This window comes from Patiria miniata, unplaced genomic scaffold, assembly GCF_015706575.1.
Source record: "Patiria miniata isolate m_02_andy unplaced genomic scaffold, ASM1570657v1 HiC_scaffold_16, whole genome shotgun sequence".
NCBI classification, from domain to species: Eukaryota; Metazoa; Echinodermata; class Asteroidea; order Valvatida; family Asterinidae; genus Patiria; species Patiria miniata.
In genome coordinates this window covers 10576905-10648993 of record NW_024037054.1, presented here as the reverse complement: position 1 = coordinate 10648993, position 72089 = coordinate 10576905, and the positions used below count along the sequence as shown (strand labels likewise).

Genomic DNA, 72089 nt, shown 5'->3' with positions numbered 1-72089 from the left:
CCAATTTTTGAAATTTGAGTTCCGTTTAAACGTTTGGAAAAGTTTCTAAACGGATTTGATTTTTTTTTTCGTTTACACTTTTAAACGTGTAAATGAAATATCCTAAGTGTGTAGTGCTGCTGATATCAGCAACGTAAACCTCGTGATGTTGTGACTAGTTTTCGTATGTAAAGTCTGCATGAACAGCACTTTAATAGCTACCAGTGCATTTCAAATTTCAGAGATGAAACTGGCCTATGGGAACAAAAATACAAGTCCGAAATCTGGGCCGTGTATACTTGGTACTTGGTTGGTCCTTCTCCTAAGGACTCCACAGGGCAGTTTTAACAGGAGGCCAGAAACACCGGGGCAAACCCCTTCTCTTAGCGATAAGTGTTACTGGGTTCTTTTACGTGCATTACATTCCACAACACACGGGACCTACGGCTTTACGTCCCATCCGAAGGACGAAGCAATCATGGTTAAGTGCCTTGCTTAAGGGCACAAGTGTCCAGACCCGGGCTGGAACCCACATTCTGCTGCCTCTGAAACACCTGAGCATGAGTCCGATGCAGTGCTCTTAACTGCTAGGCCATGACACTCCACATATACATACAATAATACGTAGAGTATCATGGCCTAGCGGTTAAGAGCACTGCGCCGGACTCATGCCCTGGTGTTCTAGAGGCAGCAGAATGTGGGTTCGACACAATTCTTCATTCAAATAAGTCCAAAGATTGGGCACATTTTCTAATCGTAACGTTTTAAGTCACCAGAAACGAAATGTAATGACAACAATATTAAAACGAATGACAAAAAAACGAATTTGCTTTTTCAATTCAATGCCGATTGCTACATGAGACGAATTTCACAAATGTAGGACGAATCGGTATGCTAAAAATTTGAATTATACTGAACCATAAATGAAATCTAGTGGTGGATTTTTAAAATTCAAATTGAATGTATTGCAATGTATAGCAGGGGTGTGAGTGACCACTGATAAAAATAGCTGAAAACAGCTGAAAAAGGTGTAAAAAAGCTGAATTTTGGAAATCTCCAATACTTTTGTACACAGCAAGTGAGGGAAAAAGCTGAAATCCAAAACAATAAAAAGCTGAAATCAGCTATAAAGCTCAGATTTCACACCCCTGGTATAGGGTAGGGCAGATTGAGGGTGGGGGGGGGGGGGGGGGGGGTGAGTAGGGAAAGAGAGTGGTAGCATGGAAAGAGAGGGTAGGATAAGGGAAACATTGGAACAGGGTAGGGTAGTGTAGGGAGGGGCAGGGCTGAGTAGAGTTGGGTTTGGAATAACTGAGTTATCAAAACCGATAGCTAAAAGCCACCTATCTAGGGCATTTGAATAAAATAAAAACACAAGAAGCGTAAAGATAAAACTATCTGGTGAATGTTGAGTTAAAAATCTGAATAGCCCATGGTAAATATGAAGATTTGAACATGTTTGTTTTGAGACTAAGTTGACGTACTCTGCCAGATAGATTACAAATAATACTTGTATCCGAGAGAATGCTGTTAAATTTGGTGATAAGATGTTTCTTTTCTTTATGTTGGATCCTCAACGTTAGCGCCATTTATCTTCATAGCTTGCTTGTCAACCCGTTCAAGTTTTTTCCGATTGCCCAAAGTAAGTGAGTTGAAACCAAGATATACAACAAAAGATAAGTTGACTGGATGGTGCTCTGATACAACAGTTTTAAAATCTGACAGTTCACATTAAAAGATATTAGTTTCCTTAAAAAATAAAGCTGTTGATTCACTTGATTGGCTCCTTTTCTGAATCCTAATTGTGTTTGCATTCTAATTTAACTTACCATCCACAACAGTTCCCAAGTATTTTGAACTCGTGAACAATTTCAACATCTGTGTTGTAAATTTCAACCTGTTTCTTCATGTTTTTCATTTTCCGGAAATCAAATATCATCTCTTTGGTTTTCTGTACATTTAAAATCAGATGATTTCTGTCGCACCAGATAAGGCAGTGTCATCAGCATATTTTGTCATGACACATGATCTACTTTCAGGACAAAAATCACACGTGTACAAAGAAAACAATAAAGGTGACAAGACACAGCCTTGCGGCACCCCTGTGCTGATGTGGGCAACATCTGATATGACATTCTGAAACCTGACTTTTTGTGATCTCTGCAATAAAAAATTGTTAATCCAGAGTGCAAGATGAGGGTTAACATTCTGCACTTTGCTGAGAAGAGCATATATTGTTCAAAGCAGATGAAAAATCAAAAAACAAAGTACAAACATAATTTCCTGATTTGTCAAGATGATCATAAATATTATGTAAAAAAGTGATCGTGGCATCTACAACACCACGTTCTGCTCTGTAAGCAAACTGAAAGGGATCTGCAGAACTAAGTGTTTCTACAGTCAGAATGTCTCCAACAATTTTTTCAAAACACTTCATCACTATGGCCGGTCTATAGTGGTTGAGAACTGCCGGGTTGGTTTCTTGGGAACAGGAACGATTGTAGAAGATTTCTACAAGCTTGGTACAGTGCGACTGTCTAAGGACCACTGGAACAGGTGTCGGAACAATGCTTTGAGTTCTTTATAGCAAGATTTCAGGAGCATCCCCGAGATCCTGTCAGGACCAGCAGATTTGTTTGGTCTTAAGGCCTTGAGAGATTTCTCAACATCCACGATTGAGAGTTGAAGCCTGGTACTGTCATTTAAACTTGACACCAGATGCACACACAACTGTTCGTAGGCAGGGTTATAATGTTGACCATACAGATCAAAGCGCCTGTAGAACTGGTTCAAATCGTCCACGAATTTGTTGGGGTCACCAGATGCCAAGGTTAGTTTTTGCACTGATTGTACCCTGTGATGTTCTTCGAGGCATTCCATGCAGCTTTAAGATTGTTGCTTTTAAATTATTCTCAATTTTCTGTCCAAACTGTCTTTTGCAGCGGCAAATGTGAGTTTTTATTTCTTTCTGCAGTTAGCCATTGCATTTTTGTGAGCAATTTGTTGTGAAAAGTTTGATTTGAGCCTCAGCGATGATCGGATCCTCACAGAATTGTATGTAGTCGGTGATGACATCTGTGGATTTATCAATTGAAACAGGATACGTGAGAACATCCAAGTCTGTGGTTTCAAAACAGTTTTGCAAAGCTACGACTGAAGAGTTATTCCATTTCCTTACTGTCTTGGTAATGGGTTTGGATTGCTTGGGTTTTTGTTTATATTTTGGGAGCATATTTAGTTCAACTGCGTCTCGGGATTGCCTTTCCAGCTTCTGAGTGGTTCCCATGATTAAAGATGCTGCATTGTTAACATTTGCTCGTCGTGGGATATAGACAATGGTTACAAACAACTGTGGGAATTTTCTGGGAAGCTAGTATGGCCGCAGGTCGATGTCAAAAGTTCGATGTCAGGTGAGCAAAGGCGTTCCTTGACACAAGTGTTATTGCACCATTTTTGATTAATGTAGATGCAAACTCCGCCTCCCAAAGTTTTAAGCCAGTTCGTCTAGTTTATTGCACAATGATTGGGCACTACCTGTGATGATGGTAGGCGATGGTTGGTTGAATGTTCGTTGTTGGAGACGAACTCTCAATCCACCTTTCTCGCCCCGTCTCCGTGGTTTTAAATGTAGGTCTTCAGGAATGTCAATATTAGGTGGGGCAATGGCTGCTGGCGACACCTGCGCAGATTAAACAGCTCACTGCGTTCATACACAATACATGTGTTGTAGAAGCCACTCACATGCAAACGTTGTTGACTCAGTTGTCGGCAAGTCTTCACAAAATTGCAGGAAATGGACACAAGCACGACAAATAATGAAGCATAAGTTGTTCTATGTGCCATCTTACATCAGAAGAAATCACTTTTTGCAGTAACATGTAAAACAACAGGAAACACCAAAAAAATACACAAAATAAAAATTACATTCCGGAGCTTCGTACACTGGGTGGTCGCCGCGGTGCAGCGCCCTCTAGTATAAATAAAACAACAATGACCTTATTTGACCCCGAGACGACCTTTGAACTCAAATGTCTCAACTCATTTGAAGTCCCCCTACCCAAAGATTATTGTCACCCAGTTTGGTTGAGATGGAAGTCTGACTTTTCATATGACAGCAGTTAAAACAGGAAATACCATATACACACAGAAGGAATACACTATCGCAAGATCCCCCTTTCTTGGCTTAAGCCAGGGGGATAAAAAGCCTGAAATTATGCAATTGCAGGAGGAATTACATTCCTGATAAACAGTCCTATTTTTAAAATTTGAATTCTGCTTAAATGTTGGGATTTTTCTCATATAAAAGTGTAAATGTGTAAATATCACATTCTCTTAACCCTAACCGCCCTGAATCCTTCAAAATCCTCTTTGCCAAAGTGGAGGAAATTGGAGGATTCGGGTTACATGGCAAAAGTGGGTTACTGATTTCGTAGGATGAACTTTGTCAAGGTCTTGGGCCAGACCTTGTGTTGTTTTTGCTCAGCCATGCATAAATATAGGCCTGGATTATGCTTGAAATCCTCTGTACTGCTCCAGGGTGTCACTGGCCAAGCCACAACACACTGACTGTCACTGCCGCAGGATTTTACAGGATTTTACATGTACAGGCAGTGGTCACCCCTACACGGACCATTTTCAAGAATTAACCGTAACTCCCTAGGGGGTATGCAAAATCGTATTCAAATTGGAGGATTCAAGGACTGTTAGTGGTTAATGGAGGAATTTGCAGGATCGAGGCTATATTTTTCCACAAGGCCAATTGGAGGATTTTGCAGGACTGAGGCTTCATCCTAGCAAAAAGGCCTAGGGTTAAGCAAATATTTGTTGTCATTCTTAAACCAATCAGCCATAGGCTAGTGAAACACACAGGTCATGGAGACGAGGGTGATGCACTTGCAGCAGGAAAACACATGCAATGATGCAACTATGATAACTGCTAAATATTGACCACAGTGAACACGTTCTATATATCATAACTGTGCAGCCTTGTGGAATATGGGACACAACCCACATTGGTCAAAAAAAAACCAACTTCTGCTTCCGGTTACCTGACCGACCCTATTTTTAGGCCGTGACCCTACAAATTTTATCGGCATTTCCAAAAAAATTAAATAAAAATTAATGATTGAATAAACAAACAAAAAATCTTGTTGCCTTTTCTGTCTTCACTAAATACCTCTCAACAACCCTTTTGCATCAAAAATGCTTGTATTTACTTGTTTTCTAACTTACATTCACTATTTTTTTTTTCAAAAGAAACCTCCGTTGTTTTTACAAATTCGCTTTACAATAACTACTTCACAATTCGATGTCGCGGTGACGATAAATATGCGAGTAATGCCAGCTCAATGCAGCGATAACTGGTTCCCGCCGCACCGCGCAGGGGCCAATTCCCATGACATGATGAAAATGATGAGCGCTAGCATGGCTATGCATGGCAGGCCGCGCCGTGCTGTCAACTGGTCGGATTCGACATCGTAAAAATGCCAAGAAAACACCGATGGAAAAAGAACATTTTTGCAAGTTAATTCACAAAAATTGATGTCTCAAGAGTTCATTTTGAGATCGCACTACTCGTATTTGGAGTGATACGATGCAGCGTGTTTCCCCGAAATTTCCTACCGTAAAAACGAGGTCTGTTGCCCACCATACATAATAATAATAACAATAGTGGATATTTATAAAGCGCACGTATCCACCAGGACTGGTGCTCAAGGCGCTACATCATTATTACCCCTGCTCATTGGGCACATGAAACATTCCAAATACCATCTCAGCTCCCTGGGGAGTATACAGCTCGATGCAGCCTGTTAGGCTGCACATGAACACAGTGCATGCATCACGCACGGAGTTTTGGCCAGTTTCCCATCTTGGCTAGCGCGTTGTGCATATGGTGCGCACGACGTGAATTTTCCATTATTTTTAAAGAATTATCGAACGTAAATATATTGACAATAATTAAGGTAGGTTTTATTCACTTTTTGTGGCCATTTTTTTTGTATAGCTTTCGTAGTGCAATGGAAATAGTTTAGGCTAAAACTTTGTATAAAATTGAATACCCCATTCAATCAGCATAAAAAAATTGGGGAAAAAAACCCAAAAAAATCCGACCGACCGACCCTATTTTTGAAAGGCATGTACTCGGAAGCAGAACTTTTTTTTTTTTTTGGCCTTATTCAGCTTTTCACTTCTCCTCATGGGATAAACACATGTACAGTAATAAAACCAAGTCTTTTTCTTCTATGGATAATACATGTACATGTAAGTACATGTAAGTACATGTACTTCACTGAAGTTTCAATTCAAGATTGCACTTGAAACACGAAGTACCGTTTGAAGACCATTTGCTGACCTTTGATCTTGCAACAAATGTGTTTTACATACCTTTCATTCCCAAATACAATGAAGCAACTACTGCTGGTTTATGCGTAGTATGCTACTCGTTGATCTACTCATGATTTTTCTTCTTCTACTCATCCTGGCGCAACTAGAGGCAGGTACTCACAGTAGCAATTTAGAGTTTAGGGTTCACAGGTTAATACGTCCCCTGCAAACAGGCAATCACTCCCTCCACGCCTCCCTCCCTGGGATTCCATTCGTCCACAACAAATTTAAAATTAAAGTAAATGACCCAAAATGCCGAACAGAAAGGTGGAGTGACTTGTACGCCATTTGCATGTAAGTTATTTCACGTCATACTAACGTATAAATTCGTCCCATTTTTTACTTTTATGGGAATTCGGTTAACTACTCGAGAGTACTTGACAACTTGTGAGTAATTTCTTTGTGCACTCGAGTAGAAAAATCCACTACTCACCCCAGCCTAGTTGCAACTTAATTCAAGATGCTAACAGCAGCATGAGCCTACAGTATTTCATGCCATTGTAAAAATGCATACTGTTTTGATAGCATATTAGCATTGACCAAGATGAAGGAGCCCTAGTCATCAATTCCCTTATTGATGATTTGTACATAGCGCGGTCAAGTGCTAACATCCCCCTACCAGATCAGGCATGAAGCTGGTTACATGTAACAAATGTTATACTGTGCAACATTGCCAGATGAGTGCTTGAATTCACTGCTGTTCCCTAGGCAGCACCGCGAAGGCACCCCTAAACACCTCCCCCCCCCCCAAAAAAAAAAACAACACCCCAAAAACAACAAAACTTTTTAAAAAATTAATAAATAAAAAAATTAATAAAAATAAAAATATATAAAAACAAAACAAAACCCAAACACATTCAACATAGGAGTTGCAAACTTAACAAGGAGGTCTGTCAACCTGGCCTGCACTATGCACCTGAGGTACGGACAGCAGCAGTGCTTGGTCTATCAGCTTGGTGAAGGACATATGGACACCAATGCAATGTCTGCTCGGTGTCACCAGACATGGGAGCATAGGACAATCTGCAGATAGAAACTGAAAACATCTTGGGCAAAGCTAAATGTTTTTGTGCATACAATGTAATGTACCACATACTTCATGTTACACAGTGTGCAACTTAGTAAACAGAACAAGTCAACTTCAGTTCGTACACCGTAGTTGACTTGCAGCCACTATATTGGACAAGACAATCTACGTGTACGCATCACACGTGTTGCCTTTTTTGGCATCATGACCCCCTTCCCTCAAACCCAAGGATCACTCCATCCAAGTTACATCAAAATCCATCAAATTATGTGGACAAAGAAACATTAGAAGTATATTTGAATGTTCTCCAATGACCTCCTACATGTACATGACCTTTGACCTCAATGCTTAACATCATACCTCAAGACTTCCATAACATTAATTCCTAGCAACACTGGTATGAGTAACCATACGTTCTTATGAAACAACAGCATGTTTAAATCTTCCGTTATGACCTCAATAGACCCAAGAATGAACTTTGACACATCCTCATCACAAGACATCAGCACCCCTAATCCTTTAATGTCAGCAACATTAGTGAACACCCATTCATTTCTGACGAATAAAGTCAAATTTCAAATGACATTAAATGACCCCTAGATGACCTTTGACCTCTAATTTCTAGAGACATCATGACCCCACCATCCAATCCATCAAATACGAACAATTATTCTTATCTATTTATATACATGTATTTATGGGAATGAAACCAAGGATTCCTCAAAAGAGCCCTAGGCACTGTAGCTCGCAAGCCTGAAAAAACCTGCAGAGAGGAGACAATGAGTAGAAATTACAGTTTTAGAGGTGGGAGGAAAACCCCAGAAGAATATTATGAGGAAACCCACGGAATCAGGCAGGGACTGAATGGGACTGAAAACCCAATGCACGTTAGCCCTGGCGGAATTCGAACCCGAGTCACAGCGGTGGAAGGTGAGGAAAGTACCACTTAGCCAACCTGTCTCCCGCACAATGACCTCTAGTGACCCCTACATGACCTTTGACCTCATGACCTGTGGGCACGTGTGGTCTAGCAGTGGAGCACAGGATTCATGATCGTGAGGTTGTGGGTTCGAGGTGGAGGTGTCTGCGTGTAGTAAAGGGTAAAAGGTAGTAATTGATGGTTTTCGGGGTTTTTTTCATTTCTCCCCAACCCCCCAGGGGCTGTCAAAATAAGGTAATTAGGGTAACCCGAAGCAGAACTATTATTTACATTGTGCACAATGGGTGATACAAGACCATGTCGGAGCTGGGGATTGCTAGCATAAGGTTTGCCCCGAATCACGTGATATAGTAACAGTCTCTTGGTCGGGAGAATGCAAAGTTAAAACCTGCAAAGCATTGGATTAAGTCAGCGTTCCAGATTTTATTCAAATTTAACTCCCAAATGGCTTGTGTCTTCCCAAGAGTTGACAATGATCTAAGTTTCATCAGAATTCATCAAAGCATGTACTATGTTATAACCCCCGCAAAAAAAAAACGTATCACCTAAACTTCTGTGAATTACATGAAATTCATCTCACATTATCTTAGCCACTCAATGGCCCTTGTGTCAAAGTTTTATGAAATTCAGGGGAATATTGGGAAATGAGAGTAATTTGAAAAAAAAAAAACACTTTAAAAAAAAGAATGGAATACGGTCATAAAGTCATACCAGGACACAGTCATGCAGGGATACAAATATACAGAATTTAGGACTGGTATTAAAGTGTCCCATTAATTCTTTTAGACAACAAATGAAAGAGTGCTTTGATTTTTCCAGAAAATTCAAATTATATATTGGCAGAGCACACTGTAAAATGTGTTGCTGTACATGTCCTTTTGGTTGAGAGCCTGTAACGTGGGTGATTTTGAAACTGCCGATAAAACACTGGTCAATGGTTGAGCATCCATGCTCCTTGTCACATGCACGCACTATGCACTGCATACTCCACTGGCTTGACAGCCAATGATATATCTGACAGGTATCCGCACATGCCGTACGCACCATAGAAAGTCCCTAACACAGAGTAAAATGGTAGAACAAAAACTCATTGGAAGTTTAACTTTTCGCCTTTTTATGGGTTTTTTTACCAAAAAAAGGATTTATGAATGGGGATAATAGAATGATGGAGCAGTTAGGACCATGATGTTTAAATCCAGTTAGGAACCAGGTCGCTGATAAAAGCCCTCGCCTTCGGCCTGGGTAATCCGCAGCGGTCAGGCCCCTAACTGGTTTGAAACCACACATTTGTAACTGCTCCATAAGGTTTTGCCTCTCCCACTATGCAGGGGAGGCGGCTTTGCTGCCTCTTGCCCGCTTCCCGGCTTTATGGGTGATTTTGTTGGGGATGGGGGGGGGGGGTGTCGGGTCGGGGAAGGGTTGTCGGGGGGGGGGGGGTGGGTTGATATTCCCTTCGTTCTATCATTAAATGAATCCAGCACGCAACCATGTGCGTAAAGGCACTTACCGTTGGTAGCATCTTCAGTGATGTCAATATATTTCATGCACAAAAATTATTTATTTTGTGAAAACACTCTTTTAACATTTAAAAAATGTTCAGGGTTGGCATGTTTTTTTATATGTAATTTTTTTATTTAAATCAGATATTTAAAATTGAACTATTATTTTTAAAATTGAAATATTATTTTTAAAATTGAAATTGGATTTTATTAAAAACAAAATCTAACTTTCAAAATATTGATTTGTCTTTAAATTATATCTACATCTTCCCATGCACCCTTTTACCCATCAACAAGGAGTTTTCAGGTTCCTATAATGCCCACATAACTCAATTCAGTGGTCAGAAATTGCCAAGCAAAAATTCCCAATTAACACTGATAAATGTCTTTGAAAAAATTGTAATATTGAATCAGTGATTTAAAAACCAGTTGGCCAAGTACAACATTTCACCATTCACATAAAGGACCCATTTCATTTTTTTTCTTCATCCACAAAGCATTGCTCAGCGTGGACTTGACTTCAGTCGGATTTACTATAAGTTGGTATTAAAAAAACACCATCACAAAAACCACATAGTTTAAAATTTACATCTGAAAAATCTAGCATTTTGTATTCAGTGAATAAGGCAGGAAGTCCAACAAATACAAACATTTCGGGGCATTGGGGAAAACAATTTTGGCCCCCAAAAAATTGTATTTGTTTTTACCAACATTACCATAACATTACTTACAACGTAACAGTATGATTTTAATATATTACTCAAATCATATGAATGTTTAGAAAGGTATACAAAATAAAATGTAAGATACAATGTCGTCATTGCTCGAAAGAGTGCCCTCTAGCGGTACTTCAAAGAAAGGAGTTAGAATCTTATTACATTGAGTATAGACTATATACCGGTATGGGACATTCTATAAATTTTGGCATTTTCTCTTTCTATCCCTGTTATATCTTTTCATTTGAAAAAATTGCAAGTAGTTTCACTTTCAAAATTATAACATGGTTATCAGTGACGTTAAAAATTCCAATCGAAACAGCCCCACTACCATGACACGCTGTAAAACGCTTTGTTTACTCCTTTGTGTATACGTCACAACGACAACAACATTCACGCGAAAACGAAACAGGCTCCCTGACTCATCATTGTGTACGGTAAAACCATAGGTGATAATGTAGTGGATGATTTAGTAAGAACCATACCCATCCTGGCAAATTCCAACACCCAGAGTTCGACCTTAACTTACTTTTTCACTAGCCAGCATGGGTACTGAAACAAACTTTTAACTAGCCCGTGGGCATTTTTACTAGCCCGCATGTTTTTTTCTTTTATAGAGTGTCTCATAAACAACAATGTGCAAACATGTAAAACATGTATAGAGCCTGAAAGTTTACCCCTGGTGGCGCGTTTCAGGGCCCCTCGAAAAGGAAGACTAACGTGTAAAAGTCAGAGTTTTTGAAATTAGTTTTGGTACATTGATTTCTTAAGAAAATCAACCTCAACATTTTATGGAAACTGAAAAATCGCATGACGTGAAAGAGAAATATCGTGCCAAAAATTACCTCTCACTTCCGAAAACTTCCGTGTGGACTCGTGGAACTCGATCACTCGTTCAAGCATGAACACTTATGAAATAATTTTGTGGCGGTCATTGGGTAAAAACGTCAACTTAAATAGGAGACTAAAATGTCTTTTGGGACGGACCATTTAAAAAAAATAAATAACCTTGAAGGATTTAGTTTCACTTACAAACAAATTCTGAAATGACAGTTATAAGAACTGTATTAAAATTTGATCCAAACGAGCCTGAATAAATCTACAATCCATCAGATGTATGTAGGGAAATCTTCGCGTCGTTATTATTTTTGGTCTCATGTAAGTACGCGATGTGAAAACAGACGTGATCCAACAAGGCGACCTTGGAACAAAAATAGATCGTAAGTAAAATTCATTTTTACCCATTTCCAACAGATTTCTCATCTTTCTGAGGCAATTTTGTCAGTGTTTTAATAAACGGATCTAATAATTTAGTCCTTTAAAATTATACACAAATTGATACAGGTTTGCTTTCTGAATGTCAAGATTTATTCCTTCCTGTCCTTTCATCTTTGCCGTATCCCAATAATTTTTTGACTTGCCAGTCGGGCTACTTAAGGAATAGTTTGACTATCCCGCCGCTGTCTTGACTAGCATTTGGCTAGCGGGCTACTGCTAATTTCGAACCCTGAACACTATATGGGAAACTGCACACACATATTTCTGACTTTGTTTCTGGAGGTGTGTCAACCCAATGTAAAAGACTGTCAGTTTAGGGGTACTGTACCCATCCCAACAGATTCCAACAAAACATGCCGTTGGGGTTTGATGGTTGAGTTTTGTTAGGGTTGAGGTGTTTTTATCATTCTAAACTGACTCCTACAACCTGAGGTATTCTTCTAAAATGCGAATTTCTTACGCACTTTTCAGTTGATCAACTTGCATTGTTATGCAAATCAACACTTCGGGATTTCATGGTGCGTTGCAATGATCGCTTTCTTTATTTTCATGTTGCGTTTTGTGGTCTTCAATTGTCGTTCAACACAAACAATTTCCCTTCAAAAAATCAAAGCCGTGCCCTCGACACACTCTTCTTGGTTTTAATATTGTAACTATAATTGACTAGCCCAATAACCTGAAAGTGGATTTTCGTTCTTTTGTAGGAACGGGGCATGTAACTACACAATTGCCGTACAACGTACAAAACAATGAGAAATGTATTTTGTCTGTTTGCTTCTCGAAATAACTACAGGTTTGATCGATTTTGTGAGCACTTTTATTGGGTTAGATGTCAATGGTGAAGGCATACAGAGAATTTTCAGTCAGCACAAATGAGAAAAGGACGTAACAGTTTGCACCATCTCTGAAATTGCCGGTACAGAAAACGAAGTCATTTCTCCCACCTGCCACTAATCTAAGTTAATTCCACTTAAAGAGTAACTGCAAGTAAATGTACTATACTCACCGTTTCAAACACAAATTACATCATGGCTTGTTTCATGAGAAACTGCAACCCTGAAACCAGTGTTGTAGCTGAGTACTTTTATCAAAGTATCAAGTACTGCCAATGATCTAGGTGTCAGTACATGTGTACCATTCCAGTCCCAGCACTTTGACCATGGAGAACGAGTTCAGGTTGCTGAGTCCAAGTGAAAACCATCAAAATACTCTAGCAATGCAATGAGCGAAAAATGAAACTGCCAATACAGCAATATTGATGTTTGCTGTTCAGAGCCATATTGCACAAACTTCCTACTGGTATGCTCATGACCCTGAACCGAACTGACAAAATATTCCGATCGATCCCATTTTTCAATCAGCTCTAAAAATATGTTCATGATAAACATACACAGTTTCAGAGCACACATATGAATTCTCAAGCGTTGGCATGTATATTGGCTCAGGTCTGTACATCAAATATTTGTCAGCAACTACTAGTAGAGCTGGGAAGGATACCCAGGTAATGCTGGACTGAAAATGTCCCGGTTCCATTTTTTAGTGTATTACCCAAGATGGTCTTTCCATTACAAACACAACCACTGATAAATAGCAGACAAACATAAACAACAAAAAAAGGACGTGCGCAGTGAAAATGAGCCAATTTCACGAAATAGTGTGTAAATTATGACATGTTGAAACATATTTACGCAATATGTTTGTTGGGTAGCTGCACAATAAACTTAAGTTTTACTTCAAAAAACCTTACGTAGAGCTGCGCAACATTTTTGAAGAATTCAAACATCTTGGATAAGGATAGTAAGAGCATTTAAGGTGTGCTATTTATGTACGATTACTTATCAGCAAAATACAGTCGTTGAATATATTTGTCTAAAATTCTGACACACAGCTTAAATAGCCATTGGTTTACTTCTAAAACAAAGCTTGAATCAAACAGTTGCTCAATGACAGTATTAAGAATATTTCACAAACCCTGCATAATTCAAAATTCTTTTTATAATAGACAAGGCAGACAGATGTTCAAACTTGTGAGAAGTGTGTCTGACGTCATCATGATGTCAATCAAACATGACTTTAAAATATGACATCACCACATTTTCTACACAATTCTATTTTAGAATATCAAAAAATCATTAAAGCCTGATAATTATTTTGGTAAATTGTTTTTATATGCCATCAGAATGTTCAAAAAGTCATGAAAAGGTCAATCATTATATAATTTAGAAAGTGAGGGAACTGAACGCTCAGCTGTAAACCCCACCAAATTTGACCACATTCAACGTTACTGATGGCTGCAGATAGAAGCTAATGTACTGATAATAGAGGGGAGAAACGTGGGTATTTATTGCTATCCAGCGCAGCCCCTTTGGACTAAATCTGATATTGCTTACAGCTGCCAACATGTAAGAAGATGGCATAAGCTTCTATGCAGTTACTATTGACTACAATTGCACATGGCTATTTTCCAAATGGGCAGTGTTAAGATTTAACTGACAGCTGCTGATCATCAGCCATGGGATAAACATCTACATGTACATATTGTTGAGCTCAATGTCTCACAGACTGGGTTGATAGGTTGGTGTCCAACGTTGCTAGCAGCTGTTGATGAGTTCAGCCTGTTGATGAGTTCAGCCAACGTCTGTGTGTAACATCTGTGTGTTAACGGTGGACTGCGATCATGTGCTACAATGTCACAGAGAGCTGCTGATCAATTCAGCCAACCTAAGAAATCTGGCAAAAATATCTGGTTATAATGCAGAGATGAAACTGGCATACATGGCAAAAAAAATCGGAAAATAGGCCGAACAAAAATATGTGTCTGAAATCTGGGCCACGCTGCAGTACATGCATGTACATACAATGTACTATACACTTCGTGCCCAATTTCCGGACACCAACTCCTCATTGTTTTCATGGCATAAAACACCTGAATTACAGTTAGAGTAATGTAGTCATCAGCAAAGAAGTTCACTTCTTACTTTAGAAAGTCGAGGAAAAAGTCCGAAAGACAAGGGCACCGTTCATGGTGCTTCAATCATGTCCATGATTCAACCACACAATCGTACTTGCGTTCGTACGTGGGGGAAAATCAGGCATTATCGTCTTTCTCTTCCAACAAATGCCAGTGAAATGTTTCGCTAATGCTCTCTTCGCTATCCTCGAGATAACCATCATGATTTTTAAAGCATTGCATTTTGTACAACTAAATCTGAAACCTCAGAAAATCGCACAACATAATGATTTTATCCACTGGATCGTTCACAAGGCTACCGTTCCCGACCGGCCACCGTTCCCGACCGGCCATGTGCTAGCGGACGGTACGGTGCGGTACGTACGCTGGTACGGTACCATTCAATATCATCTTTGTACAGTACATATTGCACGCACGTGCGACACAGTGATTTTTCCATGCCGCCTCAATGTATAACCTTTTGTCCAGCCGGACAAGGCTCCGATCAATGTTATAGCCCGTGTTTCTACCGTTGAAACACTACAATGACGACTGGTGAAAGAGATTAAAACTATGTTCGTGATGATTTTAACGTGTCATTTCCATCAACTTTTCATCGACTTTACTTCACAATTATGATTAAAATAAAATGACATTTTGTGAAAAAAATCGTTACAAAATCAAATTTTGTGGGACACATTGTAAGAAAATCAGAAATTTCATTGGAAAATTCAAAAAGTCAGATTTCCGATTAAAATCGGAAAAGTTTCATATCTGTATATTGGTGCTAATGCCATCTCAAACTGCCGGTAGGGAATCTGACCATTCTGAGGTAGCTGACAGCTGCCTGGAAATTTGGCCAACGCATGAAGAACAGTAAACAAGATATGATTCAAACAAGATATGAACTTAAAGGGAATGTACATCATTTGCTTTTGCTGCAATTTTCAGAAATAAATGGATTTGGAGGATTAGTATGTTATAGCAAATATTGTCGAAATGACTTGTTTCACGTTTTGGGCTTGCAGATGCTGGAAAAACCATGAAAACCAATCATGTTCTTGTAGTCTGGTTCCCTGACCCCACTTTAGATGAAACGGAGCAATCATGACTTTAGGAAACTGTAAGGTCAGAACTTCAGTCTAGCAGGCTTGTACCCCTTCACAGGTGTGTAATCAAATTGCAAAGAAAATGCGGAATAACTAATTTTGAAAAATTAGCAGCAGTTTTTGAAAAAAGCCAGTTTTCTCCAACGCTGGTCGGCCGACCAGCGTTGGAAAAATACCATTTTTCTTGAAAATGACAGCACACCAGGAGCCACAATTTTACAGGATGCTTTAGACTGTCATTCCCTAACAATCTAGTGAGGTATTTCGTGATTATTTGATCATTTCGTTTTGTGATGTTTGCAAATGTTGTATCTTCCCTTTAAGCCTATTAACCCTAACTCCTGGGCTCTTTTACTAGTAAGTATCCTGAATCCGCCAAAATCCACCAATTTTGTCATGCAAAAAATGCTGGTATCCTGAATCCATCAGAATCCCCCTGTGTAGATTCTGGAGGTATCCTGAATCCGCCAGAATCCACCAGCAAAAGTCTTGATGGATTCTGGCGGATTCAGGATACCATGGTGGCATAAAAAAAAATACAGCATGTTTTTCCATAGAGTCTTCAAAATCCATCACCTAAATTTCTGGTGGATTTTGACGGATTCAGGATACCATGCTCGCATGAAAATTGTGATGTGTGTTGTTGCATAGGATCCATCAAAATACACCAATGCATGGCGACCCCAGCATGGATCAGTACCGAAGTGAATACATGTACATGTACGTCTCGCGCACAAAATTTGTGTGAAAGACATTAACGCGTGTTTCAGCCCGTAAACCATAGATATAGAATGAAAAGACTAGATCGGCAGCGCGTCCACACGCGCCCAGTCACGATAAATCTCTGCCATTTTGGTTATCTCTAATAGACGCGCAACAAATTAACCTAAAGTAATGGAGCTAAATGTATCTTTCCTCCAGCACGTGACCTAGCTCAACACGCGCGAAGCAAGAAATGCGCACCGAGTATTTACGCGATGCACACACATAATTATTAGCGATGCACATGGTGCTCTTTGCGTGTAAACGGCGTTGCGTTCGTCACGTTTTCGCGCATTATTTGTATCTTTCCTCCAGCACGTGACCCTCCATGCAAGTCCACCCAGTACATGTGTGTACATGTTTGTACAGTATGTGACAGACTTGGCGGGGCTAGTGCCAGCAGTATTTACTTGACCACAAACATTGCAAAAGAGTTAAACTGTTGAGATCCTGAATCCATCAAAGTCCCCCAATAGCTCAAAATGGAGGTATCCTGAATCCATCAAAATCCGCCAATTCCGCTAGGCTTCGAATCCTGAGTCCATCAAAATCCCCCAGTTTGTTCAATATGGAGGTATCCTGAATCCGCCGAAATCCCCCGAAACAGGGGGGTGGATTTTGATGGATTTAGGTACGTTAGGGTTAATTTCAAGGTTGAACTAAGAACTGACTGCGACCTGCGATTGCTGTTCCAGTGCTCTACCACCAGAACTACCCAGGCCTATGTTGGCGGTTCCCATTTTATCAATGTCTTTGTTCAAGATGTTCAAGGGGCACTAGTTAGAAGCCATAAACCCGTATATGCCATGCAGCCAGGGATTACGCCAAAAGTCACGAGGCTAGCTTTGTTGGTATAATTGTAAAGCGCTTTGAGACCGTTGGTATAAAGCGCTATATAAGCATATTATTATTATTATTGGTATAGCACCAGAATGGCAATCTGGAGTTCACAGCTTCAAACCCTCCGCCAGTCAAATTCTTTGTTAAATTTTAAAATTATTATACATGTATTGCACCTAGTCAGTTTTTCTTTGGGGTTTATGTGAAAAATTTGAAAGATACCAGTAGGTCATTTCAAAAACAGCTGTGTTCGTCCTTGTGACAAACAAATTCCTCATTAAGTTTGTTAATAATTAGGGTTCCGCTGGTACCCAATCATTAAGGAAACAGATACACAGTTCTTATATTACCCATAAAAGCATACCCATCACAACTAGAAGCTAAATCGCATGGAGATAAGGCAAAAATGGAACACTCCATCAACTTTTCCCTGTCTGGTCAATATTCTAGTCCCGTTCCCTCATGGACGTTGGTTATTCCTTGATCATAAAATGAAGCATAGATAAGTCACAAGGTTTTATATGTCTCGGCGCCCTCAGGTCGACCTTGCGACGACACAAATCAGTCGGCGACTGACTTTTCAGGATCAAGCTGTGCCTGAGCTACGACTGTCGGGAACATTTTTGTCGCCGATTTTTTGCGACCTGAGTATAGAGTCGACAAGAGTAGATAAACAGTTGCAAGAGTAGAACAATTTCAACTTCTACGACGACGTCGAGATCATGTGCGCGCATCAAGATAATCCTTTTAATTGTTTAGCCAATCAGCACACTACCCTGGCGCTCCGCGCGTTCTGCGCAACATCACACAGTACGCGTCACGCGCGCATCAATCACCATATAAGGAAGTACATTTAAGACCTTATCATGGGAATGCGCACTGACAATGGCTTGAGCCGAATCTGCCAAACACGTCCTTATTGGTAAAGAAGTCACCTGACTGTCTACGCTGTGGAATCGTCAGGTCGAGGTGACATGAACATGGTTGCGATTTGGACCTGAGCATTATTTTTCTGCTTGATGCCGACGGTTCCGTCGTGGCGCAAGTAAATCGCAGGTCGACCTGAGGCCGGCTTAATTTCTACTTTGCACAGTGCTGGGTTTTTGTGTATTTGCTGTATATTTATCATATCGTGCATTTGACTTGTCTAGAGACTTGACTTACATGATTTTGGACGGATATATTCATATACACAGGGTGTATAAAAAAAAGGAAACCCAGATGTAAATTGTTAATTATAAAAAATCTGATAAATATTTCCAAATAAGTTAAAGATCATGTGAAACACCAATGTGTCCTCTTTCTAATGATACCTTGATTGTGTCTGTGGCCACGGATGACTGAGCATTTATTTATTCTGTCAAGGGTCAAAACCTGCACTGTGCCAAGTTAGCGCAAAGGAACTGGTTGCTGGCTGGTTTATTACGCAAAGGTAAGACAGGCGGTTGGCGATATATGCAACGTCGTGCAAAGCTTTGTGTGGAAAGAGGTGGTGGTCGCGTTGAAGGCATTGGACCATGAGGGGTTAACTTCAACAATGAGAGTAGTTAAATGTGTCAAAATTGAATAAATTGTTTTGAGGAAAGGATGTCTTCTTTGTTTAAATTAAGCTGTTCTACATGCCCAGAATACCAGTTACCCTTTGCACAGTGCAGGTTTTGACCCTTGACAGAATAACAATGAATGCTCATTCATCCGTGGCCACAGACACACAATTGAGGTATCTTTGGAAAGAGGACACATTGGCGTTTCACATGGTCTTCAACTTATTTGAAAATATTTATTAGATTTTTTATTATTTACGTTAACATTTTGGTTTCCTTTTTTGTGTGGATACACCCTGTATATAATGTATATTTACATAGAGAGGGCCAATAATACACATGTAGCTCACCTGAACCACTGAAGAAGCATCCATTACTCAGGGGTGAGATTGATGGGAAATGAAAATCCACAAAATAACCAGCAGGGAGTCGGAGGGTTTCTAAGGGCCTCAGACTAACCTGGGGTCTGTGGTACTTGTTTGTAAATGCCTAAAGATACCCCTAAAAATATCCATTTCTTTTGTTCCCTAGGAACTTTTATTGGCAAAAACATGTCTGTTTTCAGGAATTCCAGATTTTAAAAGGGACTCTTTAAAAATCCTGAAATCTTGAAAAAAACAACTGATAAATCTCACCACTACACAGTGGTTTAAGACCCAGACATTTCAAAAAAAAAATTCCCTAATATTATGCCTTAATTTAGTTAAGTTGTATCTAATGAGTTAATTTATAGCAGATAAAAATATTTTTTCCAACATCTTTACCGTTTATATCACTCAGGTACATAACTACACAAAACTAAGAGGGTTAAGACTGATTACAGTAGGCACATTGGTGTAACAATAAAAAACTGTTTTTCTATACCGAAATTATATCTTCAGATAGAAAACTGTGCATCATCTTGTAGCTTGTTTAGTACCCTTTCAGCTAATATAACATTTGTTATGAAAAGTGTTTCAGAAAGTGCAGAAATTTGCGAGGAAAACTTATGGTAAATTAGGTAGAAGTACCAAAAAAAGCAAAAGACACTCAGATTATGTTCGCTGATACATTTCTACAATCGGCCATAAACGGCCTGGGTAAAATTGTCTATTTTCTTCATAAATTGGTACTCTGATTATTTGGCTACAAATATAATCAACCGGAAAAGTCGCGCAATGCATCTTTGTGCCGAAGAAAATCAACTTTGTAAGCAGTCCTCAGCTGGGATTTTACGTAAAACGCTGTCGCTGGCGACGCAGTGAACAGCGCCCTCTATTGTTGAGATTTGTCTAGCGTGATCGCTGTGTTGGGCTCGGTGTCGTCGCTTGCACTTCGGAAATCTGTGTAAGAAGGTTCAAATCTCGGGGCTCGTGTGGGATTTACAGTAAACCATTATTGAAGAAATTGAGCTGTTAATGGTTTTCTTTTTCATGGAAAATGTAGATAGAATTAGAGATGAAAGATTATATTTTTCGCACAACGTTTTGGTGTAGGCCCACACCGGGCGCGGTCAGCCAAACGACAACATCATGTTCCTGGTGTTCGTGATTGTAATAAAATGTCTTAGGCCTGGCAAGGCCAGGAAAACCAACAGAACACCATTTCAGCCAACCAAACGTGTTTTCCCCACGGAAGCCAGCCTACTTTCAAGGACTGATTTGTTGATAATAACGTCCAGCCACAACTCCTGACCAGAGCTGTCATTGTGATGTAAAGCATCGACAATGACTTAAATGTAAACACTGAGATCATAATATTTTCTGATAATTTTATGATTATTTTTCTGCATGACTTTTCTGAAACCAAGCCCTTACGTCCCCCATTTTCTTCATATGACAAGGACTCCTCCACTCCATCTGTTCCATTAATTTGGCAACGGAAAAGAAGATCGCACAATCAAATACGCCACCCTCTAAATGAGACGTGGAATAAATATCTAAAGAGAAGGGTCGGCCGGAAAAAGAGGCCGGATTATATAAGAACTAATAATAGACTACAACCGACATAGGAGAAGGTTACATAAACTGAACATTTCTAAGCGATTAAGAAAATGAAAGGAAAATTAGATATGAGCCGAATTTAATACATCACCACCGCAGCTACTCTCTCAAAAACCAACCAGATTTTCTTTTTATGAACATTTTGTAAATTTTGAAAAAGAGCCGTTTGTCAAAAACAAATGCTTGACACTTTATCAATTACTGTTTCGGAGGCTATGGATTTCACAATTATATTATGTCAGAAGGGGATGAAGCTGATGTTCCCAAAGCTGAGCTTGATCGCCCGAGAATTAATCCTCTAGATGAAGTGAGACCACGCCAGCAGCAGAAGAACGGGCGCGATATTAGATGAATTGAGGAAAGCCATTTTGTAAGAGCAGTGGCCCAATATATGGTTTTATCTGTTTTCACAAATAAGTCTCAAGAATTACAGGTTTTCTCTTAGCGAGAAGGAACAAATACCGGCTGCACCACTTAAGAGCACCATTTTCGGATTTCCACGGTAAAACACAACAGAAAATAATAGTAAGATTAATGATAACATTTTGCAAAAAAATAGCCTTATCACAAGGAATATATTATTAAAAATAATAACAAAGTAATCACCTTGAAAACTTGCATTTGCAAGCTGGTTTAATCTTTATTTAACATAGTAAATCCAAAATTAACAACAACAACAAAATGTTTGGCTTCCGTGCCGGTACGCGCGGTGATGAGAAGCGATATGGTCGTGTAATAATCATTAATGCAAAAATCGTCAAAAGAGGGCGCCATTGATAAATAGCGCCCTCTTTTGAAATTTAGCTCCAATTTTTGACAATTTCGGTGAGTTACGTTTTTAGATAATAGCCAACCTAGTTTTCTGGACCCAGAGATGGTATTTAAACATGCTTGATGTATTTTATAGGACATTTGACTGTTTAAAGTCCTGGAATATACTGATGTCTGGGTCACATATGGTTTTAAACCACTGTGCACTATGGGCCTTCAGCAGGAGTTGGCCATATTGAATTGAAAGTAAGGTAAAATCTTAATGTTTGGAACTTGCAAAGATAAATAAAAGCAAGTTAATTACTAATTAATTCCAGTCTGCAGGGATGTGATTGGTCTGCGACAAAAAGCCTGAACATTTTATGCATGAAGTGCAAACTCCCGCGAGCGCGAAGCGCGAAGCCATTACGGCGTGGGGTCCGGGGCCCGCTTAAGGGCCCCGAAACATTCTTGATTTTAGATGCTCTGTGGTGCAATCTGAGGCGATTACTGGGCACTTTCCTCTGAAATTTTGGAGCAGAATTTGTTTTAATTTTAGGAAGAATTTTCCTTCATTTGTTAAAATGTACTCTTGTTCTTATAAAGTTTCTTCTTTACTCAAAGTTGAGAACCATGCATTTTCAAGTTACCTCGCCGTATTTGCCATGCTTTCATGTGCTTTGGGTGTTTCACATGGGATACGAGCGATTTCTTTCCACTCGGTCCTTGACGTATTTTCTCAACAGATTCACATGATTCACGTTGGTGGACTTTTGAGCCCCCAAAAAACGGATTTCCGGAAAAAAAACGGAGAAATCACATCCGTGAGTCTGCTTCAATCAATAATTTATAATTTGTAATGAAACATTCCCCAAAGTTTAAAGCCAGTTTTTTTTTTTTTTAAATGACAGTAAAATAAGGCTGCATATGGCTGCATAAATAGTCTGGCCCCATCCCATTCAACAGTTAACAATTGCTAACAATGAACTACATTCAGGGAACTTGACAAAAATGGCCAACTCGTGCATAAGGCCCATATTTAGTAGGGATATCTTTCTCTAGTTTTTGTTGTTGAATAACTCCCATTTAATTCACTATGATAAAATTAGAAACTATTAACAAATCAAATAATTGCCTTCCAAATAAAATAAAAGGAAAACTTAACGGCTAAGGATAAAATAGAAGGAAAACTTAAAGGGAATATACAACATTTGCAAACATCGAAAAATAAAACTACCAAGTTTTTACGAAATACCTTACTAGGATGTTGGTAAATGACAGTCTCAAGCATCTTGTAAAATTATGGCACCTGGTGTGAAGTCATTTTCAAGAAAATGGTGTTTTTGTAAACATTTTTAACGGTGGTCGGCCGACCAGCGTTGGAAAAACCTAACTATTTTTCAACTACTGCTCCAAATTTACCATTTTTTCAGTCCAAATTTTGTTTGCTATTGGTTACATGTTCATGAACGGGTGCAGGCCAGCTAGACTGGTTCCCTTACCTTACAATTCTCCGGCATCTATAAATTGATCCATTTTATCTTTTGTGGAGTCAGGGAACCAGACTACTTGAACACTTTTTTTTTCTTGGTTTTTTCAACCTTTTAGAACACAGAACTTCAAAAATGTCAGTGTAACAATATTTGATCTATTATACTAACCTCTCAAATAGTTCATTTCTGAAAATTACAGCAAAAGCCAATGATGTATATTCCCTTTAACGGCTAAGAATAAGCTCTGAACCATTCAAGAATGAGAGTGCTCCATGTATCATTCCACCATTGCCCTGCACCATACACGTGTAGGCCAGTACATGTGTGTGCACTAGACGCGTGCGATGTAAGGTGTAACATGATTATTCATATTCTCTCGATTCTCAACCAATCAGACTGCTCCTTCCAATTCTTGTAGCAAGTCCCACAGGTTGTGAAGGAAGCCAAGAACAATTTGTTCAAGTTGACATACATGCATATTTGAATCGAGGATGCACAAACCTTTCCCGTGTGTAAATACCATAATGCACACTACATGTGTAAGGGCGTTGCAAGTGACGTGAACCGTGGGACAGCGTAGTACATTTATGTGGCATCTATGATGGCGGCGCAGTGCACAGTAGGCGAACAAAACCCAGCCAATTACTTACTTGATTTCAAGTTTAGAGTCCATAGTAATAGGCTTGGACGGTATTGCATTTTACTTGACCGCGGTATACCATGGCCAAAAAACCTCAGTATTCACTAAAACCACGGTATTATGTTACAAGTGAGGCCAAAAAAAATAATAGTTCTGCTTCCGATTACATGGCATTCGAAAATAGGGTAGGGTAGGTAGGGACATTTTTTTTTTTTGCCAATTTTTTTTGTGTACGGTCATATGGAGGCGTCTGCGTGTAGTCAAGGGTAAAAGGTAGAAATTGATGGTAGGGGCTGTCAGAATAGGGTAGGTAGGGAAACCGGAAGCAGAACTATAATTTTTTTTGGACCTGAGGTATTACATCATCATCAACAACAAAAAACACCAAATAACCACCACATGCTGAGTAGATGACCCGGCATAAACCACAAATGCTTCACGGCAAACTCTACAACACTTAAATGCCATGGTGTAATTATCAGTCCATTTATTTGTAAAAATATATCATTGTGATAGATTATTAAAAGTGAAAAGCTTAGTTTTTGTGGTATTGTATTGTTGTTTGAATTTGTAATGTCACTGACTCAAGGCCTACTAAAATTAATGCCGATCATCGACCGATGCCAGCGCCAGTCATGGCAGGTGGCACGACAATCAGTTGGTATCCTGTATCAATGAGTGAGATTCAATAGGCTCATTTAAATGTATGCCGGCCACCAGCGACTCCTTCAGTGCCTGCGCGTGCGCAGCAGCAGCGCCTCGCTTCGCCAGTGTCATGTGAATATCGACAATCGATCACGTAATCGGTCATTCTTATAATCATCGCATGCATGCGCAATCCTTGTACCAATGGGTCCGTATAGAGTCCTAATTTCACGCTTTACACCGGCATACCAAATGTTAATAAGATACACTTGACTTGTACATGATCCTGGCTGGAGCGTCAACTTACAATCAGGCCTTTAGACCAGACACTTACCACAATGAGGAGGCCCTAATATGGAGTTATGGGTGCCGACGTTATCAACCATAGAGCAAGGAACTGAATTTAACCAACCGTACCCAAAATGAATAGAAAATATTCCGAACATCATTTTAGATGGCCACTCAGATTCTTTTAAAAGGACCTTAGCTCGATGCACGCAGTGCATGGGAAAAAGCACGTGTCAATATACTGTGTGGAACCAGGTGTGGAACCAAACATGTATGGACTGACATGTCAACCACACAGGTGTACAAGAGCTTTTTTATAAACATGTGTAGTGTACTGCTAAATATCGGACAAGGGTATTTCCCACAAGAAATCATGGCTTTCACATTACACTTTCTTTTGAATTTTTTTCAATTTCCCCCCGAATCCAAGAAGGCTCAGCATTGTATGATTCAGGAGAGTCGCTTCCCTTTAATTGCACTTTCATTGCACATGCACCTCGCATCAATCTCGTGCGGAATCATGCTCCATGACTGAAAAAGCCTGGGTAAGTTTTGGTGGTCACAACCAAGACTTGACGCGGTTGTTTCTTGGTTTGTTGTTGCTGATATCCTTGTGAACTATATTTTGGCAAAAATTACACATGATGATGTAGAACTCAAATCCCCAAAACAACCAAGGAGAAACAGCACAACCAGTTTTTGTCACGACCGTCAAAACATGCCATCGTTCATCTTCTAGCTACCTCCGATGGAATTCTTTCTTCCTTTGATCTTTTCTCACTTTCACAATCTGTACTTGTTTCTACCCTGCCTTACTCCCTTCTTGCTTTACACTCTCCTTCACACTTTTTCCCCCTCAGAACCAAGTATTTTGCACCCTTCCCTGCCTGAGATGCCCAGTTTTCCCTCCTTTTCCATGCATCCAGGCGCGGTTCTAGAGCCTATATTTTTTTTGGGCGGGGGGCGCTAGCAGGGGTGAATGCAGACATTTTTGCAGGGAGGCATGCTGAAATGTAGACCTTTTTTTTTTCTCCGGACACTTAGGCCTCTGAAAATAAATGGGGGGGGGGGGGGGGGGGCTTGTACCAAATTTTCAATCGGGAACGCTGATAAAATCCTACAATCATGGGTACTATATAACCTAATAGTGTACAAATGGCCCCTTCTCACACCTTTTTTGGAGGGCGGGGGGGGGGGGGGGGTGAGACAATGCGGATGTGCCGTCAACTTATGAAATTGGCTACTGCCATTTTTCTTAATGGAAATTGGGAGGGGGGCTAGAAAAATAGGGGGGATACAGCCCTCCCCAGGCCCCACCCCCCCAGAACCGCGCCTGCATCCAAAATCGTTTTGCTGTGAAGATTAGTTCTGCTTCGTTTGTTGGAAGATGTCAGGCCCCTATCACTTGCTTAATTAATACATTAATGTCTCTCCAACTGGTAAATAATTTGCAGCGGTTTATATTTTCTAATTTGAAATTGGTTTAACAGTTCAAAGTCCAAGCCAATATTCTTGCCTCAGGCCAAAAAGAAAAAATCTCTGGTTTCTGGTATGGAGCTTGCCCCAAAAGTGGTGTGGCGACAGGGGGGGGGGGCTATTTTTTCCCTTCAAATGTCGGCTGATATTGCAGATGATGCTTGGATCCCCTTAAAACTCTCAAAAATATCCTTCAGAGTGGAGCTTGAGGTTACCTCAGTAAGGCCATAAGGCTTGAGAATTCTGCACCCACTTACGATCTCGACCCGACACGAATGTTCTACGGGAAATTTGGATAGTCAAGAGAAAATCAGGGCAAATGGAAATGTCAGGCCATATAATATAGGTCATATGCCAAAATCTGTTTCAGGTCTAGAAGTTGAGGTTCGTCTTAACTTTTTGGTGTCAGCTTGCAATAAGTTCAACTTACTAATTCGAAAGTGCTGAATCTGAATCTGGCTGTTCACATTGGCCCAAATTGCACATTAACGTTATGACAACTTTTTTTTCTCATTATTTTGCCCATTTTTAAATTCTCTGTTTTAAGTTCAAATGCTTTCAATTTTGACACAACAGATAAAAAGGAAGTGGGCATGAATAATATAAGTCATTATTGAACGTGCGACACGGTGCTTAATGGTTTTTTTTGGGGGGGGGAGAATCTATCCTTTCAAACATGAGCATGATGAGATTTTGACGTGGCGTTGTAAGGATTTATATTAAATGTACATACCTCTGTCATCCCTTTACAACGCAAATCAATCACAAGTACATCACAAGTCATTTAGTTTCAAGTAAATAAGTGACACTTTTTTTTTTTTTCATTTCTTTACCCAGAATACATGTTTTGGGGGGAGTACAACTGGGCTTCCGGAATCCAAATCGAAAAGACACCGCGCAGTCTTGAAAAAAAGGTGTACATTACTTGGCATGTAGTACGCTCTGAATAGCCAGTCAGCGTCGCCGTTTACGTATTCCCACGGCCAGGGGTTAATAGAGGAACGCGCATGCGCCCATGGAGGCGAGGCTGATACGCAATGGCAGTGATGCATCGCGCTCGCCCTCATGTTGTATAGTTACATTGGGGATATGCAGTCCCCTTTATTTCTAATTTTTGCAAACGATGTGGTGTGCACATTGTAAAATATTAATTAACATGTTCCGAACTACTTATACCGAGAAATTATGTTGCCACTAAAAATTAAGACGAAACTGCACGTTACAGGCTTTGGCCCCACGACCTAATACAGCGACATCGACATCATGCGTGTGCTGCCAGGCTGGTCCTTAGTCTGCTCCCTTACATATTGAGCTGTCTAAAAAGCGTTTACAGGTTCTAGATACACGACCATCGCTCCCTCAGTTTGGCTTCCAGACGCACAATTACAAAATTACAACACCGTCTGCAAATGGCGCCCGACTAGATTTGGTGCAAAATATATGGGAGCCCAGAGAGGCCGCATGAAGCTTATACCCGATTGTAACCCATCTACAAAACATTAAAATTGTGCAGCAGCAGGATACAAGTCAAACCAGTGATTTTGGAGGTTTTGAGACATCAACTTACATTTTAATTTTGCCAATGTGCATGGCTACGGCGATGCGCACACAGGGGCCTTAGGTATTGTATCTGGAAGACCCAATGTGTATGTAATATCAACCTTTTTCAACCCAACTTTTCTCTGTACCTACAGAAAAAAGGAGTGCATTGCTTTGTCATTCATGCTGTCAAAAAACTAAACAAATCAAAAATGGTCAATAACATCTAGTTAATAACATCTTGACTACAACACTTGGAACAAGTGCTATAACATTTTTCACTTCAAACTTTTCTACAATTAATATAATTGGCTCTCGACCAAGATCCAAGGTAATTTACAAATTGTCCAATAATAATTTCTGTGAAATAACAGGTTATTTGGACCTGCACTGATATTTTGCGCAAGGGACTTAAAACGTTAGGCTCCATTTTCAATTTTAAGTAGAGTTGCTCTGCATAATAGTCATCAAAGAGGAAGAGGGTACATGAAGTTCATTCTGCCAAGTTTTGATGGTTCAGCCAAAAATTTAAAATAAAACAGGGAGTCAAGATGCCGTATCATGTTTTTACCAATATGTGAACATAAATGAAGAGACTTATAATAATTAAGGTAAAAAAAACCTATTTTGCCGTTTATCATTGCCTTCAATGAGCCGTTTTATAGTCATTTGCTACCAAAAATGTATGTGTGCATGAAAAACTATTGGTGCCTTCCATCCTTAAAAACAAAATTTGAAAAAAAACCAAGACAAAAACCTATTAATGTTTTCGTTTTTAACACAAAAAGGAGAAATTGAGCTATCCCACTTGCATTTGCATACTGTACTATTAGGGAAGTGTTTAATTTGGTACTTCTGATCTAGGGAATCAGATACAGGAATTTAAATAAGGTTCAGATGTGATTCACAACAATTTCTGCAAAAAAAATGTGTTTGTGCTATGATCAATGCTAAGCAGTGAACAAAGTTAGTGAGACAAACTTATTGATGGTAGTGCACCGTCCTTTCATTCAAAGAAGATTTTTGTCATGTATCTTGCCATGTACCCACTAAGAACAAAAATGTAAAATCCCAGCTCAAAAAGTACAAGTTGTTATAACTCCTAAAAGTGCACAGATTTATTTCTGAAATGAATTGACTTCTCTTTGTTTTCCATGGTTCATCACAAACACAAGACATTGTAGCATCAGGACAAGTGACATGTACATTACAGTACTATATTTTAACTAGATCAGAGAAATGCCCCAATGCCATTTGCAAATAATCTTATTGTATGACATCTAATGAAAAAATGACATGCTTTTTATCTGATGCTTAAGAACAATGACGAAAAAATGAGACAACCAACTAAAACATAGACTACAACATTCTTTTTCTTGGTTTTGCTTTTTTATTATTAACTACAATGTAATTAACATCCACACTGTGTGAGACTGTTCCAATGCAAAAAGTAGAGGTCTGAGATCCCTGTGCAAGCAGCAAAGCACCGTCTGTGCAAGCACACTCTGTGCATTGACCTCACATCACAAAATCTAAACACAATCACAGCAGTGTAGCCCCATATGTACATGTATGCTCAATTTGTATGAATTGAAACAGAAGATCAACTATCTACTACTCAAAAATTCTTTTAACAAAATTAGTGAACGCTTACCAAGCTAAATGCCGAAAAATCAAAGTTCCATAGTACTTTATCGAATCAGTTAAATCTGTTGGATTTTTACATTCGGTTGGGTGGCAAGAAAAACTTTGAAGGTAAGACTTAAAGTAGAAAGGTATTGTTGAATTAATTGACTCCCAATGGCTTGAACATGTATGTATGAAAACATGAGCATTCCTACAGAATCTTCTGGCCTTGAATACAAGCATGTGCTAAACATTCCTTGTTTACTAAACAACTGTCAAATAAAGCACTCTATGGAATAAGAGTAACTTGAAGCAGGACATTACTAGGATATATGTAGGATAGATAAAGTGGTCTGATAGCAACTAGTTAGAGTGAGTGACCATCACGTTCATTTTGGACTGGACCTGTGCAAGGTTTGATGGGTCAGTGTAAGTATTTCCCATTCTCTGATCCACCATCTGTAGCGTGACGTCTGAAGAATACACTGCAAATGTACAAAGAAAACCTCCAGAGCAAAGATGCAATTTCCCCATAACTTGTTTCAACAAGAGCTTGTGTTGCTCTAGGATCTTTAAATATTAATAGGTACAATATAACAGTGCACACAATTATGCCTTGAAAATGTTATTTTTGTCTAATTATCAAACAGTGGATTTCAACATTTTGAGGCATTATATTGCTAGTCTGAATTCCAGTTATATGTTGTTTTTTCAAAACATTACTACAACCTCAGTGTTGTTGGACCTGATTTCCGAACATTATCAGTCCCGTGTTGACAGCTAGCTGTTGCTCTTATTTCAATGGCTTTATTCACTGCTGGAACTACCTATAGTTAAGGCAAAAATTGCTGATTTGGAAGTGCCTTACTCTTCTCCTTTTCCTAATCAGTCAAGCCTATTAAAACCATGTAGAGTAACGCTTGTCATCACAGCCAAGTTGACAATAGTTTTACAAGTATGTTTGTATGGTCTCACAATAAACAAAAGTTTTACACTTGTTATGGAACTGCAGTGAAACAAAGAATTTAGAGGTAACAAAAGCATTCAGTCTTGAAGCAGTCAGATCATGAAACACCTGTATACATCTGTTCTGTGGTATGCTGTAAACTTGCTGACTGGTGTCTGGGAACCAGATCATCACATATAATCCATGCACTACAGGGATTTGGAGGTGTGGCCTACAGAGATACAGCAAACTAAAAACAACATATTGCCATCAGCCGCCTACCTCTGATTAAGGGTACTAGTATTGTGAAAACAGACTTAAAACACTCTTCTAGAACAGCAGAACTGTTCAGTCGGGAAATAGCTGTGATGCCATGATGAATTTCCTTTAGCAGTTTTAAAGTTTTGCCAGGGCAAGTTGGATATTGTTAAAAATTATCAGTTTTCAGTTATGTAAATCACTACGGATTGCTGGTCTATAGAAAGCACTACATGTAAACAAACACTTACATCACTGAGATCAGGCCAGTGGTCCAGTGGGAATTTTTAGACCTGAAGTGTGTCAATATGCAAAAAAGAGTTTTCACTAAAAAAAATTAAAGAAGAATAAACAATTCCTTAAAAGATCCGATGTCGTCAGTTCATTTTGCACAAAGGCACTCATCTGACAATAGATGAGTCCTACCGGTATATGGGGATAGATGTCCTATATTTGGCAAATAGAATGACTTGAATTGAACCAATACATGAACCAGGCTCGATGGGCTGGACAGTCAATGGCTTCACTTAGATTTTCTTTTGGAAGTGATTGAATCCTGCTACACATATTTAAAGTCAATAAAACATTTTACATTGCGTCGCAAGATATTTAGCATGTTTTGTGCTTAAAATGGAGGTATTTTATTCAATCAAGATAAAGTATTTTCTTCTTGAAAGTGGTGCATGTTTCCTTTGTGGAGATAAAATGGTTTGTACTTTACATTTTGTAGAAAAGTGATTGGGGTTAGCAAGTTACCTATGTACACGCACTTCATTTCATTTCAGATGGCAGAAATGATGCGTGTAGCTGCCATGTAGTCTCACTGGCCTTAGCTGAATCTACTGTATAACTTAGTATACGAAGCTTCTGCAGTACATGTTGTTGGGCACTGCAATTTTGTCATTTGCAAATGTTTTAGCCCACTCCTAATACTCTCTGCAACTCTTAAAAATGCACTCACTTCTAGTATTTCAGCCAGATTAATGTAAATTACCATTAAAATTCCGAGTAATCTCAACATGGCATTATTGTCCAGTTTCCTGAAATTAAACAGCGCACGAAACAGAGATATCACAGGATGCTTAAATTATGCAGATTTTTTTTCCCAGAGATTGGGGCTTCAAAAGACACAATCCGACTGGATTAAAGACAGCTGAGTGATTGGGGGGGGGGGGGGGGGTAGGGGGAATATGATTCGTGCCGAACACCAAGGTATTACAATCATATTTAAAAAAAGTCGGTTCAAAATGCCTGTAATGATTTGGGGTGTGAGAATTTATTTATTACAGTACGTGCAAAATATGGCTTAACCCTAAAAGGGCGGCGCTATTTCGATCATCTCTCACCCGGGGGATGGATCTCGGCCATCGAGAGACAAAAAATTATGAAACTCGGTACACGCATAGAACAACTATTCATGAATATACCCAAGAAATTTCATGACTATACATGTAGGTCAAAGGGTTTTGGAATTATGGCTAATTAATTATTCATATGCATGAATGGTAAATCTGCTCTGTGTACACAACATATATGAGGAAATTCAGTTTTCATGGCGCGTGGCGCCGGAACCTTTTTCGCTGCGCGGCAACCCATTGTCCGATATTTATGTTTTTAGCATCAAAAGATGCGCAAGTCTCGAGGCTTAAAAGTCAGAACAGCTCAGGTCGCGGGAAAAAAATTATTTTAAGCTATCGCGAAAAAAGTTGATGGGGGGGGCGGATTCCCCCCCCCCCCTCCCCTGCCCCTTTAGGGTTAAGTTGTGTCAAAATCTTTGAACTATGAGACTCCAGAAACCAAGTGATCCATCCAATCTTAATGTGGTCTCTGCTTTCCTGATTTCTAGCAACAGTGGAAATAACAACATCACTGTATTTTTGTAGGGTCTCCATGACACTGCTTACAAGTTATGCAATCTAACTGGCAAACGTGACGAATGCAACGTACATGATTCTTCCTACTGATAACCAATTTTCATTAACACATGTGCAATATGTGTATAATAACAGCAAACATCTCTAGTCTAATAACATTACATCTTAAGAAAAAGAGGCACTAATAACTACTTGTATGTACATCACTAGAATCACTACAGTGACTTACAATCTCAAATAATCAGCTTAAAAGCAACTGGTTTAAGAAAACAAATATCAATATCTAAAGACTACTCTCTATCTGAACTTCAATGTAAGCTGCTTTTAAATATCCACCTTGGACTTGTTTTTAAAAATATCTAACCTACATAGCAAATAAATCTTAGAAATTCTAAAAAGTTTTAAATCATGCTAAGCTACACATATTTAAAGTCAATAAAACATTTTACATGCGAACTTCCAAAAAAAGATACAGAAAGTGTCATTCCAAATCATTCTTATCCGAACGCACAATGTACATTACCTAGATTTTCTTCTTCCTGTTTTTCTCACATTCCAACTTTTGTACCAACTAAAAAATGACTCTAGCAAAGATTATACGATTAATACTTGATAAAAACATAAACATTAAACATTGTAGTAAACAAGAAATCCAGCTACATATCATTGGGTTTGTTTTCTTCAATAAACTCTGTTTTGAGATCAAAGCGATTAAAGATTTGTCATTGTATACACATGCTTAAATTGCATGTTAACTAACACCTTCTTCAATATGTTTTTTAATGAAGCTAACTTAACAAGAGAAAACAGCTACATTCATGCCAATCAATCAATATCATGGGTTGAACGTGACACTAACAAACACATGTATCACTAATACATACTTTACAACAAACCAGAATGCACAAGACTAGTAGCGACGGGGACGCTTGGCCATGTATTCCTCATGACGATCACGACGATCCATATCACGGCGATCCATGGATGGTGGAGGCCTGGTTCGTATCTCTTCTAAGGGGCGCGGTCCTCCAGTAGATCCCCCACCATAAGAGCCACCACCCTGTTGAGGGCCTCCCATTCCACCTGGCCCTGCTTGACCACGCCCTCCCATATTTTGAGGTGGTTGGTCAAAACGTGATGGCCGCTGTAGTGCGGTACATGCCATTCCACAGTCAGTGACATACATGTATTAATGTACATGGTAAATTGTGCCACAATTGCACAGTTGTTAATTGTGATGTAGTACACATCATTGACGAAATCAACACAAGGGATTCCATGTTTGTATTAAATATGGGATTTGAATAATGGACAGGATCAGGAGTCATGAAGATGAAGAATAATCCGGCACATGGTAACGGCAACATCGGAGATTAAGTTGATTTCCATCATGCAAGGAGCCACAAATACCCAAAGGAGAGGAGAAATATCAGACATGGTGAAAATAATTGCTGGTTAATGGCCTACAAATATTTCACATTATAAACCTTATAATTCAAAATCTTACATCAGTAAGATTATGTAAGGCCATTGCAGATAATAAAAGATGAATTGTTTCCAGATAATTCATCAAAGAACAAGAAAAAACTCTATCAAAATGAGGTGAACAACAAACAACTATGAAATTAAATGACCTGTCATCTGTCATCAAAACCACAGGACACTGTTTTGGTGGGTTTTTTAGAGACTCATCATAAACCAAAAAATCCATGATACAATTAAATGGTTATTAGATTACATCCAAGAGAACCATTTTTTTCATGTTTTTATCAAACTGTAATTTCCATTAACTGTAAGACAATCACTGTTTTATAAAAAAAAAACTATTTGTGTCATGTACAAACATAGACATCTCCACATGTACATGTTTTATACATGTACATATAGTACACATGTAAGAAAGGCCTATCGGTACGTGTAATTAACAATCATCAGGTTCAGATTTGTTAAATATTGCAAAGGAATGATAAATTCTCTGAACATGCAAAGAGTGTACCAGTCTCTTTAAGTGAATAGACTACAAGTGGGTAAGAGTGTAAACAGAATTACTAGATTCATGGTTGTCAATAGGGCACAATTAACTTCTTGAAAGGGTTAACCACACATGCTCTGAGATTTCTGGAGACGGCTGAAGGTGTTATTATGGTGTGTTAAACCTAATGATTGGGGGAGACACTGCCTAAATATTTGGATTAATAATTCTGGCAGTTTCCAGTACTACATGCATTGTCCAGTCAAATGAATGTAGTCAACAAATAGTGGAATGTCATACATTAAAACTAAATGATAGGCCAACTGATGACTTTCAACAGTCAAAGATTAAGTAAAATCTATTGAAAATATCAATGGACATACATCAAAGGTAGCCCAGCTACATGTACGTAGAAACACTTCAAAACCTACATGTACATGTATGGTCTTACTGTTCATTCAATATTTTGTATGCAACAGTTTGTAAAACACTGTAACCAACAATGATGGAGCCACAGTGGCTAGAGGTCAACTTTATGCTAAAAAGAAAAACATAAAACAGAAAGGCATGCACATTCTGAATTCAGTCTGGGGAATGAAAACTGTTAGCCTCATATACAAAAGTAACGTGGATACAGCTTTAAATGGCAAACATTGCAGAGCTGGCTGAAAAACATTTCTGACAAACTACATGTACAGTAAACTCCGGCTAAACCGACATCTTATAAACCGTCCTATCGCTTAAATCGGCCGTCTGACGAAGTCCCGATTGTCTCTAATGCATTTCCATTGACATTTTCATTTTAAAGTCGGCCTTTGTAAGCCGCCATTCCCCTATGTCGGCGTGTTACTTTCAGTCCCGGTTCCTCAAAACCACACAAATTCCTCTGTATACACGTAAGTCAGCATCGTGCTCTGTGGTTTGTAAGAAGTGTCAAGTGAAAAGTCCCACACACTGCTTTATCAATGACACAGCCCGTGATTGATACATCTGTTTATCAATGGCACGGCCCGTGATTGATGCATCGGCCAGCACGTGCACGTGTACACTGTTTCATGCACAGTCTGTACATTGTGTGCATCGTTTGCTTACACGTGCGCGATCAAAAAAGGGTTTTCCTGATAGCACATCAATACCAGTACCCCCTCTCGACTGCACGCATGCGCTCTGTTCATTTTGGGGGTCCCCTTATTGTACCAGTACCATGCACACATTTAATTCGTGACTGTACACGTACGTATGTGCACAATGTACACTACATGTACATGGACGTACAGTATATGCAAGCAATCTGTATATTGTACCACTGTTAACGCTAGCCGGCCGCGCCGTCCTTGCTTCGTACGTACGTACACATACATGCATGACTTTCTGTGATCAAAACCACAGCCTGTATATTTGCAGGACATATTTGCTGGAATCAACCATGGATGTAGAAATAAACCAGGGTTAATCAAAGCCTTTGAATTTCAGCCATGAATCTTGTTTGCATGATCCAGATACAGAGGCGCATAGGCCATTAATTCAATCTATTTTTTCACTCCGTGATTCAATTTGTGTATTTGTGTAAATCGGCAAAATGACGACTTGCAGCAGAAGCCGACATTCGCGTAAGTCGTCACAAATTCTCTGGTCCCGAGAGTGCTGTCTTAGCCGGAGTTTACTGTAGTAGCAGGATTCTCCCCATATACTAATATACATATTGCCCCTATACACCAGAACTTCTGACTCATACCGGTACCATGCAGATCACAATATTCATTCCCTGACACACAACAGCATATACCTCATCTAGGTACTCTGAGACATGGTGAAAAAAAAGCTTTTGGTGCTGGCATATATTTTCTTGTGCATAAAATCCTGAAATCAACTGGGTAAGAGGGTTTAAAGTAAATTCTTACCATGCACTTGAAAATGCAATGCAGAAGGTGTCACGTGAAAGAGGATTGTAATTATGCCAATGCAGAAATGCGTGTCACAAACCCCCTCATACATTTAAGCATTGATCTTTTTGCTATTACATGTACAATATTGGTTAAATTAATAGGGTGGTGGATCAGTTTTCCTGGATACAAAACTGAATATACCTGTTGCAGTGCATGTAACACTGGCTCCCATATTTAACATACATGTTGCTCTCCGATGACAGCATTTAAATGAATTTCTGTCCCACATTCAGGGTCATTGAAAATGACAGAAAACTAACCAAAGACTTGCTTTTTCTTTAAGCTGGCACAGCCACTCAAGACTGACAGCAGGTCATGCATTTTCATGTCAGAGCAGCAAGAACAAGATTGGAAGTATGTGTTTAGCTCTTCCTACAGCTATGCTGCATTGTGCGTAACGGGATTGGGACTGTAATGTCATGAATGTTACCCATGTCCAATGGCATGACATCTGGTAGGCGAAGTCATGTGGAGATCAGAGCATCCACTCCATGATCAGAGGGACGCACATGGGGCTCAGTAATGCATAACCTAGTCCGATGGTCCAGAGAGAATCACTTTTTTTGTTTTAATAAACAATAAAAAGATGAGAAAACCCACCCTCCCATACTACTCATTAATTAAAGGCTCATAATTAACATTTTGCCAATAGCCTACACTTTTCATTTTCACAGATTATAAAAGCAATATTACTTTCTATTTGAAATTTCTTGTTTATTCTTTCATGTAAACACATCGCATCAGTACTTTTTTGACTGCAAGTATAATTCCTTAAGATCTGAAAAATATTCTAGAAGCGAATCCTTGGCTAATATAATATATATACATAATTACATTTCAGGGGTACAATTTGCTATATGGCTGACAAAAAAAGAGGACTAAGAAGGTTAACACAGACCAGAGGAATTGAGAAATGAGTGCATCAACTGCTCATTGACTGCTTAATGTAGGGCATTTCCTGATCAGGGGATGACGAGGGAACAACAAGTCTGGTGGACTTCACAATAGCCTTTGATCTTGTAGACGATTTCAAACGATGGTCAGCATGACAAATGTAGGAGTATGCAGATGATAACAGTGTTCATGCCAGGCCATTGATCGTAGCAGCCTGTCACACTCATGGCTGATTTCCCTGCGTGGGCTAAAAAGTGGCTATTGTGTCCGTATGAAAAAAACTTGTCCAATATCACATCAACTTCTATGTAAATCATGTTACTGATCACAGCCACTTGTGTTCCGCCCCCCCCCCCCTCCTTTTTTTAAAACCATAATCCTGCCCATTACGCTCACCAAAAAAAACCTTGCGAGAACAAAACATGTAGTAGACAAATAAGTGTGGGCAGGTCTTGTGTAGGAGTTCCAAATTTTAAATCAAGAACACTGATACTGCCAAAGGCACTCAGATTTATTATGGAAGTACGAAGACAACTGGACTTCAGCAGAAAACCACAAGTGGTACGGTACTGATGTTGTATTCTGCATGCAGGTCACCTACACACTTTTACAGTATCCATACATTGACACATCCAATCCCCTTCAATCTACAGCATTATTCCTACACCTTTCCAATGTCACAGACCCAAAGAAAATAGTTGTGCAAATGGCTTTCATTCATGGATTACCCAATTTCCAGTTCTGTACATTACAATTCTGAACTGGTGCTGTGAAACAAATTTTGTCTTAGAAAAGAGCATGTAATCTGCCATAAACACTGCAGTTTTAAATCAACAGTTCTTGTCCCTCATAATATGGAGAGGGATACCCTATACGTCAAAATATTTCAGGTGATAGCTTTTAAGAGTTCTGTAAATTGGGCTCATATTGTTACAACTGACAAGCTGTGGTAGTTTTGTTAACTGAGGGTACCATGCCTTGACCGACATTGATAGATACATGTATGGTGGGTCAGAGCTGATGAGTGCCTGTCAATGCACAATGAATGCACAAAAGGTTCACTCCTCCATATCCCAGTAAAGCAAAGGCATTGCCCTCTAAGATGGCTGCTACACAAGTTGTAGCAGTATTCAAGGTCACCCTATCTATCGACCCCTTCACCTGGTTTTGACAGTTATGTGGTTTAATCCATAGGGGTTTCGGCAGTTGGTGACCAGCCTTTACATATGCTATGAGAGAGGAAGTGGGTAGTTATTTCCTGACGGTTTGTGACAGTTCTATCAGTAGGAAAGTTAATCATTTGATTGAAAGTTAACTTTTGAATTTAAATGCTTCACAACTGAGGGAAAAAAATGTTGACGTGTAACACCATGCCAGGATTTAAACCACATGATGAGTTATTGGGATCCAGCGTAATCACAGTGTAAAGCATGAAGAAAATATCAGGGTTTACACCATCAGTTCACACAGAAAATGTGTACAGTAAAAACTAAGTACTTACCGATGGAATAGGTTGTCCTTGTCCTTGTCCTTGTCCAATCCGGCCTCCATTTGCATTGCCTCCAGCAAGTCCTTGCAGAGACTGTAGGGCCTGAATGTTGGGATTACCTAGAAGTCCTTGGTTTCCTGGCCCACCCATACCAGCTTGATTCATCTGTCCCTGATGACTGCTATTACCACGCATCTGCATGCCCTAGTGCAAGACAAGAAAAAAGCAGAATGAAACACTGAGGAAGGGCTGGCATTTTCTCAAATCTCAAATCTGACTCTAAAGGGCATTTGAGGAATACATGTGTGATATCACATACTTATCACATACTTATGCGCAAGTATACACAATAGAAGTCTGCAACAGCAAATGTCTTCATCTACAGTTACATTTGAAAAGTGGTAGTGATCAATTCATTTATATGCAAATAAGCAATGTTCACTATTAATAAAAACTTCTGCAAAGATGAAATTCTATATCCTACTTTGAGCAATCTTGAACTTTTCAGGAATAATAATCAGAATCAATCAATGATTAACGATCATGATATTTCCTACTTATTACCACCGCTGACTTTTCAAACAATTTTAGTTAACTGCAGTTGCTAGTCTGAAGCATATGCCATTTGATGTAAGATGCCAACTAGAAACCAAATATTGGGTATGAAAGCATTTAAAGCTACAGTCCATCATTTGCAGCTATCAAAAAAGTAACTGACGTAATTATTGTTGAAAAACATACTTGGTTAAAAGATAGCAAGGGGACAAAACTCTCTGTGAAATTATCCTTTCTGGCAAGCTGTCATTTGAAGAAATCAGCGAAAGAAGGCCTTTCCAACGGTGCGTATTAAGACGCACCGTTGGAAATTTCCGTTTGTTCGGTTTTTTTTATACGACGCACACCTGCGCGAGCCCTGTAGCTGCATTTGGCTCAGTAAGAACGTGTCTCGGACGCTGAATTCAGGCCCAATTCAAAACATGATTCAGCAACTTTTGATGTGAAATCGAGATCCTAGAGAGTTGTTTTTCTCGAAAAATACAGCTGAAGCCGAGCTGAAACTTCATCAGCTTAGTTGTTTATCACCCTTCTTTAGATTTTGAGAACTTTTGTTGCTACAAACGAACAAAATGCACAAATTACAAATGATGGACTATATCTTTAGGCAATACACAAGAACATTAAAGGTCAGTGGCACAATCATATTGGCAAACAAAATACAAATAATTTACAGGTAAAATAGGGCATGTTGACAAGAAATGCATGGTTTCTGTCATCAAACTCCAACAACAATGTAGCCTCTGCTCACCCTCAACGCCAGAACAGCACAGAACAACGAGAGAAGAGAAATTCTAGTAACAATCTAGCAACAAATCTCCTTCAAATTGAGAAATCTGCATTCTCAGCCAAAGTACATGCTTGTCCTCAATTCCAAATATGACTGCAGTACGCACATCATAAAACACATCATAAAACAAACTGTTTTCTCGTTGAGTGCACCAAAGTGCTCTTTGATGGACAAGGCAGGTTTTTACATTCCGTTCCTTGAAAGACTAATCCAGGCAGCAGTCAAAGACTATGAAGACAGTTCAAGACATCGCAACTCCATCAATATTGTATGATTCACTGCAGAACATGACTGTGTAGAGACCAAACAGCACACCACATATCATAACAGCTGCAGTTCCTGTTTTCTTAAAATAAATCTAAAACAGAGCTGTATGGTGTCACCCTGCAATTATGTTGTGTATCGGGTCAGGTTGATCAGGCCAACCGAGCCAAAACATCAGACATGTAGATATACACCGACTCTGAAACGAAACCAATCCAACCCGACCAGACACAATCTGACTTGACAAAAATTCAAGCAAAAACTGACAGGAACCAACCCGACCTGGCTTTGGCAACTATGTCTGCTTTTGTGCCTGAATTTACCCCTGACATGTGAAAATCGTTATGTCTCTGTAAAGAATCATACCATATGGCACAGTGAAGACTCATAACGCTATCTACTGGTGGACCTACACGTTATATCTTTGGCTTGCAGGCAGTTCTTATCATTGAAATTAAAATTATTTAGGCTTGGAACACATTTAGTCAGTATGAGAAAGGTATTGGTAATAGTTTATGAAAAATCAAACCTGAATACATTGTTTATTGGGCAGCTAACTTTCACACACTCTACGTGTTTGCAGGCTGATAGCCATCACCTAATTCATTTGAGTGACTCTGAAGCACTGACCACAGAAAAGGGTTAGTTGTAATTCAGGACAAACTCAAACTGACTGATTGAATCCAAATGTTATTAAGTACCGTACATGCCTTCATCATCCTTATCAATATAAACATTTTTTTTTGATGGTCACTCCAAAGAGAGTTTTGCAAACAAAATCCTCAAGACTCAAATGTTCCAGGGGCCGATTTCACGAAACCTGTCTTATCTTGCAACTCACTTGGGACTTAAAACGAGTCCCCGCTCTGAGATAAAGCTAAGACATACCCATCTTAAGCAAGATGCATGAAACTACCAATTTGATGGCTGTTCCGTGTGTCTTTTTACCGCTTGACAAAACAGTTGTTGAAAAGAAACGTGCAAAAAACAACTTTCCGCACACGTGCAAAGAACATGAACCTTCACCAGAAAAGTTACTCTACTCAATCAATTTCACAAGTAAGGTAGTTCTACACAAGATACAATAGAGTCATTCTCGCTCTCCATTTCATTACTCTATTTTAAAAAGTCAACTAGGTGTTGACGTATTATTAATTTTAGTAAATAAGCTATTTTTTATTAATACCAACGTATTAGAAATCTTTTCAAATCTGTTTTTACAGCGGTTTTCTTCTCGAAACTCTAACCCGACACTAGTCTTTAACAGCCATGACGTCCAGTCTATAAACATATTAACACACACGCATTCATGAGATAGACAACCATGTGACCGATCTGAAGTTAAAAGGAGTAAGGACGTGTTAAGTTTGGTGAAATCAACCTAGGACGAGTTGCGAGTTACGACGACTTATCATTCTTACATTTTTCGGTAAAATGCATCTTAAGAGTTTTGTGAAATCGGACTGACAAAGTGATTGACACACAAACAGAATAAGAATTGAATTAGAAATGAGTGTAGAGAAATCAATCCAGAAACTGATAAGACAAGCACTTTGGGTGGAACAAAGGGGCATCTACATGTATCTGCATATGAAAAAAATGCTTGCAGTTAGCATAGCACGCAATAGGGACCGTGCTCGAACATATACTGGCATGCATGCAGATGTTAGCTCATAAGTAGAATTTCTTTGCAGAGGCACTTTCATAAAACAAAAAACATACAACTTAACAGATTAAAAAGCCAGAGGATAAACTTCAAAGTGCTTGCATCATTCTGCTTCAAATCCGAAAAATGTTTACAATATTCCCAATAAGCCACTGGCACTATTACATCACACTTGTCTAAATTGGTGGGAAATTTTATTTTAATCTCTAAGGATTTTTTTGCCAAATTGCGGACCACTTGGAGAATTGACACAGACTAAATGGGAAAATGCAACAGGTTAGTCTTTTTATCTGCATTCAACACCAATTTCTCAAAACTGTAATCATAAAAAATCAAAGTTAAGGAGTTCAACGCTGATAAATTTACCATTGTTGCCACATACAAAATTTGCCAAAGCACTTTTCTAAAAAATAAAAGCAAACAAAGGAAGCAAAAAAATCAAAATCAAAATAGGGCTGAACATGGATGACAATGTGACAATGAACAAACACTATGCATCAGAAAGGATGAATGTGGCAACAATGGTGACTGCATTCAGACAGCAACAGGGTGCATGACAAGTACACCTGCCTGCTGAAGCTGTGTCTTGCTATCAACGCCTTGCTGCTCTCTTGGGTTCAACTGTAGCTGCTGCTGCTGTCGGCTACCATTACCAACTTGAAGCTGCATTTTATTGAAAAAATTGATGAAAGTTACCTAGCCACATGCATGATTGTACTCAATTAAGGCCAACGATAGCTTGAAAAGAAAAATATTTTCCCCAATGTGGTTCATAGGTTCCTACAGTGCTATTAACTTGTGCATGAATGCATAACTTTACAATCAGAAATATTCCACCTGTTTACCTGTCACAAATAAAATACACATTGTGGCCATTGCGTTAAGTTTGAACAATCACAAGAGGTATAACCAAACACAAACACTTTCAAATCACATTACAACAAATGTCACTTTTGAAATGGGGTGTTCAATTCTGCTACTTTACCATGAATCCTTCATTGATAATTGGCAAAGATCCAGCTACTCAGTCATGAAATACAAACCTAACTGTAAAGTATAAAACACTGTTCTCCGACTTACATTGGCATGACGTACAGCATCTTCTGTCTGTTGGCGACGTCGCATTTCCTGCTGGGACAGAGACATGCCACTACCTTGCTGCTGACGGCGCATTATTTCTTCCTGCTGTTGTTGCTTCATCAAGGCTTCTTCTCTACGGCGTTGCTCATCTCTTTGATGCATCTGCTCTTGACGTCTAAGAGATAGATATTGAACAAATAATTGATGATAACTAACACATTTTTTCTATACAAGTCAGTTATGCATTCTTATGCTGCAATTTGACATATCACATGAACAAGAAACGCCTTTTTTTTTTAATTACTGCAAAATGGCCAAAACCATTCATTAAAAGTAACTACGTAGGTGACGAAAACTGTATATGAAGTAAAAAGCCAGGAAAAATAACAAATCACACAGGAATCAGCGGTAGACGGCTAGGAAAGTACCACTATGCCAACCTGACTGCTTAATACCATTCTGTTCATTATCTTAAAAGATAATCTTCATCGGGTGTAATTTTCCCTTCGAGACTGACCTTAGCTGCATCTCTCTTTGGGTTTCCTCATGACGATTCAATTCCTCCTGACGGCGCAACAGTTCTGAGAGAAAAAGAATATAAAATACTACCTTTAGTGGCCTTCGTGCATCACACATTGAAGAACATGATTCCCCACTAAAGTTTGCCAAAGCAACCCTTCTCTTATACAGATTAGTTGTGAACTCTGGGCTTTGAATGTGTGTGTACACCAGAGGTGAGCTTTGAGGAAAATGAAAAATCCACGAAACATTCGGATGGGAGTTAAGGGGCCGCAGCGGCCAACCCGAACATAGACCAGAGCAAGGTGATGATGAAGAACAGGCCTGTGCCATACATGCATCATCAGTTCAGTTTTTGTATGTTAAAACATGTACTTCAAGACATTAATAAGGGATATTACAGCGGTCACCCCCAAACCTGGTCATTATCACGCAGTGAAGACCGGATCCTCACACTGTTATTCCCATTATACCTTTTTAACAAAATAAAGTTAAAATTCTCCATTTTTGTGATTTTTCTTTCGGCGATATGTCCAGACTTGTTTGTGTTCATGTTCAGTGGCCATATTCTAGCTTACGCGTGGTACCCTAGCGGGCCAAGGCTGCGCTGGACGACGTCTTATTATGACACGACATCCAGGGTATGAACTTCTGCTGCCGTAGCGAAATAAATACAAAAATTGCTGAAAAATCATCCTCGCGAGATTTAATTCAGATGTTTGCTTCAAATCGCACAGTTAACATAGCTTTCAAGCTTTCATTTAATGACATCACGATGACGTCATCAAGTATCAAGATTACAAACAACCAAAGATTTCTAGATTTAATCTTTGATAATAATATAAAATCAACTTTGAGAGATCTGATTTTGCATTTTTTTGGGAGTTGATAGAATACTGATTTATCCAGAATCTACATTTTTGATATTACGAGCAAAATCACGTGACCTTCCTTCCGGTTGAAACCAGAAGTACATTGTAATTTGAAGAACAGGTCTGATTGGGTTGAAAGTAAGTATGTATCTAGACTGGGATGTGTTATAGATGAAATTGACCGGACGTCATGATGACGTCATTACGAGACATGTGACGTCATAATTCAAAGCCCTATGAAAATTTAATCACATTTTTTTATATTATAAACAGATCTACACATCCTTCCTAGATGGAACTTATACTTGAAACTTTACATGTCACATGTCACAAAAAAAGTTGCCGAAACAGCCCAGTGTTTGTCCACAAACATAAGTCTAGTTTCGCTTGTTCTTTGAAGCCGGTCTTTATCACTGTTAATACACCCCCACGTGATCTAGTCTCGACCAATCAGAGGCCATCAACTCTCCAAGGTATTTATTAATTGTTAACAAAATGTGAACGTGCCGTATCAATCTAATGTAGATTGTTTTTACAATTTGGATTACCTGCAGTGATATGGATTACCTACAGTGATGTGGATTACCGGCAGTGATATGGATTAGTTAAGGTGGTAAGAGGTATCTGATTTCATTAGAACTTATACAGTTATGAGCGAATGTAACAACTTACGCACTATCACCCAACTGGTCCGTAACTGTGAAGGTGTACCCCAATTAGTTCCTAGACTCACAACATGTAACTGTCGCAGGTGAGGTTTTTTGTGAATTCCATACTAAAGCTCATGACAAATGATTCTACATATTCCGTGAGAGGGAATTCCCACAGAATTTCTACATTTTTGATAATACTACTAAACATGCATCATTAAACAAATACAACATGGTTTATTTTGGGAAAGAAGTGTGAAATTACTGGTTCCTTGGTGTTGGCTGATTATGATAGCCTCTCTCCCTTTGTCTTAGAATAGAGTCAAATTACCCAATGCCTCAGGACCAGTCATTTCCTACTACTTCCCATCAATCATGTTGTGTTGAATACAACTGTTTTGGTCATTATACAAAAAAAATCAGCATTAATGAGACAATCTAACCTTGTCGCATCATCATGGTCTGATGTTCAACTCTTCCTATCTCCATCTCACTGTCAAGTTTCTCTCTGTTATCTTGTAACTGTCGTTCTAGGTTTTCTCGCTGAATTTTTTCTGTCTCTTCCAATGCCTTCCACCTAGATTGAAATAGATTCAAATAAACAACTAAAAGGCCAAAACAATTCTCCTCAGCATTACAGGTATACCATCAACAAATTATTTTATTCACGAGACTAAATGTACAGAGTCGTTGATGAACACAGGCTTCAAAGCATGACACAAACATTTGATTATCCCTTTTGCCCCATTCATGTGCCATTACATGTAGGTCTTTAGAGTATGCAGCACAAAAAAAACCGGTAATCATTATCTTTAGGACCCCGTTCATATAAGATTAAATGACTCACCAAAACAGCTGACTAAATAACCCTCACTTTTTACATGTGGGTCAACAAGACAGACAAAATTGCTTTTCCCTTTCCAAAAAGCACGCCATGCAGTAATTGTATATTAAATCTTCAAGTAAACTTGAATCCTCGATCCTGATTGGTCAAACCACGACAACACACAGTGCTACATTATCCTATGCATCTTGGTCCATATCGCATTCCGTGTATCGCGCTATTTCAAGATGCATCATTCCAGCTGCAGGCGTGGATAACCGCTTAAAGGTTACTATATAAAAGCATGTTCATTTCAACCTCACAGCAAGTCAAGTTTGCTTGAAGATAAACTTGTTATCCCACTGGCGCTTGTGGAACACGGAAAATGTAGTATGTCTGCAACCCACATACCACTCGGCCTTCGGCCTTGTGGCATCTGGACTGCAGACGCACTACATTATTCCATGTTCCACTCGCGCTCATCGTGGGATAACTAATATTATCTTCAAGTAAACTAGAATCCTCGATCCTGATTGGTCGATCCATGGCAACAAGCCCTGCTACATATAACCATGTAGCAGGGCCACGGTCATAGCGCACTTCACATATAGCGCTATTCTAAGATGCAAGCGCCATTCCGTACAACACGCATACATGTGTAATAGGACAACCACTGAAAAGTTTATGTACAGTGTGCGTGTTCAATCTTTTTAGTGTGCCAAGTTTGCTTGAAGATACATTCTTTATCGCGCTCGCGAGATAACTAACAGCTGTACTGTTGTGGCTAACATTAAAACTCAGAACCCCTGAAGTCATTGTAAGTTATGATTAATCGTAGAACTAACCATGCATCGCAGGGCATGATCAATCGTAGTTACTATGGGTTTATGAAGGATTTCATAAAATTTCATTATAGTACGTCAACAGTGTATTGAAAGAACAATATGATGACTATATCATATATTAACTCTGCCTACAGTAAATACTGTACACTCACAAAGCCCCCTTCAATGGAGAATCTAATGTGCCAGCTGTTAATAGTACAAAGCAATTGCTCACTCAGTCATATGCTAGCACAAAGCAACTTTGATAGATGATCTGAACAACAGGTAGCACAATGCTTTCGCCAATGAAGGGGGCCTTCCTGATAGAATTGATAACATGCCCGGATTGGTCTATACTGAATGGGACAACCTAATCTTGACCTATTTGAGACGGCTAAGCAAGGGGATTAATTTGGCTCCCAGAAATGACCCTAACTCTCTAAGATTTTCGAAGGAAACTTTTGGAATCCTCCAGAATGTACAAGGACACAAGCCACTCAAAGTGGCTTTATAGAAAATCCCCTAACAAAACACTTTACTTGAGCAGTCTAACAGATGTCTGAGTAGTTACCTGTTTCCCCACTGATACTCAAATGATCCAGGGGCAGCAAATCGTGGTGGGTTCTCTCTATCATGATGGTAGGACTGATTCTTGGGAATATTTTTTTCTGGAAGTCCATCTTCCTCATCACGTTGCTCTAGAGGCTCAACTGAGATAGGTGTTGGAGAACTGAAATAAAAAATTTAAAAGAGTTCTGAATGATTAACCCTAACGATACCCAACCTGCAACACTCCAACACCAGGGTTTCTATCACTTTTTGTGGCAATTTTTTTCATAGCTTTTGTAGGGCAAATGGAAAAAGTTCAAGCTGAAATTTGCATAATAGCAATACACCATTCAAACAGCACAAAATTTTGACCTACCCTATTTTTGAAAGGCATGGAATCGTAAGCAGAACATTTTTGGGGGCCTTATTATAGTCAATTGGAAGTATTGGAATTTTTTCAATTTTGCGATAACAGAGCTAATACTTTTTGCAAAGAAAGATAGATATATCTCGTTCCTGTACATGTACATGTGTATATCACACTTTCCAGGTTCAGTTCACGTGTAATTGTATAGAAAACTTGGTATAAAAGTAAAGACAGATTCATCTTTAAACCAGTGCTGTGAAAAAAATATTTTGTAGCAGCTGCGGGACTCAAATGAAAGTTGGAAAAAATCACTCGGGTGGGACTCGAACACACAACCTCCTGCTTTCTAGTGCAGATGTCTTACCACTCGACCACCGAGCTAACGGAATCAGTTAGCTGGTTCGAATCTGATGTACATAGCAGCGGGTACCGCATAAACTATTATAAGATGGAATTTTGCAAATTCCTGGTTTGACGGATTCAGGATACCATGCTCGCATAAAAATTGTGATGTGTGTTGTTGCATAGGATCCATCAAAATACACCAATGCATGGTTCAACTGCTGGTGATGATGTGGGTTGTTTTTCCTTTCAACTTGGCTGTGGGTAATTATGTATACTATGACGTTTGCATTGCCTGGAACCCGAAGGGCTATTTCAATGAGCCATTGTCCGACCTTAGCATTGCTTTGTCTGGATGGGTTATGTACATAATCCATTGTTTATATGCTGAGGCCTAATAAGCCGCAGTCACAAGCTCTCAACCGCCCAGTACATACATTTTTGTACAGCATGTGACAGACCTGGCAGGGCTACAAGCAGTATTTACCTGACCACAAAAATAGCCAAAGAGTTATTCTGTTGAGATCTTGAATCCATCCAAATCCTGCAATTCCGCTAGGCTTACAATCCTAAATCCATCAAAATCCCCCAGTCTGTGCAATATGGAGGTATCCTGAATCCGCCGAAATCCCCCGAAACAGGGGGGTGGGTTTTGATGGATTCAGGTATGTTAGGGTTAAAGGACTTACGTCGTGAGTAGAAAGACTCCCTCCTTGATCCTGGTCAGGGCATTTTGTGCCCCTGGTTTCCGTGCGAACTCAACAATTCCTTCTGATGTTGGTCGGCCACGGTCATCCACAATGACCACTGCTCTCTCCACAACACCAAACTGAGAAAACGCTTGTTCAAGGAGCTCATTGGAGACACATGATGGGATATTCTTTACTTTCAAGGCTGCACCATGTGTAGCAAAACGAACTCGAAGCATTCTGTTCTTTCTCATCGTTCCATCTAACTCTGCTTTAGCTGCTTCAGCATTGTACCTGGTGTCCTGTGTAAAAAATAGGTTATTGACTTTCAGAAAGATTGGTGAAAATAACTTGAAAAATAGATCTGAAAATTAACATTGTCTACAAAACTTAAAGCTTCTTATTGACAAACCAAATACTTTCACGTTCAAGCACATGAAAATGTTTTTTATGACCTTGGCAGTTAGTGCTTTGCACGATAATATGCGCCATCTTGTTCACGGGGCGAAGAGAATGCGCATTGCTGAGTATGCACTTTTGCACTTCGGAGTCTTCATGCGCTCATTCCAATATGCGCTCACATCGAGCAACACGTGCTCTTTTTGCCCGTGAATAAGATGGCGCATATTACCCATGAAAGTGCTTATTCCTTGCTAAAGCATGCCCCTCATGCATACTATACAAAGAGGATTACTTAAGTCAAGCAACAGCTGCCCAGCCAGCCATGCGCCGCATGACTGACAGCTTACATGTTGACCTGCAGGTCACACTACCTGTACCAGCATGCATTGCGTGTTAGCATCGCCATGTTTGAATTTAGTTACACTCAAACGTGTACAATAATGAGCCTCAAAATTACATGAAAAGAAGACATCTGAGAAAATGCCTGTGTTTTCCTTGCTACTATTCACTGGTGAATTTTCTTACAAAATGTAAAATAAACTAGCAGCAAAGTCTGAATGGGACAAATGCAACAACAACGTCCTACTCGTCACTTAAGATGGTGCTGGTGTGGCCATCTTTACGGAGGTAGTCCAAATAAATTGGCCACATTTATGGGGCTAAGTCAGGGACCTCATTCTGGATGTAATGGCGAACCTCCCATTTCATGAGCTTAGAATAGGGTGTTCAGGTCAAAATTCCTTTCAACATGAAATGTGAAAAAAATAGCATCAAATAAAAGCTCTTAACAAATTCTTTTTTGAATTATCAATATTGGATCAGCAGCTTAGGAGATATCATTTATTTTGTGTTAAATTATATGCTTTGCAGGAAGACATCATCCCTACGTATTAATAGTGGCATTTGTGGCCCTGGAACGGGAATAACCACGTGTGTGATTGCACGTGAACACACCAGAAAATCCATCTAGTATAAAACTCACTCTTCGCGCAAAATGAAAGATAATTGAAGCCAAATAAACACATTATAAGATAAATAAGACATTAAGAATTCATGTCATGACCACTCATGCATTCAGAAGTGGCTATATCAAATCAAAAATTCTTTCTGATTTTTCAATTCGTGGTAACCAACATTCTGGATCAGCTATCGACAACCAGCAAAGCCAAACAAGTTGATGACCCCTTCAAGTAGACAGGGAAACCCGTCAACATGCCAATCACATTATGGCTGATCGCAGAAAAGCACTCAAAGTCAAGCCTCACTTTGAATCAACTAATAAACGTGGACCACCCCTGCGTGTGTCAAAAGCTTTGGGGGACAACAATGCAGAGCAAAGGTGGTTCATTCATAAATCTCTCGGTCGACGTAGGTACATCAAAAGGCTGTTTTATGTTTCAGGGCTTGAATTGAACGACGGCCACAACGGCCAGTGTCGTCGTTGCCTTCTTACTGGCCGAGGTGCCCCACAAAAAATCCCTGTCTTCACGGCCAGTTTTGCCTTGCCCCATAATTACCTTGGTCGTCGTGCCCTTTTTGCAAAAACATCTATCAGCCTATTAAAACCACTACAATCCTTGATTCCAGTTGTTTTTCCACACATTGACAATGTATTTCGATGCCATGCCAGCCCGATCAGTTGTCTTAATATCTCGCTGAATCAATCACACACGCGCAGTACGGTAGTGGCCGGCCGGCCAAACGCCGGCGATTCCCCACTGTATGTATGATGTACACACACGTACACTGACAACTGAATCTCCAGTTCCTGTATGTGCCGATACTTCAAGTAGCGACACCCCCGCCGCAAAAATATATGTCGGCAGATCTTACGCACTGTCAACCGACTTTCTTCTTCTCAGTGCTTGCATGCGCGGTACAGAACGCATTGATGTTTGTGTATGAGGCAAACAAGCTCGGGGCATTGCAAAAAACAGGCGTGCACATGGTTTCGATTGTCAAAAGGGGAAATGGCGATCGTGTATTGATTATGGGCCCGATTCCCTAAGAGAACAAAATCAACTTTTAATCCACATTAAGAACATGCAGGTAGGTTTTAGTTAGAGGGAAGGATTTCGAATTTTTGAGGGGAATTTGGAGGGAAAACGACAACGAAAAAACGCAACACGAAAATAGAGATGGCGATCGCGGGTCACCAACCATAAAACCGCTTACAAAAAACGTAATTTCTATCCCCAAAAAGTGTTCGAAATTACAAAACAGGTGCCATATAAGCTGAGAGAAGTCTGCTTTAGGTTGAAAAGGTAATTTTTTGAATGATAAAAACACCTTTGACTCAAATTTGATCGAAACTAAAGAGGGGCCCTAAACTACATGATCGCCCATGTCAGAACTGATGCGAATTTCCTATACATTTATTCTTATTTCTTATGTTTAACTTCTCCGTACTGTGTTAAATGTTTCCTAAGCGAGACTGGCGAAGTCTATTTTGTTTGTAAATAAAGATTTATCAATGTAAACACCTGTATATGTTGTATTTGTTCTTCCTACTATTGTTCATTGAGCCACGGTATGATCCAGTGTGTCAGTGTGAGTGCAAAAAGTGAAAGCGAGTGATTCTTATGCAAATAGCGCTTTTCACCCACTGGCTGTAAAATGCTGCAGATATCGCGCGAATGCCAGAGGACTTTGCGATCGCAATATAGCAAGTCACGGTCACTCCAAAACCGTTGAGTTTGGATCCAGAAATTTCCACTTTTGAGGTGGCAGATCTGCTCGATCTACCGTGAGTAGTTTTATTGGTTAACATAGATACCAGATTCTTGATTTTAGCGAATTTTGTTTATATTTTGTTTAGAAAATTGACGTTTGATTTATGATCTAATGAGACATAGTTTCAGTTAGCACCGATGTGCGTACATTGTAGTAATTTTTATGACGTCATATGACTTTCTCAGTTTTCATTAGAATTTTGGATCACTTATTGGTCGATTTAATTATAGATTGTGTCATTGGATCATGGTTTGAGAATTGATAACTTTATTTGAAGTTTAAGTGGAATTTTGTAAAGGATGACGTCATAGATTATGTCTGCGCAGATAACGGTTATTTCTATGATTTGGTTGGCCAAATATGGCATATGCTGTGTAGTTGAAGTGACTATTATTGCAGAACGTAGACGTTTTAGGTTTTGAAATTATAAATTTCAGATGGCTCAGGGTCAGTGCGCCAGAGCAAGGCCTTATCTGGCATAGCCTGATGGGCCCGTATTGAAGCTCCCGATCAAGAAGAACCCTACCCCGGCCAAGCAACACGGCGAGCGGAAGCACAGACGGCGCCTGCTTGAAGCAACTGAGACAGAAAGCTGCCCAGTCTCTGGAGGGTTCAAGGCCTTCAAGTCCACGGGACAACCGGGAACCAGTGATGTAGTGCCTTGATGCTGGGCCTTGGCCTTAAGGCTGCCTTAAGGCTGGATTTTAGGGCCTTGGCCTTGGCCTCGAGGCTTGAGGGCAAAAAGCCTTGGCCTTGAGGGATCAATGCCTTACAATTTTGAGTCAAGGCTCTTCAAGGCCCATAGATTTTTGCATTTTCGAGATAAATCTGTTTGAAATTTTGCTGTTACCATTTTAATCGTGTTACCATGGAGGAGGGAAACACCCTATAGATTTGTGTGTTGGGCACACTTCCACTTTTATAGCATCATATTTTGTTACCATTGTAGTAGATTTGCTGCAACAATATTCTGTACACTTGTGGGGCTAATGAGATGATCACTTAAATTGTATACAATTATGGAATACATCTGATTGGTTGTATATGTCTCCCTGATAAGTGCTAAAGATTTGCATGTATCTGTTTTAGATAATGCTAATATTTCTGACCATGTTGGCCCAGCAAATAAAAATTTCCCAAATCAGGTTCTTGGATCCCCCTTTTGTTACACTCGGGAGAATTGTGCGTCAATATATCGTTATTTTGTTTTAGTAAACCATATTCATGAAGACCTGAACTTATACTTTTAACCCTAACTCCTGGGGCTCTTTTACTAGAAAGTATCCTGAATCTGCCAAAATCCACCAATTTTGTCATGCAAAAAATGCTGGTATACTGAATCCATCAGAATCCCCCAGTGTAGATTCTGGAGGTATCCTGAATCCGCCAGAATCCACCAGCAAAAGTCTTGATGGATTCTGGCGGATTCAGGATACCATGGTGGCATAAAAAAAAATACAGCATGTTTTTCCATAGAGTCTTCAAAATCCATCACCTAAATTTCTGGTGGATTTTGACGGATTCAGGATACCATGCTCGCATGAAAATTGTGATGTGTGTTGTTGCATAGGATCCATCAAAATACACCAATGCATGGCGACCCCAGCATGGATCAGTACCGAAGTGAATACGTCTCGCACACAAAATTTGTGTGAAAGACATTAGCGCATGTTTCAGCCCGTAAACCATAGATATAGAATGAAAAGACTAGATCGGCAGCGCGTCCACACGCGCCCAGTCACTGTGCGATAAATCTCCGCCATTTTGGTTGTCTCTCATAGACGCGCAACAAATTAACGTAAAGTAATGGCGCTAAATGTATCTTTCCTCCAGCACGTGACCTAGCTCAACACGCGTGAAGCAAGAAATGTGCACCGAGTATTTACGCGATGCGCACACATAATTATTAGCGATGCACATGGTGTTCTTTGCGCGTAAACGGTGTTGCGTTCGTCACGTTTTCGCGCATTATTTGTATCTTTCCTCCAGCACGTGACCCTCCATGCAAGTCCACCCAGTACATGTGTGTACATGTTTGTACAGTATGTGACAGACTTGGCGGGGCTAGTGCCAGCAGTATTTACTTGACCACAAACATTGCAAAAGAGTTAAACTGTTGAGATCCTGAATCCATCAAAGTCCCCCAATAGCTCAAAATGGAGGTATCCTGAATCCATCAAAATCCGCCAGTTCCGCTAGGCTTCGAATCCTGAGTCCATCCAAATCCCCCAGTTTGTTCAATATGGAGGTACATGTATCCTGAATCCGCTGAAATCCCCCGAAACAGGGGGGTGGATTTTGATGGATTTAGGTACGTTAGGGTTAATAGATTGCAGTCATAAAACAGTGTATGCGAGCATGTTGATTGCAATTAAAGACAAGTTGTTCTTCTTAATGAGCGATTCGTGATGATGTGTCATGTGACTATAATTAGTTCTATATTAGTGGTCATTTATAAAACAGGGCCTTGGCCTTAACGGTTAAGCCTTGGCCTTGGCCTTGAGGCTTGAGGGTCAAAGCCTTGGCCTTGGCCTTGAGGGTCAAAACCTTGGCCTTGGCCTTGAGGGTCAAAGCCTTTGCTCCAACACTGCCGGGAACCGACCGGAGGAGCCGACAACGCGTGATTCGCGAATATATTGGTGGGCCCACCATACTTTGTTAAGTATAGAATTAAATATTTGAGTTGAAATGTTAAGATTTGATTGGAAGTATTGATTGAAGATTTGATTTGAAGTATTATATGGAGATTTGATTAGGAAAGTTGATTTGAAGATTTGATTTGAGGAATGTTGAAGAGTTTAAGACAGGTGAAGGTCAAGTGATTTCAGAGGAGATTGTAACATTATTTGTTTGGTATTTCTTGGTGTTTTGTTTTGGGTTTAATTTTGTTCCTTGTTATTCCGTTTACTTGATTAACCCTAACCCTGCCAGACGCAGCACAGTGCATCAGGTGGAAAAGAACTGGTGCACTTTGATGCGTTCAGCTACCAACACCAGTGCATGAATGGCCAACTCTGAAGCAATGAGAGCTAAGTCCCATGAAACAATGCCACAGTTGTATCCTGCTGCATGCAGTAACCACCGACTCTGAGGCAGTGTGGCCTTGAGACTTTTCCCCTGATGGATCTTGCTACACTGGGCAGGCTTGTCACTTAGTCAAGTGTTGCATGTTGCTACGTTTGGCAGGGTTCTAGCAAACATACCCTGGAGGGTTAGGGTTAATTAATACCCAGTTAAGTGTTTATTTGTTTACCTTTCGTTTAACATTTAATTGGTTTAATTTTCTGTTTATTTGGTTTAATTGTTTATTTTGATTAAATTCTTTTAGAATTCTATTTCCAAGTTTTACAGTGTTTTTTTCATAGTATTTTTGTTTGTTAGGGTGACAAACGGCCGAAATTTTAAGTTTCGTCATGTAGCATTTATTTGCGCGCGTTACAGCCGATATACATGTATATTCACATTTTTTTAGCCGGCCTCTGTGCCCCTTCTGCAGATATTAGTTTGGCCTTAGTGCCCTCCCAACTGGCCTTGGTGCCCTCTATAATTTTGCTCCATTCAAGGCTTAAGTGGCCTTGCTCTAAAAATTCCCAAATTCAAAGCCTGATGTTTGGAAAGCTTGAACTCTAAGCTTTCCATTGGTGTGAAATTCATGTGTGTTTGATAGCAAATAGTTGTCTGTTTTCGAGGATAAATATTGGTGAGATTTTTGTGGTGCAGCGTACGTATTTTCTGTCTTTTTTCACACAAGGAACTGAACAAGGGTCAGACAACTCGACTGTTGAGACAACTTGACCGTCTGTGCGTCAAATGGAAAGACAAATTGTCCGTTGGTGTTGAGACAAGTCGACTTGCAATTTTTTTGGGGGGGGGGAGCATTGGGGGCTGGTACACTTTGCGGGCATGATGGTTTGGTGGGGCTCGGTCAAAGTTTTATTTTGGGAACCGGGTTGGTTCTGTGTAATACTGCGGCTGTGATAGTGTGGTGCCGATAGACCTATTGGACAACGAAAAAAAAGCTGTGACCATCTAGTACATTTAAAGTGGACATATCGACGGGATTTTTGTCTTTCATTCATCGTTTGCAGAGGTTTGGATGATGAAATCATTTAAATTAGTTTGTTTGGGCATTAACATTACAAGCCGTCATTTTTGGAAATAAAGTAAGCCCTGGGACGAGGTTGGGTCTGCCTTCCTTTGTTACAGATTGTTCTCAGCTGATGTAGCACGTTTGTCAAGCACATGTTCGCTTATCACCACAGTCCTTTTGATTTGAAAATCACACGTGTGTGGAAAAAGACACACCTGGATTTTTCTAGGTGAGTGATTTTTCTAGGCCTGTGATTTTTCCTAGGTGTGTGATTTCTGTGGTCCAAACTGGTACTGAACAATCTGTTATTTCATTTTCTATTCATCTTGGTTTAAGGCCAAAAAAAAAAGTCTCCGGTTTCTGGTATGCGCGCGCGTCGCCGTAGCCATGCGCGTCGGCAAAATGAAAAAGTTTTTTTTTCAATGAAAGATGATGTCTCAAAACCGCCAAACTCACTGGTTTGACTGAAATCCTGCTACTAGACAATTTTAACGTGTTTTTAGATGGGGTTATGATCAAGAATAAGCTTTATGTGGCCTCTCTGGACTCCCATATATTTGCACTAAGTTTAGTCGGGCACCATTTGCAGTCATCAGCCGACATTTGAAGCAAAAAAGTCAGGGAGAAAAAGAAAAAAAGCCGCGTCGCCGCACCACTTTTTGGACAAGCTCCATACCAGAAACCGGAGACTTATTTTTTTTGGCCTGAAGTAGAAAATACAAGAATATTCTTATATGATGAATTTAATTGATAGGAAGCCAGATCCACCTGTTCGTGTTATTATTTATTTTTTTATTGAATACATTAAGCACAAGAAGTAAGATGTTAATTTGCTGTGCATTTTTTGCTTAGAAATTCCTTGTATTCATAAAGTAGGTCCTCAATGTTATTTGTTCAACAACAAAAAAAATAAGATTTCCTCTTATTTTCGCTTCGCGGCGAGCAGAAGTGTTCCCGCGTGCGGTGAGAGAGGAAAGGGTACAACTATAGAATACAGGGCCACTCCATTCTATATCCGTGCATCCATGGCTGCGTGGATGCGCAGTCGGTTTTCTAAACCCCCCTTTATTGATTAAAATTCACTTCATGCCCACTCCGCACCCGCACATCCGCACATCCAGGCATCCAATAAAGCGCCCTCTATTGATTAAAATTTACTTCATGCCCACTCCGCATCCGCGCATCTGCGCATCCGCGCATCCGCGCATCCAGGCATTCAATAAAGCGCCCTCTATTGATTACAATTTACTTCATGCCCACCCCGCATACGCGCATCCACACATCCAAGACGGAATGAGTGGGTAGGTTGGGGTTGGTTTGAGATAGGGAAATAAAGTAGTGGGTCCTATAGGGTAAATACAGTAGAGCGTTCCGGGGTATATAAAGCGCCCTCTTTTGATGACTTCATGCTCATCCACCCCGCATCCGCGCATCCAAGACATCCCAAGCCGTCTCACTCGGTATATATACTACGTATTTGTCAATAATTCACTCTCTATAGCGCCCTCTATTGATCACAATTGACTTCATGCTCATTCACTCTTTATACCGCCCTCTATTTTTTTTTATACATTCATACCAAAGATCCTATAGCGCCACTTGCGGCGCTATACGGCGCTATAGGATCTTTGGTTCATACCGTACCATACCCGCGCGCGTACGCAAAGGAGAAGTCTCATATATACCAACGTTGCTTCGTTCTCAAAAGAGTGCCATTCTACTCAACGATCCCACTCCTCACATTGCATCCAACTACAAAAAAAAAAACCTTTTCCGGTGTGGCCCTGCATTCTATAGTCGCTCCGAGGAAAGGACTGGAAACTTGTTTAAAACGATGTCTATTTTAGCTGCGACAGAAAAAAAATGTCGAATCATAATGAAACAAGACGGTATAATACAATGCGCATGCGTCAGTTGGGGAAAGTCCAGCCCCATAAATGTGGCCAATTTACTGGACTACCTCCGTAAATAAAGGCCACACTTCCATCATGTACAAAAACATGTCAAACTTTGTCAAATTTTAATTTTCACATTTAGGCTTGGTTTTTAGTTTATAGACCAGTTCCAACCCCGAGATTTTTTTCAACCCTTTTCCCACTTTTAAATTTTCAACCCGGTTCTGACACGGGTAGCGAGCTCTAGCCGGATCGAAATCAACCCTGGGAGGGACCAGGGTTGAAAATCTTAACCCGGATCGAAATTGCATTTTTCGGCATGAACTGTGTCGAAAATGATAGTGTGAACCGCCCCGAGTTGAGTCACTCGCAGCTGATTCGTGTTGAGTTGAGGCCGACATTCTACCGAAAATCTGACACGACGTGCATATTTCCCTCCACCATCATCGCCATCACAAACACCGATCACGAAATAATCGCTCCCTTATTATGTACCCCAAAAAGTACATTTCTAACGTTAAATAGAACGAATCGTCTAACGAAATGACAGGAGCCATTTTGGAAATATTGCACAGCTGCGGCGGTGCCATAGTTGAAATCGGACACCCATGAAAATCGGATTCCTTTACTCTCTTATTCAGTGTTCTCCAACTTTGAAAATTAAAGGTTGGCGCTGGGGTCGGCGGGGACTCCTACGAGCCGGAGCGCGGAGCGTGGAGCGTGGAGCGCGAAGCCCTTACGGCGTGGGGTCCGGGGCCCGCTTAAGGGCCCCGGGAAAATTTTGGATTCTAGATGCTCTGTGGTGCAATCTGAGGCGATTCCAGGCCAGTTCCCCCGATTTTTTTAGCATTCAAAAATTTCCTTTTCAACCTAAAGCAGACTTCTCTCAGATCAAATGACACCTTTTTGTAATTTTGCAAAACAAAATGGGATACAAATTACGTTTTTTTTGACGCGATTTTATGGGTGGTGCCGGTGCCGTGCGATCGTCATCTTTATTTTCATGTTGCGTTTTGTCGTTGTCATCGTCATTTCCCCCTCAAATTTCCCTCTATTTATGACCTACCTGTATGTTCTTAAATGTCGCCAACAAGTTTGGTAAGTCAAATAAATTAAAAGTGGATTTTGTTCTCTTAGCGAACCGGGCCCATACACGATCGCCATTTATAACTTTTGACAATCGGCATGATCGGAACACCATGTGCACGCGTGTTTTGGCCTCGAGCTCGTTTGCCTCGTACAAGAACATCAATGCGTATTATATACCGCGCGTGCAAGCACTGAGAAAAAGAAAGTCGGTTGGCTGCACGTAAGATCTGCCGTACGTACTCCTGCTGGTGTGTGTGTGTGTACAAATACAGATATATATTTTTGCGGCGGGGTTGTCGCTACTTGAAGAATCGGCACACTCCGGAACTGGGGATTCAGTTGTCAGTGTGTGTACATCGCGCGTACCTAGTACTGTACGGTGCATGGGAATCGCTGGTGTTTGCACAGCCGGCCGTGCGTGTGATTGATTCAGCGAGATTTTAAGACAACCCCGATCGGGCTGGGATGACATCGAAATACATTGTTAATGTGTGGAAAAACAACTGAAATCAATTATTTTAGTTGTAAATGTACACTGTAGAGTCAAAAAAAATTAAACCTGGCGGCAGAATTTAAAGCTTGGCGGGGACTTCTTAAACATGGCGGGCGCCGCAGAAAGCATGGCGGGGCGCCAGGTTTGTTCTACATGTTGGAGAACACTGCTTATTGGTCAAGCCCTCTCACGTGATAGATCCTTCTCGTAACTATCATACTTAAGCATGCGCAATTCTACCAATGAGTCCGTATTTCACAGAGTAGTAAATTCACGCTGCACACCGGCCTGTCCGTTGCCTCGTGCGCGCAGCCGCGTGCGTCACAATGCATGATGTGATTGAGAAAATCATCACAGCGCCCAATGCCGAATGCGATCCGTGTTGAGAATTTGTAGCGTGAATACACAGGGGCCTTAGCCGGATTGAACGTTACACGGTTCACGTGGCGGCCGTTCCCGTAAAGAACAGTGTAAACGTTGCGTCTCTCCGATTCGTGTAGAAAACAACTCGGGCTGAACCGGGATGGATCTGGGTAGGTTTCAACACGGTTCGAAAAAGAGATAGTGTGAAAAGCATAGCTGCCAACTTTTCAAAATCCCAATTAGTAATCAACCCGCGCGGTCATTTTCAACTGCTATTATCAAAAGTGTATGTACCAGCTTTACCAACATCGAGTACAGGTACATGGTTTACATGTGCATACCATTCTTGTTGTGAAATATAATGTACTGTAGGCCAAAAGATAATAAAAAAAAAAAAAATAATAATAATAATAATAATTTTTTTTTAAATTCATTTTGTTTTACTGTCTGCATTTGTTTGTTGAAGTCAAATAAATAATAACAATAATAACGTGCACATTTTTTTTTTTTGAGATGCATGCTATCGATGTTGAGTTTCGAGTTCGCATCGTGTTTTTACACACAATGATTTAGGGCCACCGTATGCAATAGAAATATCCTGCCAACATACCTTGCAAACACATGCTGATTTATTTTTTATGGACGTTGTGATAAACTCATACTCTTATACAATTCCATGATTAAAATCTCGCACTGATGGGTCTCATCCCGGCAAACTCGGAGCGCGCCGTGGGGGGTACGTACTTGCACTTGTACGCATGCACATACTATCATTCCGCTACTACCGTACCCCCCCCTAGCAAAATTTAGCTAGAAATTTCACTTTCCATCCGGATCGTAAGTAAACTTCAGTACAACCATCTTAAATCGATGTCTACTTGTACCTTAGACCCGTGAATGTGGCTTGTAAACTACGCCACGCGCTTGTACATGTTCGAACCAAGCGAAATCGTCCTTCCGTGACAAAGACTGAACATTGCCTTACCGTGTGATAAGTATTCACATATCAAGCTTTCTTGAACATGTTGAAATCTGCTTTTACGCCAAATCTGGCATTCAAACGAAATTCGAGGTAAAATCTGGCAAGATCTCGACATCGAAGTAGAAGTCCTGCAACCTCCTCCTGATGCATGTGATTTACTACCTGATAAATGCTGCGGATAATTTGGTATCGCACTGACGCTCCGGGCATTCCTTTTGTCCGGATCGTAAGTGCGATTCCAAATTATTAGCTGCATTTATCACGTGGCCTCGTTATAGGCCAATCAGACGCCGCCTATCATATGCGCCACATGAAGCAGACGGGTAGCTCGGAGGGCTCCAATAATTTTGCACGCAAATGACCCTGGGTACTCGTCCAGGGTCATTTGTCAGGGTCACTTGTCAGGTTAAAATCTAATTTCTACACGTTCGTATGGGTCTTCATTGATGGCAAATTTCGTCGAAATGACACATCCTGAACACGCGGGAAGGCAAATTTAGATTTCTAGGTGAGTATTCAACATCCATATGGAATTATGTATGGCGGATCGATTTTGCTAGGTTCGAAAATACACAACAGCGTGGCGTTGTATACAATGCCACGTTCAGGTGTCTACTTGTACCTCAGTTGGCGTATCTAGTAATTTGGAGGCCGTTTTGAGGGTGAAATCTGATGTTTTTGTTGGGCAATGTTGGGTTTTTGGGTCAATGACAGAATTGTGTTGCTCGGCAAACATCATTATTAGGGTAATCCTTACTTTTAGGACCCCGTTCCTATATAGGAAGGGAAAGACTCACCAAAACAGTTGACTAAATGACACTCAAAATTGACATTCTGATATTTCTTGGCACATCTGAACAATTGGCAATGACACCTTCTTGAATATCAGCAGGATTAATTTTGTGGAAAGAGGGCAGGGCTTTGATTTATGAGGGAAATTCAGGGGTAAAAGACGACGATGACAACCAGAAAACAGACTCAAAAATGAGTGAACTTCGTATATGGAAATCTTTCCAGCATCGGGCTTTCATTATGTAGGGATGGCTCGATCATGTCGATGCTGATTGGCTGATAAAAAATAAACATCTTTTTTATTTTTTTTAGCAGCCAATCAGCATCGGGCTTTCATTATGTAGGGCTTTCACGCGTGTGAGAACTACAACATGCACGTCTGACTGCGAAAAAAGGTAGGAAAGTCACATTTTCTTTGAAAGTGCTTTCAAAATTACAACTAACATGAGTTTATATGAAGAACAAAAACTGCTTTAGCCTGCAAAAGTCACATTGGTACTCGACAGTCATCTGCAAAAGTCAGTTTTGAACAGAACTCGTAAAACTAAAAGTAAGGATTACCAGTATTAGCTTGGACCCCACTTTCGCCAGACCATGTCCGAATGTTAAAAAGGCGATAAGTTGGGTCCAAGTTACTCGGACTAGGGCCTAGACTTTCTGTTGATAATCAACTTACCAATCTAATGAAGCCGAATCCTTTAGTTTTATTCAGGAAAACCTCCGAAATTTCACCATACTTTGCGAATAGGCTTTTAAAATCTTCTTCAGTCGTGTCAGGGGTCAGATTTCCCACGAACAGCCGGCATCGCTGGGTGAACTTTTTTTCTGGTTTTCGGCTGGATGTTTCTACCATCACATCTCCGTCTTGTGTAGCTTGGTTGCTGTCGTCTCTTCGGTCGTGGTCCCGTTGATGATGACGTCTATCTCTGTCGCCTGAAGACATGCTTGAAGAACTCCGCTCAGATGATTTGTTTAGTATATCTTGTTTGGATTCCTGATGTGCCCGGGAATCCTTAGGAACATCTTTGACACTGGGCTTCATTGTGTTCGGCTCCTGGGCTGCATCGCGACTTGGATTTGGATTGGCTCTGACACTTGACGGACTTGAAGATGAAGTACCACCCTGGTCTTTCTTTATTAGCGGTCGCTGTGGAGTATTCTTCCTGTTATCATAATTACTCCTTTGACCTCCCCTGTACGGACGATCATTTCGACCACGATTCATTCTGTGAAAAGTCGTGGAAAATGTGTTAAATTGGTAGACAATTTGTTATCAAAATTCAACAAAGTCCACCCCCGCTTTGTTGGACAAACAAGATGGCGCGTGAGAGTCGAGGCGGCGCAGCTTCGCTGGTTCTCTCTCAAAGATCTCAGCCAGCGTCGTAAAGCTGCGATGGTATAAGCTAGCTATGTCAATCAAGCCTGCCGCGTACCACTGATATCCCACGCACGCGGCGGCGCGCTTGGCCGGCCGGCAGGCATGTAGCCTTTCACCAAGGCCATCGTGGCTTAACTTGCCCGCATTCAAAGCAGCGAAAACGCGAAGCGACTGGAGATGGAGACCGCACATGCGAGTGGCAAAGCCACGAGGGCCCAACCTCGACCCCAGGATGTCGAGCAGTACTTAATCTTTGCTCAAGTCGCTTCGGGTCTTCGCAACTCCGCCGCTCTAAGCCACGATGGCCTGGGCGAAAGGCATGCGGCTAGCCTCAGATCGTCATGCATAATCATAGAACTGTTATTGAGTGGCTCAGCAATTAATATCGCAAGGTAAAATCTGCACTTTTCCATCTCACGAGGCGAAGCCGAGTGAACTGGAAAAGTCCAGATTTTACCGAGCGATAATATTCCTCCCATTTCACAATTTAAAGCCATTCAATATTTTTTTTTTATAACACCTCACCCACAGATTCTGTGTCTTGATTGGCCGAGAGCGAGTCACATGTTACTTTCTAATTTTGCTATCTTTCTGTGCACGGCCAAAAGTACTATGCGCATAGCAACCAAAGTACTATACAATAGCAACCAAAGTACTATTTCCACGGCGCGGTATTCGTGTGCAAATGCATGCTGGTGTGTGCGTTGCGCGTTGTGCGTATCGCGTATTATTCCAAAGAGAGCGCGCCGCAGACTTGGGTTCAAACATTTCGTGAAGGGTTAGTGTTTAAGAGAAATTTAAGAGAGAAATACATTTTCCACCAATTTTGTATTGAAATTGAAGTTTATTTCAACTGTGTTCAGATTTAAATAATGTAAAATATTAAAATCAAGCAGAATCTGTGGGTGAAGTGTTATAAAACAAATATTCAATGCTTTATCTCGTGGCGAAGTAAAACTAGCCTCCCTCGGTGATCCATGGACCATTCTATTTTCCCTCGGCTTCGCCTCGGGAAAATAGAATGGTCCATGGATCACCTCGGGAGGCTGGTTTTACTACACCACTCGAAGTATTCAATATTTGTATAATATAACTGACATATAGATTCTTGTCATTTGGTATATTTGAACTTTTATTTCAATACAAAACTCTTCCAAACCACCCCTTCACGAAAATGTTTGAACCCAACGCTGCAGCGCCGGTGTAGCGTGAATATCCGACTCCATGAAATGTGGACTCATTGGTAGTACTGCGCACTCGTGAGTACGATACCATGCTATTTTTAGGATCGTTTCGGAAGAGTGACCTGTCACGTGCGAGGGATTAACCAATAATAGGAAAAACGGGTCAGATTTTCATAAGAGTCGGATTTTCATGTGACACCGGCTCTTTGGAACAATACGCGCTAATACGAGCAACGCTAAACGCGCACACCAGCATGCATTTGCACACAAATACCGCGTCATGGAACAAGCCTGATCCTAGACTTGACTCAAGTCGGAATTGCTTAAGTTGGTATCTTAAAAAAAAAAAAAGTAGCGAAAATCAATATATTTTCATTGGGTTAGCCAAAGCGAGAATTTACATTTGAATGGAATCAGCGGAGTGTGACATTAAGGTGTGGTTGAACAGGCGTGTTTAAGTCACTGACCGAATTCACCAGCAAGCAGTTCGCACGTCAAATTTGTGTGTGTTCTTTTTCGTGCCTAATTTTCGATAGAGGGTGTCCTCAAATGAACAATCTTCTTCTGCACAAGAAGCACATGTCTCCCTGAAACTTGTCAGAGATGCCATCGAAACTATGGTGTTCCATATGTGCCAACGGCGTCGCATTTTTTTTTTTTTTGGCGGCGCATTTTTTTTTTGGCGTCGTATTTTTTTTTGGCGTCGCATTTTTTGGGGGCGTCGTATTTTTTTTTTGGCGGCGCATTTTTTGGGGGGGGCGGCGCATTTTTTTTTTTTTTTTTGGAGTGAAAATAACTCCAAAAAAAAAAAAATCCAAAAGAGTGACATTTCCACCCTTTTTTGAGGAGCCATATTATAAGGGACAACTAATTTTAGATTTGTTTCTTATAATGGCTACTCGTAAAAGTGAATTTTATTATCCTTTTGCTTTTCACTCTTTTTGGAGTGGGTTTCGCCCTTTCGGAGTGGTTCTGGGATTCACTCTTTTGGAGAGTGACTTTTTCACTCTTTTCTTAAGCAGCATTGGGAGATTTCAAGGGGTATTTGGATACCTCGCTCGCCTCATTAAAACAAAGACAGCGAGCGTAAGCAACAGACGACGTCGGAACAAGTACAGCAGCTGAAGCGAGCTTCGGAGCTGAGCTTTCGCTTCAAATTTGGTTGCCGAGTGTGACAAACCACCACATTTAGTTAATCCATTGACTGTAGCTACCCAAAGTTCGGGAAAGAAAAGATTAATTTTAGACCTTCGTTATGTGAATCAGTTTCTTTGGAAGGATATTAGATTACTTTTGAAGACTGGAAAGTAGCAGAGTCATATTTCCAGAAAGGTGATTTTTTTTATATTCTTTTGACCTTAAGTCAGGCTATCATCATATTGAGATTTTTCCTGAGCATTGCAAGTTCCTTAGTTTTGCTTGGACCACAGAAGGGGTCACCAAGTACTATTCTTTTTTAGTTTTGCCATTTGGTTTATCCACAGCTCCATATATTTTTACAAAGTGCTTAAGACCACTAGTAAAACACTGGCGTACTCAAGGATACTTTGTAGTATTGTACCTCGATGATGGTTGGGGCAGAGCGTGTACCGAGGAAACTGCCAACTTGATTGCTTCAAGGGTAAAGTCTGACCTTTTGTCGGCGGGATTAGTGCCGAATGTTCAGAAGTCACAATGGGTATAGCTACGCAAAGTTTGACTTGGTTAGGTTTGGTATGGGATTCAAGAGACTTTTCAATTAGAGCCTCTGACAGAAGAATTGAAGATATTGTTAGCTGTATCAATGGCATTCAGATCAAGCTTCCCTATACTTCAGCTCGGAAGCTGGCCTCAATTACAGGTAAAATTATATCTCTTGGTCCAGTAGTGGGGAAGGTCTCTCAATTGAAAACAAGGTTTCTGTACATGGAAATTATGCGGAGAGTTCACTGGGACTATGAATTTAAACTTGCTAGCGACTGCAGAGTCATTTGGGAATTAGAAGTTCAAACCTTGAACAAACGGTATTTATATGAATACTCTCTCCCAAATGTTTTGTTTATACAGATGCGAGCCAAGTGGGCTGTGGTGCATGGACAGTCGGATGTGGAGGGGAGTTGGTCCTGCAAAGGAATTGGTCGAGTGCTGAAGAAACCAAAAGTTCCACGTGGAGGGAATTACAGGCGGTTTCCCTTGCATTGCAAGCATTTGCGAAGAGTTTAGAGGGTAAAGTAGTGAAGGTTTGTACTGATAACAAAAGCGTTGTCTCGGTAGTCAGCAAAGGCAGTATGGTAGAAGAGTTTCTTGTACTCAGTCTGGATATATTCCAATTCTGTAGAAAGCATGGTATTCAACTGGAGGTACAGTGGATATCCAGAGAGCTCAATCAAAGAGCTGATGAGATTAGTAGGGAGATAGATTGGGATGTCTGGGGTGTATCATACATATTCTTTCAATTCATTGATAAAATATGGGGACCTCATACAGTTTATCGTTTTGCAGATGAAACCAATGCAAAATTGCCTACATTCAATTCCAAATACTCATCCCCTGCACAAGCCAAGTAGATGCCTTTTCGTGCAATTGGCAAGGAGAAAATAATTGGTTAGTCCCCCCTATAAACTTGGTGGCGGACGTCCTAAGACACTTGAAGTTGTGCAAAGCAGAGGGCACTTTGGTTATTCCCTGCTGGCATTCAGCCCCTTTTTGGCCGTTGCTCTTTTCCCATCAAAGTTCGTTTCGAAGTTTGGTCAAGCATACCATGAATTTTTCTGACTCGTCAGATATATTCGTCCAAGGTCGGAATCACAAGTCTTTGTTTGGATCACCTTTATTCAAGTCCGAAGTCCTTTGTGTCAGACTGAAGTTTTCATTATGATGAGGAATAAGCCGCATGGCAAGGTAGCCACATGGCAAGAAAAGAATTGCCGAATGGCACGTATATAAAAGAATAAATATTAAATATAAATTACTTTATTAATTACCTATTTCTCTGCAGAAAATATAAAGAAGATGAGTACTCTTCAACGTTGGCAATGATACTTGACGCATCAAGAGCCCCCAGCACTACTAAAAAATAAAACGCTGCTTTTGCCACATGGCAACAATATGGTGTAAGGTGGAGAAGATCAATCCGTTACCAGCCAATGCCAATGACGTGTGTTGTTATTTTATACATCTCTTCAATATTGGGGCTCCATTCTCGAGAATCGAATCAGTTTTCTATGGCCTTAAATGGCGTCATGATTGTTTTGCGGACTGTAAAGAAAACCCATGTGACAGTAGATTTTTACATAATGTATTACAGGGATTAAAAAGAAGACTAGCTAAACCTGTTGAGAAGAAAGAACCCATTACACCAGAAATATTAAAGGCTGTCATAGACAAGTACGCAGTTCTGAACAGTCTGTTAGATATTCGATTGTGTACCATGTTGCTTATTTCATAGGCCTATGCAGGTTTCTTGCGTCACAGTGAACTTATCAACATCAGAAGATGTGATCTCCAGTTACATTCCTCATATGTTAATATCTTCATAGTTAAAAGTAAAACTGACATTTTTAGACAAGGAGCATGGGTGATCATTTCAGCAACAAATACATCTACGTGTCCAGTCAGAATGTTAAACAGATACCTAATCCTTGCAGATCTTGTAGATAAAGATTCAGATGAAAGTTTATTTTTTCGACCAGCTAATATATTCGAACAGAGAACAAGAACAAACTAAGATCAGGGCAACTATCATATTCAAGATGTCTTGATATATTTAAAAGCGCCTTGTCTTCGGTAGGAGTCAACCCCAAGCGTTTTGGACTGCATAGTCTTAGAGCTGGGGGAGCAACGGTTGCGGCTCGTATTGGTGTGCCGGACAGGCTTTTTAAGAAACACGGACGTTGGCGTTCGGAGACGGCAAAGGATGGCTATGTCCACGAGTCGTTGGAAGACAGACTTTCCTTATCCACAAATGTTGGGTTTATACTATAGATAGTTTATCAGCTGTAAGTTGGTTCAGTAAGTTGTAATATAGTCAAGTCAATCCCTGGATGTGTTAAAAAGTGGAAATAAAACTTGATGTTTCCTGATTATGATTGTATAAAAATAAAAATAAAAACACCCTTATTTCCCGTTCTTTAATTCCTGAGTATGATAAAGTGGAATAAATAATATGGGCAATGCTTGCCATCAAAGTTCGGTGTTTCCCAAATGGATTGCATTATTTGTTGTTGTTAACCTATTTTCTTGCAGGTTGGGTAATACAGGGTGGGAAAATACGAGGGTAGGCAAAAACGAGGCTAGGCGGCATTGAAAATAATTTATTCGCGATTGAGGGGCGAATTAGAGAATAAATATAGGCTATTTTCATTGGGTTAGCCAAAGCGAGAATTTACATTTGAATGGAATCAGCGGAGTGTGACATTTAGGTGTGGTTGAACAGGCGTGTTTAAGTCACTGACCGAATTCACCAGCAAGCAGTACGCACGTCAAATTTTTATGAAAATTTGTTAATGACTGATTTTGCAATTGAATACCTCTAATTAAGCCACTTGTTATCCAGCTTCATTATATTGACAGATACAGTAGAACTAGAAGTAGAATGCCTATCTTGGCAGTCAACTTTCATCCTACCAGCACAGAGACGGAAACTCAAGACCTTGAGTTCGGATACTTCTGTCTCGACACAGCTTAAACTGTCTCCAAGATAGCGACGCATCCTGAGCCCTGTCCGCGCAATGCTTGCCATCGAAGTTCGGTGTTTCCCAAATGGATTGCATTATTAAGGGAATAACAGTGTGAGGAGCCGGTCTTCACTGCGTGATAATGACCGGGTGTGGGGGTGACCGCTGTTAATGGACCTCGACTCGTCGAGGTCCATTAGCGTTAATGGACCTCGACGAGTCGAGGTCCATTAACAGCGGTCACCCCCACACCCGGTCATTATCACGCAGTGAAGACCGGATCCTCACACTGTTATTCCTATTAATAAATACCTTTATAACGAAATAAACAGTTAAAATGCTCCAATTTTGAGACTTTCTTTTGGCGATATTTTCAGACTTTTTTGTGTTCATGTTCATGGGCCATATTTTAGCTATAACGACGTAAACTCAACAGAAACTGCTGCCGTAGCGAAACAAATTACAACAATGTTTTTATATCTTTACCTGATGGAGAAAGCTGAAATCTCGTTTACACATTCCTTGTGTCCGGAATTACAAAGATGCTTGGTTTAGGAAAGGTAAATATGTCGGTGGGTGAAGTGTTCAAAGAAAATAAATCGTAGATCTACGCTTTCGTCGTAAACATCCTCAGTATATACTGCACTGTTGTACGATGTCGTTTCAAAACTTCCTTACGCGCACGCACGCACGCATCCCTAGCAACTGTGTTGCGTACGCGCGCGTCAGTCTCACGCGCGCGATGGGGGTTGAGCGCACGTGCAGTGCTCAATTGTTAAAAGCTACCGCAGGACTGTTACTATATTTTGACCAATCATTGGCTTGCATGGGGCTGAACGGGGCTGGATCAATGCTGGTTCAGGGGCCATTTATTCGCTTGATCTTTGAAGCCGGTCCATTATCACCGTTAATGACCGGCCACGTGATCGAGTCTCGACCAATCAGAAACCATCAACTCTCCAAGGTATTTATGAATTGTTGTTGTTAACCTATTTTCTTGCAGGTTGGGTAATGGTAATACAGGGTGGGAAAATACGAGGGTAGGCAAAAACGAGGGTAGGCGGCATTGAAAATAATTTATTCGCGATTGAGGGGCGAATTAGAGAATAAGTTAGTTTACGCCTTTCCAGATGCCCGACAAGGTACACTTACTTCAGCGTGTGTTCCACTTCAGTGCCGTATAACAATGCGCACACACTGTATGTACATTGTACAACACGCGTATTACGCGTACATGTGTGTGCATGTATTGCAGAGCATGTGCATACATCATAGAGCTGTATAATAAAGCTCTATGGCATACATGCAGCCTCGACTCCAGGGCCTAGGGCGCGTGCTCGTTCCTTACACTAACCCCTGGCTGTGATGAAGACGTAAATGACGCTGAATGGCTATTCACAGCGTACTGCGCCGGCATTTCGAAGATTGCACGTCGCGCTCGCGTGCTTAGCTTTGCACGTAACGTCACGTACGAAAAAAAAAATTATGATTCAAAAGTCGCGATGCCTGTACAATATGGATTATGTCAGCCGCGTTTTTCGCTAAAAAAAACCCTGTATCTGTGGTTGTAAAGGCACGGAAGGGGTACGTACATTTAATACAAATATTTGCTAATTAACACAACGTCCAAACGTTGTGTTTGAAAGGATTGATTCTTCAAAATCACAACTTTTAACGTTTTAAAGATGGCGTCGGCACGTAAAACGGATAAACTGCAGCCCTAATTATAATGTGCCGTATTTTGGCACATTTAAATTACACAATTCCAGGGGGTTACGATCGCGCAAGGCATGATGGGAAACAACATGGCGCTGCAAGATCGTACCCACGGGGCACGAGGTTGGCATATTGTGGTGCAAAAGTTAGCAATTCCGACTTGATCAATCTGCCATCAGCACCCCCCCCCCCTCGCGTGCACGCGCCTGTATTCATCAATGTATATGCAACAACATCTCTATGCATATGCAGCAACATCGCTTGACCAATCAAAGTTACCGTTTTTCGAAGACTCGTTTATTATTTTCAGTAGGTATGAAGGCTGGATAACAATCTGCAAAAGTTTTAAAACGTAATGTTAATTTGTAGATTTCAAACACATTATATTGGGATGACAATGCTAAGATCAGCTGCTCTTGGATTGAATTAATAAAGAATACGACATTCAATTGTTATTCAAAACAAAAGGGAATATTTATTGGAAGGGGTTAACCTGTAAAAGATGTTGAGAACCATTGATACCGCTTCGTGTTGTTCATACCCAGAGCCGTTTCAAAGCATTCGAACGTACGCGTGCGTGTACCTGTTTCTACTCCTCACCATGGGATGCGTGTACGTTCTCCGCGAAGGGCGTTTTCGAATCCCTGTTCTTGACAACACTCGGGTTAACCCGACACGAGAACAGCGGTCTCGAACGTGACGAACAGACCCGAGAGGGCGTTCGCGGATCGATTTTTTCACTCCCCGGTTGGAGGGTTCGGCGAGGTGCAGCTTGAACAAAATGGCGGACTGTGCAGATTCGTAGGTTGTTTTGTGGGTTTTTTTCCCGCTAATACCTTAATGATTGGAATAAGAAAGAATACCATTAGTGCAGGTCTGCAATTTCATCCCCGCATGTCTGAGTCGTCCTCGTTCATTTGGAATAGGCCTAAGTACAAATTCAGACGATTGTCGGCCATTTTGCATTGCTTTATCCGGCTCGTTAGTGAAAACGTCATACACGCGCACGCACCACTGATTACTAGCGCCCATTGGCTGCAAACGCTCGAACTGCGTTAACTTCCGGTTCCAATCGTGCAGAAAGTGCTGGAGGTGACGTCACACTAACGAACCGGATATCGATGCGACACGCACCCGCGCGTTCGTAACAACCAGCTCGAGAACACGTTCTCGTGTTACACGCGTGTTGTACACTGATTGCGTGTTAGAAATATTATCAAAACAATCTGCGCGCGTTTTTAAGAATAATAACGCTCATTACCTGAAATACTGTGATATGATTGGCTTCTACCGAACTCGGTAGAAGCCAATCACATCGAGAATTAATTTCCATAGACTGTGTACAAACGTGGAACAAACCAGCGCGTACGCTTGGCAGATTGACCAAGTCTGGGTTGATGCATTACTTGAAAATAACATGTACATGTACGTTTTTAACATGATGGTCCGGATTCGACGCATGAGGGCGCGCGTTATGTACT

General features: G+C 40.3%; 1 protein-coding gene across 2 annotated transcripts; it reads right to left on the bottom strand.

Annotated features, from left to right (window-relative positions):
- Positions 1 to 29196: 29196 nt before the first annotated feature.
- Positions 29197 to 63083, bottom strand: LOC119722969 (non-POU domain-containing octamer-binding protein-like). Of its 2 annotated transcripts, XM_038193400.1 has the most exons (9): positions 62352 to 63083; positions 48837 to 49138; positions 47461 to 47619; positions 45686 to 45819; positions 43719 to 43782; positions 43202 to 43376; positions 42692 to 42784; positions 38859 to 39050; positions 29197 to 33689 (listed from the first exon to the last, which is right to left on the bottom strand). In XM_038193400.1, exons 1-9 carry the CDS (start codon positions 62898 to 62900, stop codon positions 33456 to 33458), a joined length of 1902 nt encoding a protein of 633 aa, XP_038049328.1. In that variant the 5' UTR covers positions 62901 to 63083; the 3' UTR covers positions 29197 to 33455. The 2 variants fall into 2 exon arrangements, with proteins under 2 accessions (XP_038049328.1, XP_038049329.1); XM_038193401.1 differs by lacking the exon at positions 42692 to 42784 and having other exon boundaries at positions 62352 to 63079.
- Between the last annotated feature and the right edge of the window lie 9006 nt (positions 63084 to 72089).

Coding starts and splice junctions, on each gene's coding strand:
- LOC119722969 (XM_038193400.1), bottom strand. CDS start 62,900: ATGAATCGTGGTCGAAATGATCGTCCGTACAGGGGAGGTCAAAGGAGT. Junction 49,139..62,351: donor GATTCGGCTTCATTAGATTG/GTAAGTTGATTA, acceptor TTTTTTACACAG/GACACCAGGTACAATGCTGA. Junction 47,620..48,836: donor GGAGTCTTTCTACTCACGAC/GTAAGTCCTTTA, acceptor TTTTTATTTCAG/TTCTCCAACACCTATCTCAG.